The sequence below is a fragment of the Embiotoca jacksoni genome, unplaced genomic scaffold (genome assembly GCF_022577435.1).
Source record: "Embiotoca jacksoni isolate LCO1_2020_lvr unplaced genomic scaffold, fEmbJac1.0.p SCAF_59, whole genome shotgun sequence".
Taxonomy (NCBI): domain Eukaryota; kingdom Metazoa; phylum Chordata; class Actinopteri; family Embiotocidae; genus Embiotoca; species Embiotoca jacksoni.
This window is the reverse complement of record NW_027185413.1, coordinates 655,070-725,094: the sequence shown is the minus strand read 5'-3', so window position 1 is coordinate 725,094 and position 70,025 is coordinate 655,070. Positions and strand designations below refer to the sequence as shown.

Below are 70,025 nucleotides of genomic sequence, written 5' to 3'. Positions count from 1 at the left end.
TTCCAGAAGTCTTCAGAGAGACAAACCTCTGTATCTGAGTTAATCTCCTGAAGAGACACCAAACGTCTGCTCCACCTCCAGCCGCGTCTCCGCCCGGACCAGAACAGACCAGACAAGACCAGAATAGACCGGACCTCACCAGACCAGACCAGACCAGAACAGACTGGACCTCACCAGACCTCACCAGAACAGACTGGACCTCACCAGACCAGACCAGACCAAACCAGAACAGACTGGACCTCATCAGACCAGACCAGACCAGAACAGACTGGACCTCACCAGACCTCACCAGACCAGACCAAACCAGAACAGACTGGACCTCACCAGACCAGACCTCACCAGAACAGACTGGACCTCACCAGACCAAACCAGACCAGACCAGACCAAACCAGAACAGACTGGACCTCACCAGACCTCACCAGACCAGACCAGACCAAACCAGAACAGACTGGACCTCACCAGACCAGACCTCACCAGAACAGACTGGACCTCACCAGACCAAACCAGACCAGACCAGACCAAACCAGAACAGACTGGACCTCACCTGACCAAACCAGACCAGACCAGAACAGACCGGACCTCACCAGACCAAACCAGACCAGACCAGACCAGAACAGACTGGACCTCACCAGACCAGACCAGACCAAACCAGAACAGACTGGACCTCATCAGACCAGACCTCACCAGAACAGACTGGACCTCACCAGACCAAACCAGACCAGACCAGAACAGACTGGACCTCACCAGACCAAACCAGACCAGACCAGACCAAACCAGAACAGACTGGACCTCATCAGACCAGACCAGACCAAACCAGAACAGACTGGACCAAACCAGAACAGACTGGACCTCACCAGACCAAACCAGACCAGACCAGACCAAACCAGAACAGACTGGACCTCATCAGACCAGACCAGACCAGAACAGACTGGACCTCACCAGACCAAACCAGACCAGACCAGACCAAACCAGAACAGACTGGACCTCACCAGACCAGACCAGAACAGACTGGACCTCACCAGACCAGACCAGAATAGACCGGACCTCAACAGACCAGACCAGAATAGACCGGACCTCACCAGACCAGACCAGAACAGACTGGACCTCACCAGAACAGACTGGACCTCACCAGACCAGACCAGAATAGACCGGACCTCACCAGACAAGACCAGACCAGACCAGAATAGACCGGACCTCACCAGACCAGAATAGACCGGACCTCACCAGACCAGACCAGACCGGAATAGACCGGACCTCACCAGACCAAACCAGACCAGACCGGACCGGACCAGGTCAGACCCGGCTGCTCCGACCCGAAACCCAGTGTACCGACAGACCACCTCAATCTGAACCAGACCTGAGTTCGGCACTTAAATCCGAGCAGCAGTCCGGTATTCCTTTTATCTCTTGACGGTACAACAGTGTTAAGACCCGACCAGAACTTTTGTTGTGGGCTGTTTCTTTTCTACTGATCGTTTACTGCTGATTTGAAGATTTGAATTGAGAGTGTTTCCCAGCCGGTCCCGCTCACAGCTGTAAATATATATACTCCAACCTTTCTCTCATTTCCTGTCTGCTCTAAAACTTTCATATCTCCTTTCTCATTTTGTAAAGATGGTGTTTTACCGTCAGCTCCAAAAGTAAAATGTTGTAACAAAGGTTTGAGTGGTCGATTTAAAGCCAATTGATTTGTTTTCTCCCTTTGACCTCATAGTTGTTGTGTCCTCCAGCCAAAGCCAGAAGAACGCAGCACAACACGAAATGTTAATAACCAAATACCACGCGTTTTATTTTGATTCCATAAACCTTTGATTTGATGCAGAATGAAGTCTGGAGCCGTCTGCAGAGACACTGAACGTACAGCGACTCTGCAGACGGCGATAATGATGAATTCACGCTGCATCGTTGAGCTGCAGACAAACAGGACGACACCCGGAGCTGTTTGCGTCCTCTTCAACCAGGCAGGCGTCACCGTGTACCATCAAAGAAGAAACCCAGTGTATTTTAATCCTTGAAATAATGAAATGTCAAAGAATTGTTGAAACAAAAGTAAAGAAAAGTGCTCCTCCTCCTGGCATATGTCTGTTGGTGATATTGATTTGGATCCAAACTGTGTGTGAGTGTGTGAAGTGCTAATGAGAAAGCTTGATTGGGTTGCATGGTCTCCTTTGTCATCTCTACTTCTCTGTGCACAGAGGCTATTTAAGAAACTATAAGTGTTGCTGGGTTGTCTGTGTTTTAATGTTGTTTTTCTTTTAATCAAATCCAGTTTTGTTTTAGTGTTAATGATGATGATGATGATGATGAAGAGAGGCGTATCTCTCGCTCTGTATCTCTTTGTATTAATGTGTTTTTTTGGCAGATGAAAGGACTCTGGGCAACAGCAACCATGAAGATTTTCTTATTTTTAGATTCTAATAATGTGTTTGAAATAAAGTCAGCGCTGCCTTGATGTGCAGTCATCACTCAACACCAGCGTTTCATGTTGTTTATGTCTGAATGCTTCGTGACAGCTTCTTTAATGAGCTGCACATAAACACGTCCACCTTCCCCACTCCTCCGACACGCGCCACCTTTTGTCTCCACTTCACTTTTGCAAAGTCATTTCCAACTGCAAAACAAACGCCTTTGATGTGTCGGAAAATGCTGCATGTTGAACCTCCGGTGTGAAGTCGTGTTTCCTCGGCCATGTGGCCGCGCAGTGCGCCGCGCAGTGTGCAGCTACCGCTGAAGGCCCACATGGAAATGTCAGTCTCAATGTTTTCTTTTATTAATGACCAAATATCTGCAAACATAATTGCCCCGTTAGCTGCTCTGTAAGGAAGACCTGTGAAACCGCTTATTACCATCATCATTAGCATGTTAGCATGCTGACCATCCCAGAACTCAAACGCTGCCGTTAAAAGGACATTTTAAATCTTTAAATTTAAATTTGACATCTTTTTAAAATCCCCTGAAATGAACCACTGAGTGGAGCTGTAGTTTGTGCTTCATGTGTTAGCACAGCATTCACGTGGCCGAGCTACAACATGTGTTTCACCGCCCACAAGTATCTGCGGTTCCTCCATCTTCCTTCTGTACATGTAGAACAATGCAGATGGTCCATCTTCTGCAGATGGTCCATCTTCTGCAGATGGTCCATCTTCTGCAGATGGTCCATCTTCTGCACACAACACGTTTTCAGGTCCTCCAAGTTTTGAATCTTCACAACAGAAGCAGCTGTAACTGACAGCTGGATGCTCCAAAGAGATGAAAGCACTGAAAGCTGCACGCCATAATCTACTTTTATATTTCACACTGGGAGGAAAAGTGAGATGGAGAAACATTCAGACGTTCACAACTTATCAGTTCAGCTTCAGCTCCAACAAACAAAAACAAAACAAAGTAGAAGTACATTTCTTTAAAGGACGTGTGCGAACGGGTTTTCTTAAGAAGCTGTTAAAGACGACAACAGAGACGATCATGAGCACGGTGATGAACGACGTGATGTTTAAAGTGAGACTAGACACCGGCTCCGTGTGGCTCCGTGGCACCGGTGCCGCCGGTGTACACCGGTCACCGGCAGTTTTTGGCGCCATCGAACGTATCAGAGCAGGAAACCTCGACATTGATGTGAACTATATTTTTAAAAGTGGGGAACTTACAGCAGTGATGTGATGTGAATGCAGCATGAGACTCTTTCAGCTCATTGTTTTAGTTTTCCTTTTAATTCCTACTGAAAAAACCCGCCGTGAGTTTAATGCAGATTATGATGGACAATAAAGTGGAGCAGAAGGAGCTGTCTGAACGGCCTCTCGCCCAACAGATGGCCGGCCGGCTCTGCTTCTGTCCGAGGACGCTTTTTCTCCCCTCTGTTGGAGGTTTTTCTCCCTTAAAGAGGACTTTTTCTTCATAGCCTTCGTGGGAGTTGTTGAATTGTTGAGTTTCTCTGTCTGATGTTGAAAGTTCTGTTCTAAGAACTTTATTAAATGCCAAGAAATAACCTGTGTTGTGATTTGGCGCAATATAAATAAAATGTAATTGAATTTAAATGAAATGTAATGAAAAGACATGAGAGGCATTAACATTCTCTCACTAAACCACTAAACAAAGCTACAGCTCCTTCAAATTAAAAGCCCAGTAAATAACTGGCATCTCTTGTTTATTGGAGCCACAGTGAAGCTCTGATGGTGTGTTTGAGTTGAACCAACAGGAGCTCCTCTCCTCCATTAATCTTTATCATAATTATTGGTTATTGATATGACTGACGCTAGCAGGTGATTAATAATCAATTCAGCGACATCAGTGCACTAATGAAGACTAATAAGAGACTACCAGAGCAGAGGGGAAACTAGTTTTCTTCCTTCAGTGCTTCCAGTGATCAGCCCAGATTCTCTTGTCCCTGTTTGTCTTCTATGATGTTTGCAGTCTTCACTCTGCTGATAAATGTCAGGAGTACAATTTGTTTGGAAAACCTCAGCTTCCATAAACTGTAAAGATTTTCTGCTCCTCCCAGCTGTATACTTTTGACTTTTTGATATTTTGGAAGCAAATACCAAATGTCAAAAACTGCTTTGGTTCTGTTCTGTCAGCCTTTCTGGAATAAATGTGTCTTTCTTTTTGTACCATAATGACTTTCAGATTGTTCTCTCAGCCCGCTAAATTCTATCAAGCAGATTAGGTGTTTTTTCCTCGGCTGTAATTACATTTTGCCTCCAAAGTGCCATTTCAGCTCAGTGCCAGTCATAAATCAAACGTACAGTCGGGCTGATGGAGCAGGAAGCTGCTATCGACGCCAGCAGGTGCACACTGCCCCCTACTGACCACAGGAGAGAGCTGCAGCCACACTCTCCCACCTTTTACACTTTATTGTTACACTGCACCAACATCAAGCTTTGTGTTGAGTCAGATCTGCCTCATAATTCATAAATTCACACAGAAAGATTAATAAATGTATTTCTGATGCATACACAAAAAAATGTTTTATATATATGTAACTGAAATCCACAAATACATGCATTAAAAAGTATTTGTAATTTTCATAAAATTATTTGGGGGATTTTGCTACATTTATATTCAAACTGTTGAACTCTTTTTTATTTTGTGAACCTCACTGGATTTCTGTGTGGATTTTTGAGACACTTCGGACGTGTCACAAAATAAAAGCAGTTCGTAAAATGCAAGTTTGTATAAATATAACAACGTCCAAAAATGTTTTTATGAAAATTACAAATACTTTTTAATTATGTATTTCTGGATTTTAGTTACGTATGTATGAGACAAGAAATATTGGTATGTGCATCAGAAATACATTTATGAACGTTTCTGACTGCATTTATGAATTATGAGACAGATCTGACCCCATAATAATTTGTTAAAAAAAAGTGTTAAAAACCTAACTGTGAATAATTGCTCTGGATTTAAGAGCCAGGGATGTCATGTGACTCAGGAGCCGGGGTCCCGGGTCATTTTCATAGAGGGCCTTTAAAGCTGCCCATGGAAATGTGTTTCTATAAACAATGAGGGCAGAACTGACTGTAATGATAATGGTGCATCACACTTACCCGACTCTGCAGGTCCCTTTGATTCTGAAGAGTCTTTTTGCTTCTTTCAGCTCATTGTTTCTGTTCTTCATCTGTTTTAATCCTGTTCTTTCTGCTCACTGAAAACATCCGAACTACATCTGCAGCTTCAACCCTCAGAGGTGAACGCTCTCCAGGACCTCTGACGGTGAGTGGAGGAATCTGGCACCGGGTCCTGGAGCCGCCACCGAACACACTCAGCAGATCCCGGCTTTGTTTTCTTGCCAGATTTTCCCTTTCCTTCCTTCTCTTCCATCCAGCGGTCTTTTCTCTTTTCCTTTCCATCCAGCCCTCCATCGAAGGTCAGGGCTTTAAACCTGCTCATTCCTCTGCCATTCAACATGTTGACTGCGAGAACCAACCGTCCACTTACCGTCTAATATGTCTCAGATTTAGCTTCTTTGGCTTCTGTGAACTCGACTTTGCAAAAAGAAACCAGAACCAGCACCACAAACACCTCAGTGTGAAACATCTCCATGATTCTCCGTAAAGGAAACGCAACATGCCACTGATGTTCAACCAGTAAATGCTGTGTCAGCGCTGTAACAGATCTCGGTGACTCGTGGTTCTGTAGAACAGAGCGAAGACAGCGTGGGTAGTAAAGGATGGTGGGTGTAAAGGTTTGGTGAGTAAAGGTTTGGTGAGTAAAGGTTTGGTGAGTATAAAGGTTTGGTGAGTGTAAAGGTTTGGTGAGTATAAAGGTTTGGTGAGTATAAAGGTTTGGTGAGTATAAAGGTTTGGTGAGTAAAGGTTTGGTGAGTGTAAAGGTTTGGTGAGTATAAAGGTTTGGTGAGTGTAAAGGTTTGGTGAGTATAAAGGTTTGGTGAGTATAAAGGTTTGGTGAGTATAAAGGTTTGGTGAGTAAAGGTTTGGTGAGTGTAAAGGTTTGGTGAGTATAAAGGTTTGGTGAGTGTAAAGGTTTGGTGAGTATAAAGGTTTGGTGAGTGTAAAGGTTTGGTGAGTGTAAAGGTTTTGGTGAGTGTAAAGGTTTGGTGAGTATAAAGGTTTGGTGAGTGTAAAGGTTTGGTGAGTATAAAGGTTTGGTGAGTAAAGGTTTGGTGAGTGTAAAGGTTTGGTGAGTAAAGGTTTTGGTGAGTGTAAAGGTTTGGTGAGTATAAAAGTTTGGTGAGTATAAAGGTTTGGTGAGTAAAGGTTTGGTGAGTGTAAAGGTTTGGTGAGTAAAGGTTTTGGTGAGTGTAAAGGTTTGGTGAGTATAAAGGTTTGATGAGTATAAAGGTTTGGTGAGTGTAAAGGTTTGGTGAGTGTAAAGGTTTGGTGAGTATAAAGGTTTGGTGAGTATAAAGGTTTGGTGAGTGTAAAGGTTTGGTGAGTGTAAAGGTTTGGTGAGTGTAAAGGTTTGGTGAGTATAAAGGTTTGGTGAGTAAAGGTTTGGTGAGTGTAAAGGTTTGGTGAGTGTAAAGGTTTGGTGAGTATAAAGGTTTGGTGAGTGTAAAGGTTTGGTGAGTATAAAGGTTTGGTGAGTGTAAAGGTTTGGTGAGTAAAGGTTTGGTGAGTGTAAAGGTTTGGTGAGTAAAGGCTTTGGTGAGTGTAAAGGTTTGGTGAGTAAAGGTTTTGGTGAGTGTAAAGGTTTGGTGAGTAAAGGTTTGGTGAGTGTAAAGGTTTGGTGAGTAAAGGTTTTGGTGAGTGTAAAGGTTTGGTGAGTATAAAGGTTTGATGAGTATAAAGGTTTGGTGAGTGTAAAGGTTTGGTGAGTGTAAAGGTTTGGTGAGTGCAAAGGTTTGGTGAGTATAAAGGTTTGGTGAGTATAAAGGTTTGGTGAGTGCAAAGGTTTGGTGAGTGCAAAGGTTTGGTGAGTGAAAAGGTTTGGTGAGTGAAAAGGTTTGGTGAGTGTAAAGGTTTGATGAGTATAAAGGTTTGGTGAGTGTAAAGGTTTGGTGAGTGTAAAGGTTTGGTGAGTGTAAAGGTTTGGTGAGTATAAAGGTTTGGTGAGTAAAGGTTTGGTGAGTATAAAGGTTTGGTGAGTGTAAAGGTTTGGTGAGTGTAAAGGTTTGGTGAGTATAAAGGTTTGGTGAGTGTAAAGGTTTGGTGAGTATAAAGGTTTGGTGAGTGTAAAGGTTTGGTGAGTAAAGGTTTGGTGAGTGTAAAGGTTTGGTGAGTAAAGGTTTTGGTGAGTGTAAAGGTTTGGTGAGTAAAGGTTTTGGTGAGTGTAAAGGTTTGGTGAGTATAAAGGTTTGGTGAGTAAAGGTTTTGGTGAGTGTAAAGGTTTGGTGAGTATAAAGGTTTGATGAGTATAAAGGTTTGGTGAGTGTAAAGGTTTGGTGAGTGCAAAGGTTTGGTGAGTATAAAGGTTTGATGAGTATAAAGGTTTGGTGAGTAAAGGTTTGGTGAGTGTAAAGGTTTGGTGAGTAAAGGTTTTGGTGAGTGTAAAGGTTTGGTGAGTATAAAGGTTTGATGAGTATAAAGGTTTGGTGAGTGTAAAGGTTTGGTGAGTATAAAGGTTTGGTGAGTATAAAGGTTTGGTGAGTGTAAAGGTTTGGTGAGTGTAAAGGTTTGGTGAGTGTAAAGGTTTGGTGAGTGTAAAGGTTTGGTGAGTATAAAGGTTTGGTGAGTAAAGGTTTGGTGAGTGTAAAGGTTTGGTGAGTGTAAAGGTTTGGTGAGTATAAAGGTTTGGTGAGTGTAAAGGTTTGGTGAGTATAAAGGTTTGGTGAGTGTAAAGGTTTGGTGAGTAAAGGTTTTGGTGAGTGTAAAGGTTTGGTGAGTATAAAGGTTTGGTGAGTATAAAGGTTTGGTGAGTGTAAAGGTTTGGTGAGTATAAAGGTTTGGTGAGTATAAAGGTTTGGTGAGTAAAGGTTTGGTGAGTGTAAAGGTTTGGTGAGTAAAGGTTTTGGTGAGTGTAAAGGTTTGGTGAGTATAAAGGTTTGGTGAGTATAAAGGTTTGGTGAGTAAAGGTTTGGTGAGTGTAAAGGTTTGGTGAGTAAAGGTTTTGGTGAGTGTAAAGGTTTGGTGAGTATAAAGGTTTGATGAGTATAAAGGTTTGGTGAGTGTAAAGGTTTGGTGAGTGTAAAGGTTTGGTGAGTGTAAAGGTTTGGTGAGTATAAAGGTTTGGTGAGTGTAAAGGTTTGGTGAGTGTAAAGGTTTGGTGAGTGTAAAGGTTTGGTGAGTATAAAGGTTTGGTGAGTAAAGGTTTGGTGAGTGTAAAGGTTTGGTGAGTGTAAAGGTTTGGTGAGTATAAAGGTTTGGTGAGTATAAAGGTTTGGTGAGTGTAAAGGTTTGGTGAGTAAAGGTTTGGTGAGTGTAAAGGTTTGATGAGTAAAGGTTTTGGTGAGTGTAAAGGTTTGGTGAGTAAAGGTTTTGGTGAGTGTAAAGGTTTGGTGAGTATAAAGGTTTGATGAGTGTAAAGGTTTGGTGAGTAAAGGTTTGGTGAGTGTAAAGGTTTGGTGAGTAAAGGTTTTGGTGAGTGTAAAGGTTTGGTGAGTATAAAGGTTTGATGAGTATAAAGGTTTGGTGAGTGTAAAGGTTTGGTGAGTGTAAAGGTTTGGTGAGTGCAAAGGTTTGGTGAGTATAAAGGTTTGGTGAGTATAAAGGTTTGGTGAGTGCAAAGGTTTGGTGAGTGCAAAGGTTTGGTGAGTGAAAAGGTTTGGTGAGTGTAAAGGTTTGATGAGTATAAAGGTTTGGTGAGTGTAAAGGTTTGGTGAGTGTAAAGGTTTGGTGAGTGTAAAGGTTTGGTGAGTATAAAGGTTTGGTGAGTAAAGGTTTGGTGAGTATAAAGGTTTGGTGAGTGTAAAGGTTTGGTGAGTATAAAGGTTTGGTGAGTGTAAAGGTTTGGTGAGTATAAAGGTTTGGTGAGTGTAAAGGTTTGGTGAGTAAAGGTTTGGTGAGTGTAAAGGTTTGGTGAGTAAAGGTTTTGGTGAGTGTAAAGGTTTGGTGAGTAAAGGTTTTGGTGAGTGTAAAGGTTTGGTGAGTATAAAGGTTTGATGAGTGTAAAGGTTTGGTGAGTAAAGGTTTGGTGAGTGTAAAGGTTTGGTGAGTAAAGGTTTTGGTGAGTGTAAAGGTTTGGTGAGTATAAAGGTTTGATGAGTATAAAGGTTTGGTGAGTGTAAAGGTTTGGTGAGTGCAAAGGTTTGGTGAGTGCAAAGGTTTGGTGAGTGAAAAGGTTTGGTGAGTGTAAAGGTTTGATGAGTATAAAGGTTTGGTGAGTGTAAAGGTTTGGTGAGTGTAAAGGTTTGGTGAGTAAAGGTTTGGTGAGTATAAAGGTTTGGTGAGTGTAAAGGTTTGGTGAGTAAAGGTTTGGTGAGTATAAAGGTTTGGTGAGTGTAAAGGTTTGGTGAGTATAAAGGTTTGGTGAGTGTAAAGGTTTGGTGAGTAAAGGTTTGGTGAGTATAAAGGTTTGGTGAGTGTAAAGGTTTGGTGAGTAAAGGTTTGGTGAGTATAAAGGTTTGGTGAGTATAAAGGTTTGGTGAGTAAAGGTTTGGTGAGTATAAAGGTTTGGTGAGTGTAAAGGTTTGGTGAGTATAAAGGTTTGGTGAGTGTAAAGGTTTGGTGAGTAAAGGTTTGGTGAGTATAAAGGTTTGGTGAGTAAAGGTTTGGTGAGTATAAAGGTTTGGTGAGTGTAAAGGTTTGGTGAGTATAAAGGTTTGGTGAGTGTAAAGGTTTGGTGAGTAAAGGTTTGGTGAGTATAAAGGTTTGGTGAGTGTAAAGGTTTGGTGAGTGTAAAGGTTTGGTGAGTGTAAAGGTTTGGTGAGTAAAGGTTTGGTGAGTGTAAAGGTTTGGTGAGTAAAGGTTTGGTGAGTGTAAAGGTTTGGTGAGTGTAAAGGTTTGGTGAGTGTAAAGGTTTGGTGAGTGTAAAGGTTTGGTGAGTATAAAGGTTTGGTGAGTGTAAAGGTTTGGTGAGTAAAGGTTTGGTGAGTGTAAAGGTTTGGTGAGTGTAAAGGTTTGGTGAGTATAAAGGTTTGGTGAGTGTAAAGGTTTGGTGAGTATAAAGGTTTGGTGAGTGTAAAGGTTTGGTGAGTAAAGGTTTGGTGAGTGTAAAGGTTTGGTGAGTGTAAAGGTTTGGTGAGTGTAAAGGTTTGGTGAGTAAAGGTTTGGTGAGTATAAAGGTTTGGTGAGTAAAGGTTTGGTGAGTGTAAAGGTTTGGTGAGTGTAAAGGTTTGGTGAGTAAAGGTTTGGTGAGTATAAAGGTTTGGTGAGTGTAAAGGTTTGGTGAGTGTAAAGGTTTGGTGAGTAAAGGTTTGGTGAGTATAAAGGTTTGGTGAGTGTAAAGGTTTGGTGAGTGTAAAGGTTTGGTGAGTAAAGGTTTGGTGAGTATAAAGGTTTGGTGAGTTTAAAGGTTTGGTGAGTGTAAAGGTTTGGTGAGTATAAAGGTTTGGTGAGTAAAGGTTTGGTGAGTATAAAGGTTTGGTGAGTTTAAAGGTTTGGTGAGTGTAAAGCGAGCCCTGTGTGGGCAGCATTTAGAGGTCGGCACTGTGACCGGTGAAACCCAACACACTGCAAACAGCCGCCCGGGTGCCAAAACTGAAACCCAACCCAGCAGCGGCACACAGAACCCCTCAGAACCTGCTACAGTCTGCGCAGAGGTCAGAGGTCACGGCTGTTTCAGGCTGTTTCCTCTTCACATCACTGAGCAGCTCTTTTTAAAGCTGCAGTTTTTATGCTCATTTCACTGCTCGTTAATTTTGTCACTTTTCTTCATGTTACTGTCATTCAGACAGTTTCTGTATGTGTTGAACTTCAGGCTGAATTTACTGTCGTGTTCAAGAGTTATCATAAATAAAATAATAATAATAAAAAAATGTATGAACAAACTCATTTTACAAACAATCTCACATTCATTTAGCAGGAAATCTGGAGCTTTCAACCTCATCACGAGCTTCATTAGTGGATGTAGTTTACTTACTAAAGATCAGTTTGATAAGATCATCGAATTTGATTTTGATCTCTCAAAGTTTTCAAAAGCTCCAGTGAAGCTACGAAACTAAGTTCACCGAAACTGTAACTTGGACATCAACACGGACAACAAGTCCATGAGGCGATCAGAAAAAAGTGTTTCATTTAAAAGGCCACGTTTCCATGACAACTGAGCATACTCCATCTGTGGATGAAGGTCATGTGACAAAACTAAAAGCCACTGCGAAGCTACTAAATGGATCTTAAAGTGACAAATAATGTTTCCAAAGTCATGAATGAACTTAAAAATTCAAAAAAGATTAATTAATTATTTTTATTTTTTTTACTACTTTATGAAATTAAAACAGCATAAAACGTCTGTAAAACAACCTGAAATGTCAAAATGATATTTTGCAGCAGTTCATAATGTCACATTTATAATGTTACATGTATGAAGACGCAGTATTTCCTGCTTCTGATCTTAAACTCATCTACAAAATGAAAACTTGAACATGATTTTGGTTTCTATCGTATTTTCCTCTCCAGGGCAGAGGGGGGGGCGGCCGGACATCTTCTCAGGAAGCACCAACCTCAGCTTCCTCCTGGGGGAGGAGCCTCCTTCCTCTGACAGGTACTCCTGCTGCAGCAGTGCAGTGCCTGCAGACGATCCACTCTGTGCGGGTGCAGACGCGCCTGCTGCCTGCATGCTGTCTGCAGGCCCCCCCACTGGGGGTCCTTTACTTAGAGCCACGCCCCCCGCTGACGTCCCGATGACACGCCCACCGTCAGTCTGAGTGTTGTTGGACACGCTGTCCGCCGCGGTCGCTGTTTGGAGGTTTTGAGGACTCACCGGGGACACGTCGTCCTCCCCCCCGCCCCGACTGACTCTCTCTGGCTGCTTGAGGTTCAGTGGGCGGTTTAAGGAGTCCCTCCCCAGTCTGAACACCCGGTCCCTGAGCTGGATCAGGCTTCAGTCCAGCTACAAGACGAGAGGCGTCAGGAGGCAACTGGCTCTGAGGCAGGGACAGGACGGGGGCGGGGACGGGGGCGGGGTTAACCGCTGGGTGTGCTGCTAAGTTCAGTGGAAGAGGAGTTTGGATCGTACCTGGGTTGGCATGTACAGTGTTAGCAACGAGGGCGGGAACAGAAGACGCGACCCCCAGCGGAGCGCCACCCAGCGGAGCGCCACCCGGAGCCACGTTGGGCCCACTGAATGCTACAGTAGGAGGGAAGGAACCAGCTGGACCTCCGGGGAGCAGCGCGTTAGACCCTGAACTCAAAAAACGTCCTCCTTGAAGAGAGCGGCTGCTGCCAGTCAGCTGTGAGCCAGCTGAGCCAGGCAGGGAGAGGTTGGCGGCACAATTCCTGTCGGCGGCCATGACGGAGAAGGCATGCTGGGAGGGAAGCTGAGTCACTCCAGCTCCCTGGTACTGAACACTCTGCCAGCTCGCTCCCTGTCCAGTGACATAAGCGGCGGCTGATTGGTCGGCAGCTCCGGGGATGTCAGCAGGTTGTGTTTTCTCTTCCTGCTCGTCTTCTGTACTTTCTTGGTTTTTTTTCTGCTTCGAGGAGCTTTCAGTTTTCTGTCCTGCATCGTCTTCCTCCTTCTCTTCCTCAGTCGAACCTTCATTCTTGGAGGATTTCCTCATTTTCTTGCTGCTGTGCTTCATTTTCTTCGCAGACTTTCCTTTTCTTTCCATCTCCTCTCTTTCCTTTCCATCCGACGCTCTTTTCTCTTTGCTTCTCTTGGGGCTGCTCTTCCAGTGGCTTTGCTCGTTTTTCCTCTTCGGATGAACTTTGCTTCTTCGTAGCGGGTTCAGGTTCAGTTTAACCTGGAGGACCTGGCCGGACTGGACTTTGTGTCTGCTGTCTCGTCCTCTCTCCTTGTCTCTGAAGGTCGCTGCTTCCTCCGGCCTCCCGTCCTCACCTCGACGGTTTCCTCGCGCTGTGCTTCTCGGACTCTCCAGGTCAAAGGTCACGTTTCTGGTCCCTCGTCTGATGTCGGCGTGGTCATTCAGGTTCCTTCCTCTGTCGTTGAGCCTGTCTTCAGAAGGGAGGCCGTCGAACGGTGTGGAGTTCCTCGGACCAGCGTACGTCCTCCCGGGTCTCGGGTTCTGTTCTGGCGGTCCGTACGTCCTCTGGCAGCTGTCGCAGTGTAAAGTTTCGTACCCTCGACTCGTCGCTTCCACGTCCGTCCTGTGGGTGTCCGACTCTCTGCCGGTCTGATACGGCGTCAGGACCTCCGTTCTCTGAGCGAACACTTCTTTCCTCAGATGAGCAGACGAGTTCATGTTGCCGTGAGGAGGAAGCTTGTTGCTGGTTTCCGTCCTTCTCCTCCCGTCCTCCATCACCGTCCTCCCTCTCCTCCTCTCTCTGTCCTCCTCCGCCTCCGTCCTGTTGTCCCTCCTCATCGGGTTCGGCCTCGGCCCGTCGCTGCAGCAGTTGGGACACCTGAAATATCCGCCGGCGTCATCGACTCTGGACCTGAACTGAACCCCAGGTCCGTCTGTCCGGCTGTCCGACGTCGCGCCCTCCTTGTTCCGGGGCTGATGGCCGTTGGCTTGCAGGAAAAAGTCCCTCTTTCTCTCGCTAACATCTCGGCGGTTGACGTGATGGTTCGCCACGGTGCTGCTTCCTTCTTCTTCCTCTTTCAGTATTTGGCTTTCTTTCAGTTTCCTTCTTCGGGAGACTTGATGGTAGATCAGGACCACCAGCAGGGTCGCGCTCACGCCCCCTGAACCAGAGTAGGACGGGTGTTAATGGTGTTCACATCCATCTCTACAGTTACACATAAATGTACTTTAGCATTTTACATTTTAATCAGCTCAGATCAACCTGACTAATACTTTTAATACATCATACTGGAACATCTGACAACTTCCAGCACGTCACGCCGCCTTTCAGGGGAAACAAGTGATGCTCGCAGGAGACTTTAATGTAGAGTAGCAGTAAAAAAACAAACTATTACAAAGTAAGCAAGTGAAACTAGTTTATAAATGAGCCAAAGACTCTCTGTCAAGTAAATATATGTCAACTCTACCCGCCATAGAACAAGTTAGGTATATCAGAAAGTTTGATCCCTCTTCAGTCACATCCCTTCAATCTAACGACTGCCAAGCTGCTGCACAACCCCAAAGATGTCCGACCCAGATATCTATTTCTACCTTGACCGAGTCCCCCGGGGAAGCAACCAGCTTATATCCGTGTTGTGCACTTGAAATGGTTTCAGCTATTTAAGATAGAAGTGATGACTGCAACAATAATGGTGAAATTATGAGTAAAAATCTCTTAATTATGAGAAAAAGATGGTCATCAATTTTTTACAACTGGATCTACTCACAAGCAGAACTCATTTTCCAGGGTTTCAGCATGTCGGACATTTAGTGAAGAAGCTGACTGGTACTTTGATTCAATTTATGTTTAGAACAGATTCAATGACATCAATGTTTGTCGACTCATTGTTAGTAGGCTGTTATTTATAGTTTTAATTGGGGGAATTTGTAAAAATGTCCGTTTTTGCTGTAGTTTTTCAGATGTGACTGTGTCCTGGTGATGGAAACAATGAGTGTCTCTAATCAATAAAACCAAAGGTTGCTCATCGTGGTGCTTCAGTAATTCTGTTGTCACTGACTAGATTTTTTTTGTTGCTGTTGTTGCTCAGTGTTTAGGAGTTAATTCATTCGTGACACGGCGCAGCTGAACATGTTCTCTCATCGTGTTTATGTCACTCTCACCGATAAAGCAGACGACGGCCGTGATGGCCAGATCTCGAGCGTACAGTTGAGGCGTCACGCTGCCTCTCGCCTCAATCTGCAGCGTGATGTTCTGATTGGACGGGACACAGTTGGCTTCAGTCAGCTCCAACACCGTGGTAACGGCTGGGTTGTCGGCGCTCACACACACCATCCTGCGGCCGTTGTACAGGGTCTGTGAGCAGCAGGGGGGATTTCCAGTCACCAGATTAAACATGTTTCTACTGCATTATTATTACTTCATTTATTTGTATGTGGCGGTTCCTGGAACCGGTGGAGATAACTGACGGAGGAGATGCTGCAGCACCTTGTCAGGTTGCTGGATGAAGGTGGACAGGAAGGCTGCCAGCTCCAGCAGCTGGCAGGAGCAGTTCCACGAGTTCAGGTCCAAGTTGAGGTCAGTCAGCCGGCTCAGGTAGGAAAAGGCTTCAGCAGGAGCAGAACTCAGGCGGTTCCTGGAAAGATCCAGAGTCCTCAGGCTCACCAACCCTCGGAAACTAGAACCACAGGAGAGGATTGCACCGGATGTATTTTAGAGGTGCTGCTGAAAAGAAAAGAACATTTAGTAAATAAAATCAATGATTAATGACCTGTTTCTGTCCAGATGATCGATCAGGTTATCCGACAGATCCAGACTCTCCAGCTCTCGGAGGTCATTCGGAGGGAAGGACCCAGAGTCCAAACTGTTGAGCAGGTTTCCCTCCAGTTTCAGGCTCCGCAGAGCCTTCGTGCCTTGAAACCAGTCAGCCTGAATCTGCACAGAAACACAGTTAGTCAATTCTTTCCTCACTTCTTCAGTCCCACAATGCACTTTTACAGCCATGAAATACAGTTTATGATATAATATTTATGTTCTTTCACCATGCAAGAAAAGGAAAAATATGAAACTTCACAATTACAATGACTGTGTTAATAAAATCATCACTTAACTGCCGAATCTTTTAATTTAAGAAAAGACCTTCTCATAGATTTTTCCCAGCAGCTACCCACCATGCTGATGCTGTTGTGGCCCAGGGCGAGGACCTCCAGCTGGGTCAGACGGGCCAGAGCGCCGCCCTGCAGAGCCTGACCGGTCAGCAGGTTGTGGTCCAGCAGTAAGGTGCGGAGAAAAGGCAGGTTTCTAAAGGCCTCCTTACCGAGCTCCGAGATACGGTTATGACTCAGACCTGGACAACATCAGCATCAAAAGATTAAAAGTGCAATCACAGACTGTAAGATAGATACCTACACCTAGATAGCTCTGATAGATACAGATCCACGCTGGTGCTGACCTATGACTGTGATGTTTGTGAGGTCGGACAGAGACGAAGGCTGGACTGCAGAGATGGAGCCGTCTGTGAGCAGCAGAGCCTGCGTGGAGTCCGGAGCATCTGGCCACACAAACACAACAACCTGCTACCACAGCAGAACGTGAGATAGTCACGCTTCACGCTGTCCAGGCGTGAAAGTCCCACGTTCTCCTCTAGTGGACAAAAAGGAATCCTACTGCATGCTTAGAGCCATGTGACTTACAGGAAAATGGAGCTTTAAGCAAAACCGTGGTTGGGGTGAAGGAAAATAAAACCATGGTTGAGGATGGGAAACAACAAATAACTCATGAAAAACATCGCCACCTCCTGGACTCAAACCTCGACATCACACATGGCAGTCAGTGATTGATGCCACCAAGCCGCCCCTCCTGCTTCCTAAAATTGCAAAAAAAAACTGTCCTTTTGTACTTGGTTTCAATTGACTCAAAATCACGAGATTTACATCCGTGTAACTTTCACGCTTTTAAGATGTGTAGCTTTCACACCTAGACAGCCCAAAGCGTGTCTATTTCACGCTTTGCCATGATACTGGGTTGGATACAAAGAGCTGTGTCGGCACACAGGGCCACAGGGGTCACATGGTGCGTCTTTTACCTATAATGTGAGCCAGTCTTTGACAGATGACGGCGTCCTCAGAACAAACCACACAGGCAGTGGGACACGTGGGGACGGGGGACACACGCTGGACTCTGATGACTGGCAGCAGCAACATCAGCAGAATACCTGGAGGCAGTTTCACAAAACCCTCTGATTACTTTCAGCTGACTGGAAGCACGGTGCATTCATTTCAGTTTCATCTATGATGATGGAAAGCCATCGTGTTTGAAACTCACTGGTCATGTTGTGTTATTATGAAGGCGACATGGTGATGCATTTCTTCCACAGGGTGGTAACCGCGGTTAAAGCTTCATCGTCATCACCATCATCGTGTGTTCGACCTACAAAAAGACACGAGTGCATGGTTTTAAAAACACGGTAATCACATCTTTTCTCTGCAGCTTAACTCAGCTGGAAGCAGATTTCAGCCTCCATCATCCAAACAGGAACAACGAATGAATGCTGGTTGAACGATATTAGAAAACACTCATAGAGAACAAACATCCAACCATCATCATCATCATCACCAACAGCAATGGCACTTTCATTTTCTCTTTATTAACCTTCATTTTGTGACACTTGTGTGTATAAAACATAATAAATCCTGATGTAATTCTTTTCATAATAATAATTTTTGCACATTTACACAAAGAAATAGAAAAACACGAATAAAGTTGTGGATGCAGTTTTTGTCAGTTCTGCTTCAAAGCTGTGGAACAAACTACCTGTTTGATATCAGGGAAGTTGTATGGACAGAAATATGACATCATTTATATTTGAATTTGATTTGCTCAACTTGAAATTGAAATTTTAGTTTGAAACTGAATTTCAATAAACTTCAAACTGAATGTTGAATTCAGAATTTGAATTCATTTGCTTTGAAAACTCCTTTAAATGTCACTGAAAATTCAACTCTAAATTCAGTTCATGAAATTCAGATTCAGTTTGTGTCTCACACATCTGGGTCTTTGAGGAGGAGCAACCGAGAGCAGATTCATTAAAATATCCATTTCAAGTTGAGCAATTCAAATTCAAATGTTTAAAGCAATTATTCAAGTTTTGCAATTCAAATTCAAATAAAAAGAATTCAAATTCAGTTTCTGCTGACACATATTTCTGCCCATAAAGCTGCTCGGTAAACACTTTTAAAAGAAAGCTTCAAACATATCTCTTTACTTTAATCACTAGTTCTTCCTGAAGCCTGAAGCACTTCTACAATACCATAACTTTAAAATGCATGTTGCTTTATTGTATTATTCTATTCTATTTTATAAAGGTTTTGTTTTGTGTTTAATTTCATGCATTTGATCTGTTCCTATGCATTTTATTTCTTTTCTATATTTTTAGATGTTATTTTATATCTGTTTTGTGAAACACTGCATGTGTTGCTGCTTTACAAATAAAGTTTATTATTATTATCATTTACAATATGTTCCCGTTCGGTGAAACAAACAGAGTTAGTGGTGGACCATGTTGCCAATATTCATTGATGTCATTTGACCGTTTGAATTCAGCTTGTAAAAACGAAAGTGTGTCTATGGACTAAAGTTCGGGTGCCGGTCGTCATGTTTGTTCTGAGTTGCTCGGCAAACAAAAAGGGATAAATGTGTTGGAAACGCACCGCTGTGTGTGTGTGTGTGTGTGTGCGTGTGCGCGTGTGTGCGTGTGCGTGTGTCATCATTGTCCCCAGAGGATGCTGATGATGGATGACAGCCAGACACTGAGCTGGAGGCCTATCGTGTTTCTGCTGCAGCTCTTCGTCCTCTCTGAAGCTCAAACGTGAGTTACTAACGACGTCTGTAAAACAGAGCGGATCATCAGAGAGAATAACACGAGAGCAACTTCATTACCGAGGGTGATGATGCTTTTATCTTCCTCACGAACAGACAGCTCCACCGACTGATGCAGTTACTTGAAAACAACACGGAAACCTGCAGAATTAAGAGATATTTCAGAGCTATTTAAGCATCATATTGTATGAACAATGATTTCAATGTGCAGCTTTGATCCTCATTAGCGCAGCGTTTTAATGAGACATATCCAGCCTCACGTCACCGGTATGATGGATTATAAAACTATATTATAGTTCTCCTACATTAAAGAGGAGCAAGAAACCACACGAGCATCATTGTTTGTGTTCTTAGTGGTCAGACAAAAAACTTGTATCTGTGCCAGAGGAAATAAAGTCTGCTGAGTCGGAAATATCTTTTAAATCTCTTCTTAAAACAGACTTTTATCGGAGATCCTTTTTCGTTGATTTTAGTCATCAACTCTTCTTTCTTTTATATCCTGTTTTAAATTGTTTTTATGGTTGTTTTATACGATCATTGTGTTTGTTAAAGGCTTGTTAGAGTTCACTTGTTGTTTTGTTTTAATGGTTTATTTTATGTGAAGCACTTTATAACTTGAGTTTAGAAAAGTGCTATGAAAATAAAGTTTATTGTTATTATTATTATTATTATTATTATTATTTTGGAGCTGTTAGTGGTATTGTATATTTTTGTTGTATTTTTGTCTCTATTTGATTTGTGGAGTCTTTGTAGTTGTTTTAATCTTCGTGGTCCTCTCTCACATCTTCGTCTCACACGTCATCTTCATCTCTTTTGTGTTTGTTTTTTCTTCACGTATCTTTTCAGTGTTTCTTTTGAATTCCTCTCGTGCAGTTTAAGTGTCTTTGTTGTGGTTTTGAGAGCGTTTAGCATCTCGTCTGTAGTTCATCTCTTTTTAGTTGACTTGAGTCTCTGTCTTTGTACTTGTGTTGAGTCTCTTTCTAGTTGTTTTGCATCCTGTTGTCATGCTTCTCTTTGCAGGTCTATTTTAGTCTGGGTCTTTAGTATGTATTATAGTATTTTCTCCAGCTAAAAGTAAAATGTTACTGAATGCAAGTTTTATTTAAACACCTGTTTAATTTGGCTTAATTTTGTCTAGTTTACATTAGAGTCAGTTTAACCCTCAACAGGAGGTCTGCTTTATGCCCGTTAGTCACTTTCACTGAAAACAAATTTAAACAAATAATGTCAACAAAAACATTTAAGAAATTTGTGGTGGTTTGGCTCAGATGTAGGAGGGACTGATTGGGGGAGTGGTTCAGGGAAAGGTGCCTGGAGGAGGCTTAATTATCCCCAGCTGAAATCAATGACTGATTGTTCCTCTCTTCCCTTAAAAACTCAAGCAGCAGGACACCAGCTCACTCCTAGGGACACGGAAAGGCTGTACGGCAGGCTGTACGGCAGGCTGTACGGCAGGCTGTACGGCAGGCTGTACGGCAGGCTGTACGGCAGGCTGTACGGCAGGCTGTACGGCAGGCTGTACGGCAGGCGAGCACCAGAGATAAAAGTGATTGTTTGTGTGGAATAAACAAATTGGAACATCGTACTTTGGTGAAGTGTTGTGTGTTCAGCCAATAGAACCCACAGTGACGGCAAAGATGTCTGTCACAAAATTAAAAAGCATTTAAAAAATGCAGGAACGACCATCATGCGTTTACTAATCAGTATTTAATTGTGTTTTATTGGAAGCCCAAATTTGTCATTAATCATATACTAAAAGATATAATTGCAAAACATAAAAGAGAGCAACTATTTGCCGGTTGAGTCTTGGTTTCATCGTCTGCTGGGTCAGTTAATGAACTACTAATTTAAAACAACTGTATTATTGTGACTTTCACTGAAAGGTTTACAAGGTTTGTCACATGTCACATTTCTCTGTTAAGAAGGAGATTTAAGTTTCAGTTTTACGTTCGAAACTCAGTAAATCAGGTTCTCCAATTTATAGCTGAAGGTCACCAGCAAATATTGACCCATAATCCTAATTTTGACTTGATTTTAGTTCATAAACTCTTACCCTCGACTAAAATGAACATACAAGGATTAGAGCTGCAAGATGAAAATCAGATCGTCTAAAACATATTACCAAGCTCTCACCTGTTGACCTGGACCAGCAGCTCGTCCCCTGCTGATGACATCGTTCCCTCCACTCACACATCAACCCAAACGACTGACCTGCAGCTCTGTCTGCTGCTGAAGGATGAAACGCAGCTCCATCGTCCTCCGCTCGCTGCAGGGCTGCAGCACCTTCTGCGTATACGAGTGTGTCGAGCTCAGGTTACCTGGCTGTCCACGGAGCATGCTCAGTAGAGACGTCTGTCACCTGAGAGCCACAGATGTCACGTCTGACTCAGAAGTGAGTCATGTATGAGCCTCGAACTGGAATCTTTAAGTTTAATTCTCTTTTTCCTAAATGACAATACTGTCGAAAAGGACTGAAAGAATCCAAAAATATTCATCATTCATTTTAATTCACAATTTACAGCTGATACAAAATACTAAAATATTGTCCATATTCATTATATCAATCTTCTCAAGTATCTTTAAAACAAAAGACGGAGAAAAGAGGTTCTGAAAGTGAGAATAGATGCTGGCAAAATATAAAAACACATAATCTGGTGAGATATTGTGTCCACTGATGGCTTACAGCTAACAACTAATAACATATTGTCCAGCAGTCAAAATATTTTTTGTGACTCAAGGCCTTTTTCATCACACATCTCCACAACTCAAATGAGGAACTTGTGTTTGTCATACCAGTGAAACTGAAATATACGTTGGCACCTTCATAATTAAATTAGACTCAGTTTACAGTTGTAAACCATCTACAGTGTATTTTCAATGTTTAGAGCGAGAAATGAAATGAACATTTTCCATCTGGAGCCTCTATAATCGTTAATTTATCATTTGTTAAAACATTTATTTCTCAACAATTAAACATCAAAAAGGCTGAATTTCCTCATCATGTACAGTGTAAACATATTTTAGTGACTCAGTTACAAATCAAAAGTGATTTAAGCGTGTCATCATTTTTAATTTTCTCTTCAATGTAACATTAATTAATGTCTCCTCTCTGACAGCAGCCTGAACCCTCCTCAGTCACCTTTGACCTCTGATACGTGTCGTCACATGGTCAGGACGATCTTCCCAGCAGCCCCGGGACTCTCGATGATGTCATGGTGGGACTGAGCGGCCTCGTGGAGCGGATACTGAGAGCCGACGACGGGACGCAGCCAGCCAGCTTCCATCCCGGCGTAGAGCAGCGCGGCGCACTCCTTCTTCTCCTCCTGAGAGGAGAGGAGGAGGAAACAACACCGGGAAACATTTCTCAGGGTTCATCTTCATATTTATGAATCCTGGCTGCACGTCTGAAGCTGTTTGATGTCCAAAATATTCATTTATGTTCTCACTGTCAGTTCGGCAGCTTTAGGTGGTGATACTGTGTTTTGATTGGCCGGTGAAGGAAGACGAGTTTGTTAACAGCACTTATGGTCAAAACACGTTTCTGATAAAGTTTCACAATGAAAGCCTTTTTAAGAAATGAGGGTTTCTGTCCAGTAAAACACTACAGGGCTTTTAATTTGAAATCACACAGGAAGTGTTGAGTATGTAACTTTGACAGGGAAAATGTCAGCAGATCACAGCCAGGCTTCAGGTTTTAATACATCTCAAATGTAATTAGAACAAATGTGACCATCTATTCGTTTTTATTGACTCTCCTGAATGACCCGTTTCAAATCTTCAAGTGCTTAAAACATGCAAATGAAATTCAAACAGATCAACAAAACTGGACATTTTATTTCCTCAGTTGAAGGAGAAAGTGTGGGAGCGTGGTTCTGGTGCGCTCCGGCCTCACTACACTCCTGCATACATCTACAGTATGTCACATGTGTGTCATCATCCCATGTGTGTGTCGGCTGTGTGTGATGTCACTGCTTGGTACCGGTGTAGCGAGGAAAAGGGCCACTCCCATGATGCAGCTCTCTTTGGCCATGGTGTCTCTGGGGTTGATCTCTACGGGGCCTCTGGAGCCGACAACCTGAAGATGAAGGCAGAGATGAAGAGAAAAGGTGTTGGTTCCCCTACATGATGTCTGGTCCAAACATGACTGAACAACACGGTGGTTCTGTTGTTATTGGGACGTTTTAGGGACTCGACTCATCTGAGACCAGAGTCATGTGATAACAGAAACCCAATCCTCAGTATAGAGACGAGGCTGTAGTAGTATCAACCATCAACCATCAGTGACGTCATCATCCATCAGTGATGTCATCATCCATCAGTGATGTCATCAACCAGCAGTGATGTCATCATCCATCAGTGATGTCATCGTCAGTTTGTGAACATTATGAATCCTCCAGTTCAGATTCTGTCCGTCACCATCTTTGCTAGTTCGGAGCGGTTTGGAGCAGGAAGTGACCATATTTGGACGAGCTGGGGGAGGAGCCAGCGGTGGATCTGACTGGAAACCTGACGATACTACGTCCCGCCCACCGATAGCTGTAACCTGACTGCACCACAGGCCTGTCAATCAAACAGACACGCCCCCCAAAACAGGTCTTCTTGAATCTTCTTTTCTAATGAATGAGGGATTATTTTCAGATGGACCTCCAGAAAACTAATAAGAAGGAGTGACTTTAGCTAACAACACCGAGATAACTGATGGACACATTTTATTCACTTTGGATTTGATGAGAGAAGTTGAATAGGAGTCTATGGAGCCGGAGGCTTTTTGGAGCCGACCTCTAGTGGCACTCGCTGGTATTGCAGCTGAAGACACTTCTGGATCGGAACCATTTTACAGACCTGAAGCTACGAATACTTTGAAATCCAGTCCGTGAGTCGTACAGACCGACAGTCTGACGTCCTACTGACCGTCACACGTCCTCCGTAGGTCAACATCTGGAGGTCTCTACTGAGGTTGACGTTTGACAGCATCTCCACGATCACATCGACCCCTCGACCTTCTGTCGCTTCCTGGAACACACAAACACAAAAAGTGATGACCGCTGTTTGAAAGTGTTTTTTTTCCTGCTGGACGTCCTGTGTGTGTGACCACCATGATTTTGTCGGTGTATCCGTCCTCTCTGTGATTGAAGGCCCGGTGAGCTCCACTGTCGAGAACAAGCTTCATCCCCTCGGGTGTCCCGGCGGTCCCGAAGACTCTGAGGCCCAGAGCGCGGGACAGCTGGCACGCAGCCACGCCCACCTGATGGAGAGAAAAAACACCACCTATGAAATTAGAGCACAACTATGGAGGGTAACATGCTGTGAATAAAAGACCTTCAGTAGATCACAGGAGTATGAGTCATATAAATGAGAGTTATGTATCCATCTATGGTTACTACTGACTGGACATATTGATAGATTGATTGATTGATTGATTGGTTGATTGATTGATTGATTGATTGATTGATTGATTGCCAACAGCTTACTCCTCTCTATTTCTGTCTACATTAATTGACTGATAGCTAATTTGTAATATATTTGCACCTCGAAAGTAGAATATTGATTATGATGACTGCATTTAAAAAAAATTAAGTTTTAAGACCAAAAGTCATTTAATTTAGAAAACTGTAAAATTAGCAAAGCTGCTATCATACATTTTTTTTTTCATTTCTATGCAAAAATAACTTTTCAGTCTGCATCTTCTTAACCAAGGCAGTAATGAACCTGTACATAATAACTGGGGGTCAGTGGAGGCCCCCCACTCTGCTTTTTTACTTTATATTTCTTCTTTCACTGATATAGAAAACCTGAAGATCAGCCTCACCCCCCCGCTGGCTCCGTGGACGAGGACGGTCTCTCCAGCCTTGGCACGAGCTCTGCAGGGCACGACACAGCAGGTAAACAAGACCAGGTCAAAACTCGGTGGACGGCTGGACTGTGTATGAAAGACTGGAGGGCTTTTAATGTGAAACAGATACAGGAAATTGCAGCATTCAGCCAACCAACGGTGTGCGTTTAAATGACTGGACTGCAGTTATGGGTATCATCTTCTACTGTTCTTCGCCTCTCACTTGTGCACCAGAGCTCTGTAGGCGGTGAAGTACGGGATCCCGACAGAAGCTCCCTGCAGGAAGTCCAGAGCAGCCGGCAGCTTGTGGACGCAGTCTTCAGCTGCCACGGCGAACTCAGCGTAACCTCCAGACTCTGTGGCCGTGGTGAACACACGGTCCCCTGTCTGCAACACACACACACACACACACACACACACACACACACACACACACACACACACACACACACACACACACACACACAGATCAAAATGGATTTAGCAAATTCCGCACACCAGCGACTGCCCGGCTGTTCACGATATGGATGATCTAAGTTTTATTGAAACGTACTGACATTCCCACAAAGTTATTTATTTATTTATTTTTTAATTCTGACCTTTAGAGCAGTGACTCCTTCTCCCACAGCGTCCACCACTCCGGCTACGTCCGAGCCCGGCGTGTACGGCAGGGCAGGCCGGCGGGCGTACGTCCCAGACCGGATGTAGGTTTCTACAGGATTCACTCCGCAGGCGTGGACACGGATCAGCACCTACATCACCGACACGACGGATGAAAGACATTTAACACTGCACATACAGAGAAAAATAAAGCACAAGACAAAATAAAAACACTGGCCCATATTTCCACGTTAGACTTGTGTAGCACGTTTCCCAGATTTTAAACGCTACTGCTCTTTTTTTAATTTGTATATCTGCAGTGTTGCATCTTCATATTCACAACTGTGTCAGCTGTGATTGGCGCCATCGTGGAAGCTCTGCACCCACACAGAGACGTCCATCACTGACCGTATTAATGCACATTTAAATTCATACACACACAAACGTACACATGGCTGAGCTTTTCTAAATGGGCTGTAAACCAGATCCCATCAGTCCCTAAAATCTATGCAGAGAAGAAGAAACTGAGCTGTTTACTGAACCTTTTAAAGAATCAAAATTATTATTATGAAATTTTAAATTGCATATAGTTTTATCAATGTGACACATTTATTAATTTATCTATGATTAGCGACAAAGTATAAAGTTTCTTACATTTACCATATTTAGTTTTTTTTTTAATCTATTTGACATCTATTACATATTATAAACAGTTTCCTCTGTTAACAGGAGAATGAAGTCGATCTCTGAACTACTTTTGGATTAAAGATCAAAACAAGACAAAGCGGCTTTAGGCTATTTATTATGAAAATAGCATATAAATAGATTTTTAGAAATATATCTAACAGTTAGCTTTGAAATATGACACATCGTCAATATGTTGAAATATACATTTTCACAAATATTTCATTATAAAACATTCAGTGATCTTTTTCGTGTTTTCTGCCCCGTTTAGATAGTCGTGTATGAATTAAGATACATTAGATTATTATAAAGTGAAATTAAAGGTGATGCATGAACCGGACTGACACCAGATGATCTGTATGTCTGTGTTTGTACATATGAAGACATGAAGCAGCAGGTTTGTGTTTTACATTTCCCCGCTGCTGTGTGACTGCAGGCTCTCTGACCTCCACCTGTTATCCGCTCTGCAGCGGGTGTCTCACCTGTGCGTGTCCGGGCTGAGGGACCGTCACTCCGGAGGACAGTGTGAGGACAGACGCAGCTCCGAACTCACTCACTGTGATCGCTCTCATCAGCCTGCAGCCCGACATGTCTGCGCGCGCATACACACGCACACACGCACACACGCACGCACACACACACGCACACACCACAGAGAGATGAACAAACTTTGACAAACACGGACTCTTCCTCAGTCTGACACCATGAAGTGTAATGCTGCTGCTTCTTCTTCCTCTTTCAATGTTAGTCGTTCAGCATCCGGTCCTGTCTCATCGGCGCCCCCTCCTGGACGATTGTTTTATAAACGCTTAACTTGAGTATTTCTACTTTGAACAACTTATTTCACCCACTCCTCTACATCTGAGACAAATACTGCACTTTCCACTCCGTTACATTCCTCTGATTTAGTTAGAGTTACAATTCTTCATACACTTCCTGTCCAGTGAAAACAAATTTGGCGTGTTTGAATTTTTATGACCAACTAAATGAATAAATGTTCCTTTTAAGGGGTTTAATTTTTAAGCTAAATAAACTGTGTAAAAACTCCCTGTGATCACCTGGAAATGATCACAAAGCTGAAAACAAGTGGACCAGGCCCGAAACAAGAGGCTCCAAACATGGTGATTTTATAGAATATGATATGATATGATATGATATGATATGATATGATATGATATGATATGATATGATATGATATGATATATGATATGATGATATATGAATATGATCATATATTATTATCAAAATAACCAACGGATATAAAGCAGTTAAAATTATTTAGTGTATTCATATTTTACATCTACTTTACATATATTTATATTCCATATTGTGTATATATTATTTGTATATGCAGTCTATGACCTGAATACTTCTTCCATCACTGGTGATAATTTATCTTTTGGCCATGTCTGCCATTATTTCTCCCTTTCTAAATCGATCATATCGCAGATTGACTAGTTTGGGCTGCCGTCATGACGTCATATCCGTTTGCGCAGCCGCGAATCTTACGTGAACGCTTCAACATTGACGTGACAGGAGACCACACTGATCAGCTCGTCCGCGCGAGCAGAGAGCAGCGAAACCCGCCCGGCACCAGAACCGCCGACATACGGAACCGGGACCAGATGAAGCGCCTGCGGCAGGGCGGTGTTCCGGTCCGGGTCCAGGTCCGGGTCTCACAGTCAGTCCGGATGTGTTGAATAATGGTGAAACTATGTAAGAGAAGAGCTCGCGCGTGCTTTCATCCCACAGTGTGACCCGCTGGTGACTGTGACGTGACTGTGACGTGACTGTGACGTCAGCCTGCTGCTTCACTGTGTTAGGAAGACATGGCTTCTCCAAGCAGACTGGTGCTGCGGAGGCTCCTCAGTGGACTCCGAGCTCCATCAGGATGGTACCGGACCTCAACCTGGACCTCCAGACCAGGACGTCTGCTGCACAGACCTCAGATCAGACACGTGAGCTGCTGGAACACCCTGAACAAGTCTGCTGCTCCTGGCACAGGTAATATACACCTGAATCTGACCTTTAACCTTTAACCAAATCATCTGACCTTTAACCGAATCATCTAACCTTTAACCAAATCATCTGACCTTTAACCTTTAACCGAATCATCTGACCTTTAAACTTTAACCGAATCATCTGACCTTTAACCTTTAACCGAATCATCTGACCTTTAACCTTTAACCAAATCATCTCAACTTTAACTCTTCATCTCAACTTTAACTCTTAAACCTCAACTTTGACTCTTCACCTCAACTTTAAATTTCCCCTGGGGGATTAATAAAGTAACTACCTAACCTAACTTTAACTCTTCATCTGGCTGCTCTCTGACTGCAGCTGCTTGTCTGAAGGGTTTTAGTCTGTCTGCACTGACTGTAAACATACAGAAGTGTGTGGTGAGCGGTTTAAACTGCTCTACAGTATCTGTGATCCCTGATGTTCATGCTGAAGTATCACCTCTGTTTCTGTGTAAAATGGAAGTCTTTAATCAAATCAGTGTAACATCTTTTTAGATTTAGATTAGATTAGATTTAGACTTTATTAATCCCACAGTGGGGAAATTTAGTTGTCACAGCAGCATAGAAACACAAAAAGGTGCACACAGTATGAAAAATAGATGATTGCCCACTGAGAATGTGACGTGTCCTCTGATTGGTCCTCAGGTCGCAGCAGTCTGTCGTTCAGGAGTCACACCTGTGGAGAGCTCCGACTGGACCATGTGGGAGAGACGGTCGCTCTGTGTGGTTGGGTCCAGTACCTCAGGTATTCATCTCACTGCCGGTTCCTCTGTGTGGTTGGGTCCAGTACCTCAGGTATTCATCTCACTGCCGGTTCCTCTGTGTGGTTGGGTCCAGTACCTCGGGTATTCATCTCACTGCCGGTTCCTCTGTGTGGTTGGGTCCAGTACCTCGGGTATTCATCTCACTGCCGGTTCCTCTGTGTGGTTGGGTCCAGTACCTCGGGTATTCATCTCACTGCCGGTTCCTCTGTGTGGTTGGGTCCAGTACCTCGGGTATTCATCTCACTGCCGGTTCCTCTGTGTGGTTGGGTCCAGTACCTCGGGTATTCATCTCACTGCCGGTTCCTCTGTGTGGTTGGGTCCAGTACCTCGGGTATTCATCTCACTGCCGGTTCCTCTGTGTGGTTGGGTCCAGTACCTCGGGTATTCATCTCACTGCCGGTTCCTCTGTGTGGTTGGGTCCAGTACCTCGGGTATTCATCTCACTGCCGGTTCCTCTGTGTGGTTGGGTCCAGTACCTCGGGTATTCATCTCACTGCCGGTTCCTCTGTGTGGTTGGGTCCAGTACCTCGGGTATTCATCTCACTGCCGGTTCCTCTGTGTGGTTGGGTCCAGTACCTCGGGTATTCATCTCACTGCCGGTTCCTCTGTGTGGTTGGGTCCAGTACCTCGGGTATTCATCTCACTGCCGGTTCCTCTGTGTGGTTGGGTCCAGTACCTCGGGTATTCATCTCACTGCCGGTTCCTCTGTGTGGTTGGGTCCAGTACCTCGGGTATTCATCTCACTGCCGGTTCCTCTGTGTGGTTGGGTCCAGTACCTCGGGTATTCATCTCACTGCTGGTTCCTCTGTGTGGTTGGGTCCAGTACCTCGGGTATTCATCTCACTGCCGGTTCCTCTGTGTGGTTGGGTCCAGTACCTCAGGTATTCATCTCACTGCTGGTTCCTCTCTGTGATGGAACCACAGACAACAACAAATTAATCTGTAACTATTTTAATAATCAAACAGTCGTTTTAGTCATTTCTTTAAACCAAGATGGTGATTTAAGTGTCTCAGTCTTGGTGGTTCCTAGTCTTGACAGGGTTCCTACCGGGTCGAGGAACTTCTACAATATCATGCAATTAAAAGCGTTTTCCGGACATAAAAAGTCAGAGAATTGATTATTTTTCGGCCAAATTATGAATTTATTATTTGCATGTTTAACTTTACTTCCCATCTATTAAAATCTGTTTTCCATGAAGTATTTTTCTGCGATGTTGTTTAATCTCTTTCCTGAGTGGTTTTATCTTCCTGTTCATCAACCATCACTTCAGTCACTGATCACTTCTTTTTTCCTGAAGCTGCTAACAAAGGCAACAAATTTAATGAGCTTTATCTAAAAAAACTATGATGTCAAAGATAAGAGTGCATGACAACAGTTAAAAGTAAAGTTTGTAAAACTACTATTGACCTATCAGGGGAGGGAGCACTTCGCAGCCATGGCAACAGCAAGAAACATGAAGCCGACAGGAGCATCAACTTTAAACCAGGTGCAATAAAAACAACATTTTGTACTGAAATTGGCTGTAAACTAGTAAATATAGCTGCAAATTGCTGGGAATAAAAATAACGTAGCATTAAAGGACCATTCATGTTTGTACAAAATTTATTTGGCAATACTTTTAATATCTGAGGTATTTCAGTCAGGATCAGTTAACTGTTCTCATCATCTTCATGTTTAGATGTCCTTCTGCTCTCCAGACCATCTGCTCAGTTTTAAGCGTGATGAGAAGACCACATGTGTATTTACATCATATTATAAAGGATAAAACTCTTCCTCAGGCTGTTTATAGAAAGAATAATGTTTTAATAATGTGTTTCTGTCTCCAACAGACAAGACCTGTTCGTCATCCTGCGAGATTTCAGTGGCTTGATTCAAGTTCTGGTTCCACAGGACGAAGTACGGAAGAAAACAATTCAATACCACTATACAATCTATTGTTTCTATTCTAGCTAATGAAACATTATTAATAATACGACATATGTTAATAATAATAATAATGATGGAAAGCTATTGATGATAATGATATAAAACTATTTACGGCTCAGATGTTGAATATTCTGCTTTCAAATCACCATAAAATAATGTAAAAAAAATCACAGAAATGTGACACTTTTTTTTTCTGTTTTGAAGTCTGCAGGTAATTTAAAAGCGGTGATGTGTGACCTCACAGCCGAGTCTGTCGTCAAGGTTACAGGAACAGTCCGACAACGACCAGCGGGACAGGAGAACAAGGTTGGGACTTCAACTCTCCATCTGAACCCTCCTGAAAACAAACAGTTTGAGCTGCAGCCGAGTTAAGAGGATATTTGTTGAAGAGTAACTCACATACCATCGGTCTGGCTGGAAACCAGTGATCCTGACTGCTAAAGGAAATGTCAACAATAGTGTGAACAAGCCTGTCAGTCAAAGCTTTAATTACTTTCCTGTAATTTGATCAGTTTCAGGTTCCTCTCTGCAGCATGGTGATGAGGTGATTTTAGAACATCTGATCTTTATAGAAGTCATTTCTCTGTCTCCTTTATGTCGTGTTCCCATCAGGTGATGCCGACAGGAGGAATCGAAGTCCTGGCTGAGAGTGTGGAGGTCTTCAACGTGTGCAGGAAGCTGCCTTTTGAGATTAAAGACTTTGTCAAAGTGTGTGACCTCTGACCTCCATGCATGTGCACTATTTAGCGCACTTTATTTAGTAGTTGTTATTCATTAAGAGAGGTTGTGTTGTTTTTTTTGGTTTGACTGCAGAAATCGGAGTCTTTGCGGATGCAGTTTCGGTACCTGGACCTGAGGTCGTCACAGATGCAGAAGAACCTCAGGCTGAGGTCTGAGCTGGTGATGAAGATGAGAGAATTTCTCTGTAACATGCACGGTGAGGACAGAGAGCTTCTTTTTCTCTTTAGGATTTCCCCCAAACATCAAGAACCAACATGGACAAGCATCCTGTCTCTGATGCTGCCGAGTCCAGTCCTCTTCAGCTGGAACGTGTCCCGATTCTCACTTTGTGTTTTTGTCTGTAATTTTCAGGTTTTGTGGATGTGGAAACTCCAACTCTGTTCAAAAGGACACCAGGGGTAAGAAGGTCCTCGCGTCTTTTCGCGATTTTACACAGAACACATTTTGCAGCAGAAACATGCAAAGAAAAAAAAGTATCTTCAGTGTCCTCTGACATCAGTTTGAGAAAGCTCCTATAGACTGAAATGAAGTGAACATAGCCTCTGTGAAGCCCCCAACAGGTTTCCTGAAGAGCAGTTTTTAGGCTCAGTTCCAGGTGGTTCTCACCGTCTCTGTCAGGTGACTCAACCTGACTGATCCAAAAACGGGCAAAGAGGTGACGCATGGTTGAAGCCTGGTAGCTGAGACCTGTAGGCAGCTTGCTGACTGTGAAGACACCCACTTGTCACTCACAGCAACCCTTCCCATTATTATGCATAACTTAGTCCTTAGTACAGTTGGCATAAATGGGAACATTTGGTATAGAGACCAAAACTATATATTGTATTCGGCCATGTTTACAAGCCTGTATCCAAAATTGTTGGGATTTAATTGAAAATAGACCAAAGACAACATAAAATAAACAATGTTTTATTCTTGGGTCTGTGGGGATCGACTCCCTTTTGAAGTCAGCCTCCAGTGGCCATTTGAGGAACTGCTGTCTTTGGCACTTTAATATTCATTTGTCAGCCTGAGCTCCTCCAGCGGGCTCCTTCCAGGCCTTCATATGATTTCTGTAAAATGTATTTTGTTGTGTGTTTGTTTGTTTGTGTGTGTGTGTGTTTCAGGGAGCCAAAGAGTTTGTGGTTCCCTCCAGAGAGCCCGGTCTGTTTTACTCTCTGCCTCAGAGTCCTCAGCAGTTCAAACAGCTGCTGATGGTGGCCGGGGTCGACAGGTGGGTGGAGCCTGCTTTAACTGTCACTGGACACTTCATGATCTCAGACGCTGTTAGCTGCTCAACTAAGAGACAGATGTTTCTTTCAGGAGTAGAGCCCAAATACAGAGCTGAAAGACAGGGAATATTGGACCTAGAACTATTAGATGATCACGAATACAAAATTAACTGCGTGAACACGATGAGACATGATGGCTCGATGAGCAAATAAATAACTTCGAGAAAAAGTTGATTTCGTCTCACAAGGAGATGATCAGGAGTGGAAAGAGCACTGGAAATTGTGCTCCAGTAAAAGTTATGTTCCTTTTAAAGACACTATATTACAGGGCAAGTAAAATTAATTTGTATATCACATTTATGCAACAAGACAATTCAAAGTGCTTTAGATGAAATATAAAGGCATTAACAGCAAAATGTAAAAACAATAGATATAAATTAAAAAAGTAAAAAAAAACTGAAATGCAACAGTAAAAGTTTGAGCTTCACTTTTACAAACTTTTACTGTTGCATTTCTGTTTTATGTAACAGAAGTAAGAGATTCTGGGAATTTTTTTCCCAGAATCCCAAAGTACAAGGTGATCAAATCAAATCAGGAAAGAGCAGCAAACATTCATATTTAAGAAGCTGTGATATTTTTTTTTGTGTTAGTTTTGAACCATAAATCGAATGTGGAACAGAAAAGCCGAACATGAAAAGTTGAAAATGTGTTAAAAGTAAAAAAGCAAGTCAAACATGTCGCTGCATGTACGTCATTCATCAGAGAGAACAACGAACAACAGATTCAGACGCTTTTAATCAATCACAAATAATCCTACTAAATCCTTAGTCCTTGCAAAGTAGCTACAGCTGTTCAATGACAAGAGTAAACATGCAGTAAAAATACTGTATATTAGTGGAAATCATCAAGTTTAGTACAAGTAGTTCAAAGTCAAGGTACGAGTTACCTGCCTGACTCAAACCCCTAGAAGACGTCTGAACCTGCTTCTGTCTCTGGATCTGAAAACCTCCCCGTTTCAAACAGCCATCGTCCCTCCGGAGACGTTGTCACCGCTCTGCTCCACCCGTCCGGGACTAACGTCCAGCGGTGTGGGACGGGGACGTCCTGTGTGTCTCCTGCTGCAGGTACTTCCAGATCGCTCGCTGCTATAGAGACGAAGGATCCAAACCAGACAGACAGCCTGAGTTCACCCAGGTGAGAGGGAGGAGGACACACACACACACACACACACACACACCCATACACACACACACACACACACACACACACACACCCATACACACACACACACATACACACACACACACACACACACACACACACACACACACACACACACACACACACACACACACAGACAGACGCGCGCACACAGGTTTCACACACCTCCATTTATGATTTAATATCTACAATTTCTAACTCTTCTCTCTAAGAACTTGGATTAACAACGTGAAGAATCAGTGTGATTTAGAGCAGTGAGGATTCCCACCAGTTTTTAACAGTGTAATAAAGTAAGTGTGTGTTCCCAGACTGGGAGTCAGACCGCCGAGCGGTTGTTCTCCAAACCCATTAAACCGTCGGGTCCTTCAGACAACAGTTACAACAGACACATCATGTTACAGTGATGTAGAAATCAGCTGTTAATCATTTACATGTTTTAGAAATAAAGCGTACCTGTGTTTCGTCATGTGGAGTGACTCACCGACACGTCCGTCAGAGTCATGAAACTAAAGTCAGCGTCACGGTCGGATTCAGACTCAGTGTCGGTTTTTGTGAGCAGAACGAGTGAAACGGGTAAAAAAGTCCTTTCAGGGAGCTTCCTGCTGCTGAATGGGATTTTTTTTGTATTATTATTAAAAGTACTCTTAGATTTGAAAAGAGTATGTGGTTGTTATTTAGCCTTTCTGAGGCTGCTGCACAGTTAAACCAGTGAATTTTATTTTATAAAAAACCTGCTTCGGTCTGCAGGGAGAAGAGGTTCTTGGGAAATTCTGTTCAGTACACGATCTGAAAAGTTTGGTCCCGTCAGTGTTTTGCACAACTTCTACATGTTGACTCAAAGTTTCACCAACGAAAATCAACAGTTTGTAACTTTATTGTCCAGCATGATAAAATATCACACGAGTAAAGAAAGCACGGCTTTGAGTTTCTTTTCCTTTTGGTTTAGATGCCGAATTAGTTTTTGGTCCCGGTCCATCTGGACCTGGTCTCCATGAATATGTGATGTGAAAGGTTGGACTGACTGTCTCTCCCAGGTGGACATAGAGATGTCCTTCGTGGACCAAGCAGGCGTCATGTCCCTGGTGGAGGGTCTGCTGCAGCACTCCTGGCCTGCAGAGAAAGGTCCGGTGGAGGTTCCTTTCCAGACGGTGACGTATGAAGAGGCCATGAGGGACTACGGTGTGGACAAACCTGACACCAGGTTCAGCATGAAGGTGGGACGGCTATCAGAGCTCAGGTCAACTGGACGGCTTTACTTACTGTTACTGTGTTGTTGGAAAGAAAACTCATCTCCTGTTCTGTGTCTCTGTCCAGCTGATGGACCTCAGTGAGGTCTTCTTATCCACGGAGATTGAATTCCTGAGATCAGCTCTCAGCCAATCAGGAGGCTCCGTTCAGGCCATCTGTGTCCCCGGTGGAGCAGTAAGAGCACACACACACACACACACACACACACACACACACACACACTCACACACACACTCATTGACTGACTGACTGACTGACTGAGTTTATTGAGTGCCCATCAGCTTATTCTTGTGTCTCACTGATGTCTGCCGTCTCTGTTCTCCGTTTCATGACAGAAACTTTTCTCTGGGAAAGATTTGGAGGAACTGAAACAAACGGCAAAGACTCAGTTTGGACAGGTAGATCCGTCTCAGCTCCTTCTCTCCTCTTTTACTCATCTGACAAAAAAAATGGAGGGCAATCAAACTATGAAACAAAACAAGCAAACAATATATAAATTGAATTAATGCAATCCAGTGCTGCGGCAGCCCTGCAACAGATAATGTATATTAATAATAGATCATAATAATAGATAATAATGTGAAGCTTGTAAAGTTACTCCTTTAAAAACCTCAAGTCAGATTTAAGGTTTTCTCAATAACATTTAATATTAATAACAAAATATCAGCAGTCAGGGTTAAATCTTGATTAATTAAAAGTTTATCACCCAACAACTCGACCTTCATCAGGAATGTGTGGTTTGTGACTCCGTAAGATTTGATTGGCAGATACCAAACAATCAAAATAACAAACAAACAAATGTTGACGTTTATCAGCCAGAAAGGTTGAATTCATTCAGATTATTGATTAAAAAAAAACACAGCACACTATATATCACAGTTCAGTGTGTCGTATGTTAACACTGGACTGATTTAATTCATTCAAGTATTGAACAATATAAAAACATCTGGGATGTGAGAATTCTGAAAAATAACATCTGAACAGATGTGACAGTCTTCTGATTTGTCAAAGTAGAAGTTGTATTTTACAATTCATTCAATGTTCACTTTATTTGCGTGGTTTAGAGGGACAGGTTGCTCAGCTAATTTATTTACAGCTGCAAACTGATAAGATGCAGATTTACATGAGAATTCATGTAAACTGGAGGTTGAACCATAAACAGAGATCAGCTGTTTTCATATTTGAATAAGCTCCTCTGTCATAATTAAAACAACTGGAGAACGAACACAAACTGATGTTTGAGTCTGAGAACATTTTATTTGATCGGGATCAGCTCCAACAGGATGAGTGTTTGTCGGACCTCCTGTTCATAGACTGGTGCAATTCATCTCAAACGGGCCTGCTTACCTTTTCCATCTAAGCCCCGCCCACTTTAGAGGAGTGAAAACAGCACAGAGAAAAAAGAAACAAGAAATAATGCACATCATAACGCAGTTATGATTCACGTGTCCACAAAATGACAGCAATCCAATAAGATCACCGCAAACTAGCCTGTCAAAAACAAGCAGCTCCTCTCCGATCCATCCTGAACACAATCAGAAGGTCAGAGCGTTTTTCTAACGGTGAGTTCTGTCTGAAGGAGCTGAGCCCGGTGCCGGTCCGAGCCGACGGGACGGTGAAATCTCCCCTGAAGAAGCTGCTGTCCGTCTCCGTCACAGAAGATCTGCTGAGGAGGACTGGAGCCGGACCAGGAGACCTGCTGCTGATGGCTGCTGGCTCCGCCCACTCTGTGGTGAGACACTTCATGTTGTTGGACAACACAGGAAGGAAAGTCAGCAGTGAATCTATGAGCTTCATCTGTCTCTCTGCTGCGTGCTCAGCGCCCCCTGCTGGGCCATCTGCGCCTGCAGTGTGCACAGCTCCTGGAGTCTCGTGGCGTGTCGGTCCGCGACCCCTCCGCCTTCCACTTCCTGTGGGTCGTGGACTTCCCGCTCTTCTTACCCAGAGACGACGACCCGGAGCAGCTGGAGTCGGCCCATCATCCCTTCACCGCCCCGCTGCCGGAGGACTCGCAGCTCCTCTACACAGATCCACACCAGGTGACGTCCTGTCTTTACGTTTGTTTTCATGTGTACAAATAAAAGCGTGACTGTGGGTGTGACGCGTGGCGTCCTCCACAGGTTCGGGGGCAGCACTACGACCTGGTGTTGAACGGCTGTGAGGTCGGAGGAGGATCCATCCGCATCCACCGGGCCGCCGAGCAGCTGCACGTCCTGAAGAAGATCCTGAAGGTCGGTGACGTGTCCGTAAAGATGCCGGCTCTTCTCCCTCTGCCCGTCAGCGTTAGATACGTTCCTCTCGGCTGAGAAAGAGTTCTGGATTTGTTAGTTATGATATATTGTACTCGCGGTCAGCCTGACTTTAGAGGATAAATTCCAGCTTGTTAAAGGTTTGAAGGTGTTTTTCCTGCAGGAGGATGCCGGTCTGCTCTCCCACCTGCTGGAGGCTCTGGACTCCGGAGCTCCACCTCATGGAGGCATCGCTCTGGGTACGTTCAGTTAGTTACTTTAAAAAACATCACGTATGCTTTTACACAGTAAAAAGTGTCTCAGTGTAACAACGCAGAGGGCAGCGTTGTAATATTCCGTTGGACCTCATGATGGCAGTGTTGTTCGACTGTTAGTTACCTAAACCGACAGCTTCCCTGTGTTCTGGATCACGTACTGTTTCTTTTTACTTTCAGTAGTACTGCAGCTTCCATTAACAAGTATGTACTGTTGCATGTAAAAAAACTACTCCATCATAAAAATGTGTCTTGACCTTTGACCCTCTTGGTTCACTGTCATACTAAATAGTATGTTAGTTTGGACACTGGACTGCAGGGCTTGTTCGTATTTGGTTTTGTGTTACATACAATGTTGGTGCAGCACCTGAATCACAGTGATCAGTGTGGATCACATTTAGGTCCAGTCGGCATCGCTCAGCAGGATGAGACGGGAGGAACAGGAAATAAAATCAACTTTCAATAAACACGTTTTTTTTTTAAATGACTGTAATAATCTCATAAATGAAATAACATGTGTGGAGTTCACAAGCTATTTCATGTCCCTGCTGCTTTTTGCCGCACCACACAAGGAAGGCTGATTTTGGTCTGACTGCAGCTTTAGGGGGCGGAGTCTAAAACAGTGTCAGATCTGCTGAGTGTGGGGATACTGGGGACAGAGATGTGGGGCCAAGGGCCGGCGCTGATGGCGCTCTGAGGGCCCGACACACTGGAGAAGAGGAGGAACCGAGAGGATGCGGAGGGATCGGTGAACCAACTCTGATGGGACAAGTTATGGGACACTCAAGTTGTCCGAAGGGTTAAAGTGCTGCATGGAGCTCTGTCATGTGTTATTACCACTAGACATCCAGAGTTATTAAGGTAAAAGGGTGAAAATGGTTGTATATTTATCAAGTTGAGTAATTGCTCCTCCCTGCTGCTCCAGGTTTGGATCGGCTGGTCTCCATCATGGTCGGGGCTCCCAGCATCCGTGATGTCATCGCCTTCCCCAAGTCGTTCCGCGGCCACGACCTCATGAGCCACGCACCCGACTTCATATCGGAGGAGGAACTGAAGTCTTACCACATCTCTGTCCAATGGCCAGCAGAGCGAGGAGGAGGAGGAGGGGGAGGAGGAGGAGATTAAAGAGACATCGGGAGAAAGAGGCCGTACTGTCTCGGATCACTGTAACCGTGACAACAGAGGAGAACAGCGTGAGGACGATGAGGCTGAGACGTGCAGACAGCCGGCTGGCAGCAAAGACACTGAAGACTAAAATATCTCTGCCAGCTGGCCAGCAGAGACGAGGAGGAGGAGGAGGAGGAGGAGGAGGATTCCTGATGTTCCTCCCAGACAAACACCTCATAACATCATTCTTTAGTAAAATAAAGTCCCGTTTGAAGGAGGTGCGACTCGTCTGACTCTGAACAGCTGCTGATCTCATGTTTAGTTTGAATGTGAACCAACTTTAAACACACTGGGAGCTTTATTCTACTGCAGGTTGAAGGTGTTCACGAACACCACTTTTAAACAGCTGTAGTTTGTATTTAAAGGAGTGTTTCACCCACATAAACAGGGACAAATATTTTGATGCCATGCAGACACAACGGTGAAGAGAAATCGACAGCGACTTCACAAACGGCTGCTTCACTCTGAGACTGAAGATCAGCTGCATCCTTAAAGTCCTGAATGGATTCATCAGCACTCATTCACTCAGCTGTTTCACTTCTATTCTCTTTCTTTAGTTAATGAGGTCGTTAAACGTCAGAAACTTATTCCTCATTGTAATCGCATCATAATTTTGTTATATTTCAAGCAAAAATGCCAAAACATTTAATATGGTTCCAGTTTGTCCAATGATAGGATTTGCTGCCTTTTTTATTCAGTCTAATTTAAATATATTTGGTTCACAATCACATAAAATGAAGGAAACCTACTATTTACAGTGATAAGATGAGTAAACAAGATAATAAATGACATGGTTTCAGACTCAGATGGGCTGTTCTCACTGTTTTCTGTCATTTTCTAAGATAAATATGATTATTTTGGAGAGTTTTTACACAATGTTTTTACACAATGTTTTAGAAAGTGAGTTCTGAAGAGTAATATATTGTAAGTTCATATACAATGTCGAACGGGGAGAAGATAAATTAAAATAACCTCATATGAACACCTGCAAATGACAGATAATCGTCATATTAAAATATGACTGCATTTAAAACATGGTTTCAGTTTTATTAACTTACAAAGAAATGACCAAAAACTATACATTCAAAAGTATTTTTATCTGATTTTAAGTCGGAGACAAATAACGCGTAAAGCAACGCATCGGTGGAGGAGAGAAAAAAAAAGGAGCACGACAGAAACAATTAAACATAAATTAATATCGAAGCATTTCCAAACAGCTGTTGAATTCCTGTCCAGTGTTGTTGTATCAGGTGTGAGCAGTGATGTTCACCAACCGCTGATGTCACGGGACATTAAACAAGGCGTATTGTTGCTGCTGCACACTGACTCTCAGTCGTCAGGTCTTCACTGTCCAGCAGGAGGAAATAGTTTCCACAGCGAGGCAGCTTAAAAAAAATTAAAAAAGCCAAATATCAAGTGAGTAAACTTTACAATCTAAACAGAATACAAGAAAGAAAGTTGATAAAAAGCAGAAACAATAAGGATAAGATAAAGTACGGAGTGTTTCTGAAGTTATGGACCGTATAGGACACTCTTCGTACTGCATGAAACTGTCTCCTGGTTCTGTGACCAGCGTGGAGGAGGTGGTACTGCAGTGATCTCCAAACTATGAAGAGCCATTACTACCAGTAAAAATAATTATGAACTAAAAAGTTATTAATGGTAAATCAAAATTATGCATTCAAATCTGAATTATTTGCTAAAATGTTAAAATTATGATGATAAAAAGTCCAAAATATGTTTGACTTGTTTTATGACTAAAATCTTTGTTTTTCTTTTACTGGAGGAAATGTGCTTCCATATCAAACCCAAAAGTTTACCAATATTTTAACACGACTTAACAATAACATGTTATTGTTATTTGTAAAATATTATGATCATTCTTGTAAACATTTCGTCAAATTAAATCTTGTCTAAACGCCTTTAAAAAGAGGCAAAATCATCTAATGATGCACAAAAAAAAATCTTCAGTTGACCTTTTTATGATGTCACCTCTGAATAAATAGGTGAAAACATGTATTTTATTAGTAGTAAATGTACGATTACACGAAGAGAAAACATTTTCAATATATACATACACATTTTCCTCAGTGAAAGTATTTCTTTTGGGTTTTCTTTTTTCTTATTTTTTCTTTTAATATCTAGAAACTTATACAGTCTATGCTGAATTTTTTTTAATTTTTTTATTAACTTAATTAAACGAGATACAAAAGTACCAACAATGCAGACAGAAATGTGGAATAAAATAAGCAAGAAAATGAAGTAAAACAGAAGTAAAAAATAAAGATAAAAGGATTTGGATAAATTAATGTAAAATTATAATAAGAAAAAAGAGACACAAAGAAAAATATCATATTATTCCTCTTCTAGAAGTCCAACATACAGTTGGGCAGTCTTATGACTATTAATAAGTTTAAGAGTTGTAACATAATCTTTAAATTCGCCCAAAAATCCAGTGAAGTTGGAGATTGACATTTTACATTTATGGGGGAAAGTTTTTCCACAGAGGATCAGAAAGTTTAAATATGTGATGACATTTGGACACCACTGGATTTTATTTTAAACAGTAGTGTAGCTATATAATCCTCTATTGGAAACCAAAAAGTTATTGTATGTATATAATGGTACAATACATGTATTAATACATGTATTTAATATTATTATTATTTAATACATGTCTTAATTAATTATTAATTATTATTATTATTTAATACATGTATTAAAGTAGCTGGTTAGGGAGAGATTTTGTATTTCACAACAGCACGAGCCGTGACGTCAGCAGCGGTAACCCGGAAGAGAAGTGCGCAGCCGCGACCTCTGCGCTGTGGACGTCGAGAGGAAGAATGTCCGAACAGAGACGCGATTGTTCCGCGCTGCCGTCGACACCAGCGAACAGTCGGCTCGTCTCACCGAGGTAACAGCGAGGGGACAAGAGGTCGAGCTGTCCGAGCAGCGGAATGTCGTTACGGACGGACGTCGGAAGATGCTAAAGGGCTAGCCGTTGAACATCAGCCCGGCTGAGGGGTTTATTGACGCTCCGTGTCGCTCCGTGTCGCTCCGTGTCGCTTCGTGTCGCTCCGTGCTCTGTGACAGCCGCATCGATCCGTGGACGACACGTCAGGTGTGAAGCAGCCACGTCAGCCGGTCTGTGTCTCCGCCCCGTGTCTCCATGTCTCCGCCCCTTGTCTCCCGTGTCTCCCGTGTCTCCGCCCCGTGTCCCCGTGTCTCCCGTGTCTCCGCCCCGTGTCTCCCGTGTCTCCGTGTCTCTGCCCCGTGTCCCCGTGTCTCCCGTGTCTCCGCCCCGTGTCTCCCGTGTCTCCGTGTCTCCGTGTCTCTGCCCCGTGTCCCCGTGTCTCCCGTGTCTCCGCCCCGTGTCTCCCGTGTCTCCGTGTCTCCCGTGTCTCCGCCCCGTGTCTCCCGTGTCTTCACCCCGTGTCTCCCGTGTCTCCGCCCCGTGTCTCCGTGTGTCCCGTGTCTCCGTGTCTCCGCCCCGTGTCTCCCGTGTCTTCACCCCGTGTCTCCGCCCAGTGTCTCCCGTGTCTCCGTGTCTCCGCCCCGTGTCTCCGCCCCGTGTCTCCCGTGTCTCCACCCCGTGTCTCCCGTGTCTCCGTGTCTCCGCCCCGTGTCTCCCGTGTCTTCACCCCGTGTCTCCGCCCCGTGTCTCCTGTGTCTCCGTGTCTCCGCCCCGTGTCTCCGCCCCGTGTCTCCCGTGTCTCCACCCCGTGTCTCCCGTGTCTCCGTGTCTCCGCCCCGTGTCTCCGCCCCGTGTCTCCCGTGTCTCCGCCCCGTGTCTCCCGTGTCTCCGTGTCTCTGCCCCGTGTCCCCGTGTCTCCGCCCCGTGTCTCCCGTGTCTCCGTGTCTCCCGTGTCTCCGCCCCGTGTCTCCCGTGTCTTCACCCCGTGTCTCCCGTGTCTCCGTCCCGTGTCTCCGCCCCGTGTCTCTCGTGTCTCCCGTGTCTCCGCCCCGTGTCTCCGTGTGTCCCGTGTCTCCGCCCCGTGTCTCCCGTGTCTTCACCCCGTGTCTCCGTGTCTCCGCCCCGTGTCTCCCGTGTCTCCGTGTCTCCGCCCCGTGTCTCCGCCCCGTGTCTCCCGTGTCTCCGCCCCGTGTCTCCCGTGTCTCCGTGTCTCCGCCCCGTGTCTCCGCCCCGTGTCTCCCGTGTCTCCGCCCCGTGTCTCCCGTGTCTCCGTGTCTCCGCCCCGTGTCTCCGTCCCGTGTCTCCCGTGTCTCCGCCCCGTGTCTCCCGTGTCTCCCGTGTCTCCGTGTCTCCGCCCCGTGTCTCCCGTGTCTCCGCCCCAGGTTGCTGTGAGCAGCGGTAATGTTTGGCTTGTTGTTTTCCAGCTGAATTTACCAACAGCGTCCCGTGCTCCGTCCCGTGCTCCGTCCCGTGCTCCGTCCCGTGCTCCGTCCCGTGCTCCGTCCATGGCTCCGATGGGGATCCGGCTGTCACCGCTCGGCCTGGCGGTCTTCTGCCTCCTTGGAGTCGGTGTGATCTACCACCTGTACGCCGGGGTCATCTCCAGCCGCCTGGCTGCCTTCAGGTCAGACGTGAACCTCGGCCGTCCTCTCCGTCTGTACGGTAAACTGTGACGCCCTGAAACCGAGCGAGGTGTCCTCCGGTCTCTTGAACGAGTAAAGTATGTAGATGTCCTGTTAAAGCTCTGCTGTCTGTCCAGCTGAGGATGGATGCAGGTGGTGGTGGAGGGCGGATCATTTACAGTGGGGCAAAAAAGTATTTAGTCAGCCACCAATTGTGCAAGTTCTCCCACTTAAAAAGATGAGAGACGCCTGTAATTTTCATCATAGGTATGAAACATAAACTATGAGACAAAATGAGAAAAAAAATTCCTGAAAATCACATTGTCTGATTTTTAAAGAATATATTTGCAAATTATGGTGGACAATAAGTATTTGGTCAATAACAAAAGTTCATCTCAATACTTTGTTACATACCCTTTGTTGGCAATGACAGAGGTCAAATGTTTTCTGTAAGTCTTCACAAGCTTTTCACACCTTGTTGGTGGTATTTTGGCCCATTCCTCCATGCAGATCTCCTCTAGAGCAGTGATGTTTTGGGGCTGTCGCTGGGCAACACGGACTTTCAACTCCCTCCACAGATTTTCTATGGGGTTGAGATCTGGAGACTGGCTAGGCCACTCCAGGACCTTGAAATGCTTCTTACGAAGCCACTCCTTCGTTGCCCGGGCGGTGTGTTTGGGATCATTGTCATGCTGAAAGACCCAGCCACGTTTCATCTTCAATGCCCTTGCTGATGGAAGGAGGTTTTCACTCAAAATCTCACGATACATGGCCCCATTCATTCTTTCCTTTACACGGATCAGTCGTCCTGGTCCCCTTGCAGAAAAACAGCCCCAAAGCATGATGTTTCCACCCCCATGCTTCACAGTAGGTACGGTGTTCTTTGGATGCAACTCGGCATTCTTTCTCCTCCAAACACGACGAGTTGAGTTTTTACCAAAAAGTTCTATTTTGGTTTCATCTGACCATATGACATTCTCCCAATCCTCTTCTGGATCATCCAAATGCTCTCTAGCAAACTTCAGACGGGCCTGGACATGTACTAGCTGAAGCAGGGGGACACGTCTGGCACTGCAGGATTTGAGTCCCTGGCGGCGTAGTGTGTTACTGATGGTAGCCTTTGTTACTTTGGTCCCAGCTCTCTGCAGGTCATTCACCAGATCCCCCCGTGTGGTTCTGGGATTTTTGTTCACCGTTCTTGTGATCATTTTGGCCCCACGGGGTGAGATCTTGCGTGGAGCCCCAGATCGAGGGAGATTATCAGTGGTCTTGTACGTCTTCCATTTTCTAATAATTGCTCCCACAGTTGATTTCTTCACACCAAGCTGCTTACCTATTGCAGATTCAGTCTTCCCAGCCTGGTGCAGGTCTACAATTTTGTTTCTGGTGTCCTTTGACAGCTCTTTGGTCTTAGCCATAGTGGAGTTTGGAGTGTGACTGTTTGAGGTTGTGGACAGGTGTCTTTTATACTGGTAACAAGTTCAAACAGGTGCCATTAATACAGGTAACGAGTGGAGGACAGAGGAGCCTCTTAAAGAAGAAGTTACAGGTCTGTGAGAGCCAGAAATCTTGCTTGTCTGTAGGTGACCAAATACTTATTTTACCGAGGAATTTACCAATTAATTCATTAAAAATCCTACAATGTGATTTCCTGGATTCTTTCCCCCCATTCTGTCTCTCATAGTTGAAGTGTACCTATGATGAAAATTACAGGCGTCTCATCTTTTTAAGTGGGAGAACTTGCACAATTGGTGGCTGACTAAATACTTTTTTGCCCCACTGTATATGTGCAGCACTCTGCAATAGTTTCAGGCAGCACAATTAAGAGTTCTGATGCTTTTTTAACTAATGGTAAAAAATAGTTTGAGTTTATCGACCACATTGAAGAGAAAACCTCTAAACCAGGTGAGTGTCTGGTGGGACGACCCTTCATGCTCAACATCCCGGAGATGTTGGGTTTGTCTCTCCGTCTCCTCCTGGACCGACTCCGTGCTGTCCAGATCAGGTCCATCTGTTTCCTCGGACTTCCTGTGGTAGAAAGTCTTTAGGACTCTGGATCGTCGCCCCGCTGCAGAATCGGTTGAGACGATGGGACGTCTCCCTGACGACGACGTGTTATGGATGAGAATCTAAAACTTAAACTGCTCTGTTGTTTCTGGCCACTTCCACGAGGGAATAGTCACAACGTCAGAGACAAATCGAAGAAATACAGACGGTCCATTTGTGGTCCAGATGGTTTGGAGATTGGTCCTCTGAATACTGTCAGAGCAGCGATGAGTTGCTGAGGTGACGGTGGCTCCTGCTCACACACCAAACATGTGCTGCCTTTGTTAAACACTTTTGAGAAATTAGTTCCCTTGAGACCTTAATATGCCGACGTTCACGTACTGTTGACTGTTAGTTCGTCAGCCAGGACAGGAGCTGCATACCAAACCTCATAGTTTAGGTGCAGACTGAAACTTTTCTGCTTCATCAAGTATTAAAGAAGGTCAGGTTTACATTTATAATCCCTGTTACTTATTATTCATTTGATAAATCCTTATTTAGCTAAAGAAAAAAGATTAATCTTGGAGTGCTTGTGCAGCTGCAGTTGAAAAGTTTGGCCTTTTTTTGTGTTGAATAAAAAGAAAAACGGATATCCATCTCCACTGCTGGCCTCAAAGTGTTCCTGTTATTTGGGTTTTGGTGGTCTGTGAGGAAACACTGAATCTGATGCTGATGTAGTTTCACCAGGTCTGCTTCCTTTTTAAATCCGTCTTCTGTCCCTCGGTCTGTGCAGACAGAGGAGGAAGGTGGACCTGAGGGAGCTGCTGGCCGTCTCCGTGGAGGCTGCAGTGCTCGGTGGCAAAGAGGTAAAACAGCCTGTTATTTAAAACGACACCACAAACAGTCTTCTGACACAACCGTTATCAAGGGACTCAATACAAGGAGACGGGAACAGCTGGAAGACTCTGGTTTTACGTTTGTTTCTGCGTTGATGATGTTATTGACACTAAAAAAGGTTTTATTATTCATTTATACAACATACAATTACAAGAATATCAGTGTTATAGTTGTATATGTCAGAATAAACATTTGACTGTGATCGTGTCGTTTTGGATCGAGCTCCTTCCTTTCAGACTTGCTTTGTGTTGCTGTGCATCAGTTACGCACATCATGTATGTCACATCCTTACTCTGTGAATGACCAACTTCTCTGAGTACACTAACAAGTAGAGCTCTTACATATTAGTACTCTGACTTGTGTCATACTTGAATATTGTGTATTGTTGTCTCAAAACGCACACTGATGTTCTGCACACATGAAATGACCTGCTTCGCTTTCTCAAAGTGTGTCAGTGACCGGCTGGCTCTTCGCTGGTCTTGGTAGTGAGCTTGTCAGTACACACACACACACACACACACACACACACACACACACACACAGTGTGTGTGGTGTTCTGCTGCAGCTTCCTCAGAGTTACAGTTTGGTCCTTCGGTGCTTCGTCTCTTTCTGCTACGCAGCCAAGATGGCCACCGTTTGTTGTGGACCGTTTCGAGTGTACCACCTGGGCGTTTGTAGGCCACTTTTCATCCTTTCCATAATCTCAAACACTCTAAACTGTGAGTGTTAGTATGTAAGTACGTCATTTGGACGCAGTGATCTCCACTCGGCTCACAGCCGTGCAGCCGGTTTGGTTCATTGGACGATCTGCTGACTTCTTGTGAAAATGTTTTGAGACCAGTTTCTGTTTTCAAAATTAATTATATCATGGATTTAAATAAAAGTTGTAGTTACTGGATAAACTGTGTGTACATGACTATAGTGTCGTTGGCATTTCCTTCCACCAACTTCATTGAATGTGTCTGAACCAGCTGTTACAGAGTGGAGGGGAAACATTTATTATTATGTTAATCACAGTCTCTAAAGAATCCACAGATTCATCACTTTGTGAGTTGTGTGTTTTGTTTTAATCCTCTGTAGGTGAAGAAGGTGCGTGATGAAAATAACCTGAAGGAGAAGTCGAAGGGGAAGACGAGAGAGGGAGCCAGTGAGCTGCTGACCACCGGTGACCTGCAGTCTCACATCAAGATGTTCAACCTGCTCAGGAACACCTTCCCCGATGTCACGGTGAGACCGGCAGCTTACTTCTGTCGGCTGCCTGCGGCACGCAGCCGTCATCTCTTGTGGAAACTCCCGTAGTGAAAACTAAGTGTGTTTGATAGATGACAGATGTCAACCATCACCAGTTCCACTCATCTCAGAGAGTTCAGTAACTAACTAGAAAAGATCACGAAGACGACTTTGATTCTTGCATCAAAGTCGTCTAGTTTCTTCATTTAGATTTGAGTCGGACTGGAAACACTTTTTGTGACTTCACGCGCTGCTTAAAGTGATAAAAACATACCTGAGGAACAGGACATTTAATTGTGTCTCCGTGTGTTTGTTTCCAGGTGAACAGCGAGGAACACGACGACACGGTGGACAAGACGATCACCTGGAGCCGAGACATCCCAGCGGACATCCTGGACAAGATCGAGGGGGGCAGGGAAGTTTCTGCCGAGACCCTCACGGTGTGGATCGACCCGCTGGACGCCACGCAGGAATACACAGGTGAGCTTCTGGTGGTCAATAATACAACCAGCTGTCTCACCTTTTATGCTGCTTCGCTTAAATGAGGAAAGAGTTGGATTTGTCTTCACACCAGAGGCTCATGGGAGGTTTGTCTTACATGTGTGTCAGTGTGACTGAAAAACGTTGGTTGTTTTAAAAGCGTGCCCTCTTAATATTCATGCAGTTAATCTTATTTAAAGATGAGAGCTACTGTTCACTCTGTCAACCACTCAGCTGTCTGACAAGACGCGTAGCATTCAGTTTTTGGCACATCTTCGACACGGGTGAAAGGTTCTGATGTATTAATGTACACAACCAACCGCTGCTGGATTCACTGGGAAACCCAAAGCTTGATTATTCAGTCATGTTATCCAGCATTCAGACTAAGCGGCAACCATCAGTAGTCGTTATGAATCCTCCAGTTCAGATTCTGTCCGTCACCATCTTGCTAGTTCGGAGCACCACAGGCCTGTCAATCAAACAGACACGCCCCCAAAAACAGGTCTTCTTGAATCTTCTTTTCTAATGAATGAGGGATTATTTTCAGATGGACCTCCAGAAAACTAAGAAGAAGGAGTGACTTTAGCTAACAACACCGAGATAACTGATGGACACATTTTATTCACTTTGGATTTGATGAGAGAAGTTGAATGGGAGTCTATGGAGCCGGAGGCTTTTTGGAGCCGACCTCTAGTGGCACTCGCTGGTATTGCAGCTGAAGACACTTCTGGATCGGAACCATTTTACAGACCTGAAGCTACGAACTCTTTTATATCCAGTCTGTAGTTCAGACTAAAGCCAGCTGTGTTAAAACAGTGTGTTGCTGCAGGTGGTTGAAACATGAAATACAACAAAATCTGAATCAGGAATAAAAACAGATTAATACTTTCAAAGGTTTAAAACCCCAAATAATACAGAACGATCTGTTGTACTCACAGTTAGGAAGATTATCACAGCAGCAACTATTTTATCTTTTGTGAATGGACTGCACGATATTATCGCCTTTTTACTTTAATGGTTTACAAAGTGTTTTACAAATTTCGTCTCCCATTCACACACTAAAGCCTGCAGAGCTGCCATGTCGGGCCGCTGTGGTCAGATGGTAAGGCCGGGTTGCTTACTAATCACAAGGTGTGTGGTTCAATCCAAGGTTCCCAGAATTGTTACATAATCACCATATTGAAATTATTTGAGCCGGCTGCAGTCATTTTGCATAATTGTTAAAATAGTTTCCATGTGTTTATGAATGTGAGGCCTGCGTCTTTAATGTCAGTCTGAATGTGATCTGATGTAGCTGGTTGCAGCAGTATGAAGATCCTGCACACAGTGAGAGGCTGTGGGTGATGACAGACTGTTTAAATGACCTACTTTAGTTTAAAATTAGGATCCTGGTTGTTGTGAGCTCAGCCAGGGGGTGAAGAAGGAGGATAAACCACACATAGACTCTGACTAGTTTGAGCTACATGATTTGTTTATTACTTAATTAGTTAATTGACATAAATTAATAAGGATTATTTGTTTGTTTGTTTGCTTTTCTGCTCTTCCCGTGTGTTTTATATTACTGTGATTTGAGTATCTTTGGTCAGACAAGAAAAACAACCTGAAGATGTCTTCGAAGGCTCTGAGAAATTCTGATGGACATTTTTGGATTTACTTTGGTTTCTCTGCGTCTCCTTCACAATAAGAGCAGCCGTCTCTCCTGATGTTCATCTGATTAATAACTTCAGTCGTACTAAAATACACACCAATCATTACAGCTGATGAATTTATCTATTTACATTTCCCCTCCCAGTATTTTTCATTTACAATATTACATACGTATTGAGGCAAAATGGATGCCGTGTGTTAAATTGAACACTTGAAAGACGCAGTTCTCTCTGCACGTCGTTAGCAGATCGTTGGACATTTTTTATGGCTGTTGTGAAGTTCACACACAAAGACATTTTAGTAAATCAGGTCCTAAATGTACTGATTGCAAAACATTGTCATCGTCTGTGTCCGGTTCCTCCAGGATGATAAAAGATCTGAAGCCTTTTCGTTTTTCATTTGGAGTCATCAGTGTTTTATTTCACACGGTAGAAGCATTTTCTTGATATGATTGGTCTGAAATTTACTTCATTAACTTTCAAAATCTTTGATGTGTTTCAAGCAGAATTTAGGATTTTAGATACTGAACTGGATAGTTATACTAAAAAGTTTTCAGTTGCAGACAAATGTTCAACTGAGGGTTTTCAGGTTTGACTCATGTCTGTCTCCTGTTGTGTCCCTGATGTCCTTCTTCCCACCCGTATCCTGTATCCTCTTTCTTTCTTGTGTCTCCTATCTGGTTCCATCTGTCCTCCCCACCCTGCCGGCTGGCTCGTCTCTCCCTCCTCAGAGAACCTGGTGAAGTACGTGACCACCATGGTGTGTGTGGCTCTAGAAGGTAAACCGGTCATCGGGGTCATCCACCAGCCGTTCACCGGCTTCACCGGTGAGTTTATGTTCCTCCACAACTTCCCTACCAAACATGTCCTTTGGAATAAAAATCGGACATCTTTAAAATTGAAATATCATTTTTGTCTCTGCAAACCTCAACATTTCCATTTAGTGATAAGAAACTGTAAAACTGAACAAAATAACAAATATGAAACTTCCCTCTGTGTCTCCCTCAGCCTGGGCGTTCGTAGGTCAGGGGTCAAACATGCGTCCCCGCTCCTCCTACAGCATCAGCCCTGCAAAAGTGATCGTGTCACGTTCCCACTCCGGACAAGTTAAACATTTTATCCGTGAAGCTTTTGGAAACAGCACAACAATCGTAGAAGCAGGAGGAGCAGGTGAGCAGAGAACCATCTGAGTAGGCGTCAGCCTTTCATGCTGTTCATTACTAAAACACAGCAGCTATATTAACTGTGTCTGTCGGCTGCAGCACAAAGTAGGAAATAACAACTGTAAACACAAAAGAAGCTGTTTAACATGTTCACCTGATAGAAGCACAGAAACCATGGAAACATGACCAAATGAGGAGGGAAGATGAAACGCGCCGACAGAACGCTTCTGACTCGCTGCCGTCGGAGATGAAGAGGACAGAACCAAAAAAACAAAAAACCTTGTAGCCGTCAAAACATTAACAACAAATGTCGCCATCTAATTGTAACATTATGAATAAGATGGTGATGCACCAAAGATTTAGTTGTTAAACTGAGATGTAAATGTGTTTATGTCAGAAAGAATGAACGCTGCTCAAGTCTTCTGCCTCGCAACCTTTTAGAGATTTGAAGGAAGAGCAGCTGCAACAACTTCTTTGTAGCAGTAAAGTTTTTCATCTCAACCACTGTGTGTGTGTGTGTGTGTGTGTGTGTGTGTGTGTGTGTGTGTGTGTGTGTGTGTGTGTGTGTGTATCTCTCTCTGTCTCTCAGGATACAAGGTGCTGTCTCTGTTGGAGATGCCTTCGGGTGAAACGGGCTCCGTAGACCCGGCAGACGTTTACGTCCACATCACCTTCATTAAGAAATGGGACATCTGCGCTGGTGCTGCAGTGGTCAATGCAATGGGTAATATAACAAGTATTAATCTTCATTGTTTCAAATTCTATTCTCATCTTCCTCCTTGTTTAACTTTTTAACAAAAAACCCTTTTGGCACCAACACTCTGCTCACTGGGCTGCACTTTAAAGCCCCTGAAACCTTTTGTTTCGAATCCTTAATTACATTTCTGAAACATTAAATATCCAAAAAACATGGCTCTAAAATAATATTTCAATCTATCTGGATGAACGATATTCTTGAAAAGAATTGATTATTAATTTTAATTACATACAATTTCAACAAAAGTGTTATAGACTTAATGTCAGCGTAAACGTAACATTATGCCTTCAAATATTCATTAAAAACTAACATTGATCTCTCGGTTCTTTAGTTAGTGAACAACAGTATCTAAAGAGAGATTGAGATGCTGTGAACAGCTGTGAGGAGGATGTGGAGGAGCAGCGCTGCAGAGAGCTGCTGCTCCGTCAGGACCACCAACATGATCAGCTGCAGAGCTTCAACTACCTCCTCACCTGTCGGCACATTCAGCCACGTTCAGGACTGATTTCATGGTCGACGTTCGTCCATTAATAACAGAGTTTGAGTCGAGTCGTTCACTTGAGCGTCTGCTGCTCCGTGTGTGAAGCCGACATACGTCATACGGTAACAGTATGATGTCATAACGTCAACTGCTCAGAAAATGACCTTTAACACCATATAAATGTTTTATATCGTCTGAAAAATGATACGGTTATTATCATGTAGGATATGATAGGGAACACCTCGACATGTGAGATCCAACTCTTAAATAACCAAACAGTTTAGTCAGAAAGCCACAAATCATCCACACATAAACGGATTCCTTTTCTTTTACATTTACAATGTTTACATTTTTAACGTGTGTCTGCAATGACGTTATGATCCCCGTTGGTTGTAGGAGGCCACCTGACCACCCTGAAGGGGGAAAACATCGACTACAGTGGAACTCCGTTGAACAAAGGAGGACTGGTGGCCAGTGTGGGAGTGGATCACAAGGCCTTACTGGAGAAGCTGCCAAACTGGGACCCTGAGAAGCACTGAGACACCGACACAGAGCCACGGGGAGTCGGGTCGGCCGGCGCTGAGGGCGGCTCGTGGCGGCACTTCTTTCTCTCACTGAGAGCAGGCTGTGATCAGGCCCGCATGACTTCATCATCGTGGGACACCAAACATCCACCAATCAGATGGACTGGAGTGGAGACACTGAGCGGGACGGCTGCCGCTGCAGACGGCACACAACGGCTCTGAACACACATTTACAGCCTGAAGGAAAAGGACATCGAGGCCGCTCCCGTCTCCTTCAGAGGACTCGTGGGAAGTACAGAACTGAGAAGCACAACGCTCAACATTAGTGACATCACTCACCATCTGCAGCTCTCATCTTCATCACCTGATAAAAACGCAGGAGGAAGGAACAGCATGTGTCGCAGAGATGGCAGAAGTGACCACAAGTCGTCAGGACCTAAAGAACCTGTGATGTCGTCGTTCTTCTGACCCGCAGGGACAATGCTACAGGGACAGGGACACTGTTCACTACACCGTCTTCACCCTTTCAACCTCCACCTGGTCGTGAATACGAGCACTGAGTGGTGTAGGTTTCTATTCTTGGAGAACATGTTGTTGAGATGCAGCTCCGTCAGGAACTAAAGAGCCTCCGTTTTTACGTTTTGCTTCAAAAAAATCCTTTTCAGAGATTTTCCACCAAAAATGTCATTTCAGTAAACTGTGGAGATAGTTTTTATTTATCCAAAAGCAACCATTTATTAATAGATCATGTTATTTCCAGTCCCAGTAAAGACCAGACAGGATCAGTTTACTAAGTAAATAACTGTTAAAGTCTCCTGCAGATTAAAAAAAACATTGTTTTGTCATTTTGAATACAAATTATTCAAAAACAATTATCTTCTATCTGAGGCACATTTTTGACTAATTAAATCGTATTTAATTTTTTAGTGAGGACATGTCATGACTAGCTAATATAAATCACACAAATAGCACAACATAACTACAATGTGCCTGCGAGGCAGCCGAGAGGAAGAGATGCTGCAGGTCAATGACCCACGATAACTCTGAATCCTGTAAATACATCAGTCAGACTGAACAGAAGTCACTCAGCAGCTCCTCTCCTGTACGAACTTGTTGGTCAGACTTCCTGGTGGAAGACGAGTGGAGGGTCATCGTGAGGACGACAACAATGCACAATGAACTGGAGGGCTGCAGCCAATCAGGATGGGTTTTTAACTGGAGGGCTGCAGCCAATCAGGATGGGTTTTCTGCAGGTGACTCTGATTCCTGTTCAGTTTGTCTCAGCATCGTCGGTGCTGTTAACTTTAAGATAAAAAATGGTGTCGAGGTTAAATGTTCAGCCACAGGATGAAAATACTAAAAAGATCTTAAAGGCTTAAAGAAGCGATCGGGTAATAATCTTGAGGGTGGTGGTGACGTTTCATGTCATACGTTTCAGTTTTATGATTTTGAATGCCTTTGATCTGCACAGAATACCATGTATTTTCAACGGATGTTGCTGCCAGGGATAATTCTGTAATAATGTTGTAAATGGTATTACAGTTATATTAAAATGCCATAGGTACTGTTTTGTTTGGGGTGGAGGTGAACACTGAGGACTCCACTGGCCGTGTCCTGTATGAAAACACTGCTGAGGGAGTTTAGAGTAAGAAACAATAATTCATGCGTAGATGTGAATCTGTGGGTTACAGATGGGATGCAGAACCACATGTTGTCAGAGGGACACCATGTGATCAACACACCTGTGAACAGACTGTGACTGTGAATCTGACCAAATCTAATTATAGCAGCAGCTTCAGTTATTGGAAATCATGTTGACCCGACTCCTCATGTTCAGATGTGACTCGGTCCTGTGAAGTGTTGCAGACGACGTCCTTCAACCAGTACAAACAGGACTCCTGCTGTGTAGACGGTCCTGTTGTTTCAGATCACTGCTGCTCTGCACTGACAGGAAATGACCTCATCATGTGACCACATCAGCCTCCTAAATATCTGCAGCTTTAATTATTTTACCCAGAATCCAACGTGTTTTTGTGTCCTCTGTTTAACTCAATAAACACACTGATTCTTCTGTCCAGCAGCAGCAGTGGAAAAGAAACACGTTGTGTTCAGGAAGCTGCAACTTCCTCATACGCTTTAATTTGAAAATCTGTCAGTGGCCCCACCCCCTTCCTCTACAGAGCCAAGATGGCGACCGTTTAGGGTGGAAAGTGTCCAGAGTTTCACACTTCTTGTTCTGGAGCGTTCTGAGTGATTCATCCTGGAACTGGTAGTGTTCTGATGGTTCTGTACTGACAGAACACACTGATGGACTCAGAGTAGAGAGTTAGTACACAAGTACAACATCTGGAATACAAGAACAACATCTGGAACACAAGAACAACATCTGGAACACAAGTACAACATCTGGAACACTAGTACAACATCTGGAACACAAGAACAACATCTGGAACACAAGAACAACATCTGGAACACAAGTACAACATCTGGAACACAAGAACAACATCTGGAACACAAGAACAACATCTGGAACACAAGTACAACATCTGGAACACAAGAACAACATCTGGAACACAAGTACAACATCTGGAACACTAGTACAACATCTGGAACACAAGTACAACATCTGGAACACAAGTACAACATCTGGGACACAAGTACAACATCTGGAACACAAGTACAACATCTGGGACACAAGTACAACATCTGGAACACATGTACAACATCTGGAACACAAGTACAACATCTGGAACACTAGCACAACGTCTGGAACACAAGTACAACATGTGGAACACTAGTACAACATCTGGGACACTAGTACAACATCTGGAACACGAGCACAACATCTGCAACATGAGTACAACATCTGGAACACAAGTACAACATCTGGAACACGAGCACAACATCTGCAACATGAGTACAACATCTGGAACACTAGTACAACATCTGGAACACAAGTACAACATCTGGAACACAAGAACAACATCTGGAACACATGTACAACATCTGGAACACAAGCACAACATCCGGAACACCAGTACAACATCCGGGACACAAGTACAACATCTGGGACACAAGTACAACATCTGGAACACAAGCACAACATCTGGAACACATGTACAACATCTGGAACACAAGCACAACATCCGGAACACCAGTACAACATCCGGGACACTAGTACAACATCTGGGACACTAGTACAACATCTGGAACACAAGCACAACATCTGGAACACATGTACAACATCTGCAACACTAGTACAACATCTGGAACACAACTACAACATCTGGAACACTAGTACAACGTCTGAAACACTAGTACAACATCTGGGACACAAGTACAACATCTGGAACACAAGTACAACATCTGGGACACAAGTACAACATCTGGAACACTAGTACAACATCTGGAACACGAGCACAACATCTGCAACATGAGTACAACATCTGGAACACAAGTACAACATCTGGAACACAAGTACAACATCTGGAACACAAGAACAACATCTGGAACACATGTACAACATCTGGAACACATGTACAACATCTGGAACACAAGCACAACATCCGGAACACCAGTACAACATCCGGGACACAAGTACTACATCTGGGACACTAGTACAACATCTGGAACACAAGCACAACATCTGGAACACATGTACAACATCTGCAACACTAGTACAACATCTGGAACACAAGTACAACATCTGGAACACTAGTACAACGTCTGAAACACTAGTACAACATCTGGGACACAAGTACAACATCTGGGACACAAGTACAACATCTGGAACACTAGTACAACATCTGGAACACGAGCACAACATCTGCAACATGAGTACAACATCTGGAACACAAGTACAACATCTGGAACACGAGCACAACATCTGCAACATGAGTACAACATCTGGAACACTAGTACAACATCTGGAACACAAGTACAACATCTGGAACACAAGAACAACATCTGGAACACATGTACAACATCTGGAACACATGTACAACATCTGGAACACAAGCACAACATCCGGAACACCAGTACAACATCCGGGACACAAGCACAACATCTGGGACACAAGTACAACATCTGGAACACAAGTACAACATCTGGAACACAAGAACAACATCTGGAACACAAGTACAGCATCTGGAACACGAGCACAACATCTGCAACATGAGTACAACATCTGGAACACCCTAGTACAACATCTGGAACACAAGTACAACATCTGGAACACGAGCACAACATCTGCAACATGAGTACAACATCTGGAACACTAGAACAACATCTGGAACACAAGCACAACATCTGCAACATGAGTACAACATCTGGAACACTAGAACAACATCTGGAACACATCACAGGGTTCCACTGCAGACTTCAGGTGAGACCGTGTTGACCCGTTTTCTCTCCACTGAATGATATTTTCTTCTGATGGCTGAACCTGTTTCCTGTTCAGTCTGGTTTCTCTTTCTTCAGATAAAACAAAACTAATAAAACATAAATAGTATTTAGAATCGACTGAAGTGGGAACAGTGGTTTTAATACTTCTCTGGTTGTTTCTTCGGTTACTGTCGACAGTTGTTGAACTGTAACGGCTGAAAGGAGTCCAGTGGTCAAACTGACCTCTGTTATCTTCTCAGCAGCATTTAAAGGGCAACAAGGACAAACAAATGGAACTGGATAGAAAACATCAAATCTGCACACGAGGCCCTTTGAGAGGTTAAATGAAAGATGGTGGATGAAGAAGTGAGAAACAGGAAGTGAACATTACCAGGTGATGTAGCATTCTCCTGATAGGCTGCCGGTTACCGTGGGAGTTGGTTGTTATACTGCTGCTCCAAGTCATTCATCCTGCTTCTGCTGTGAGTTTCCAATAAAACATCAGTGTGCATGATGGTCTGTGATGTGTCCACTGTGGTCTCCTTCACCGGTTCCTCTCTGCATTAACATGAACATCCTGCTGAGATCAGCACAGATGGAAACGCACCAGATCCGATCTGCTCCGGCTGCTTTAGGAGGTGGTCCGGGACACAGGAGTCCTCAATCTGTCCTGGTACCACAAAAAGGAGTAAAAGTACATGTAGCTCATGTTTGTTTTCCGACATGTTACAGAAGTAGTTTCTCTTCCTCCATTCAAACATTCACATGAAGATTTCTGTCTTTTCCTCTTTTATTTGATTAGATTTTTCTGAGCAGAATAAACTCTCCTGTGGTTGAGCTGAGGTGAGTTGAAGTGTTCAGACAGCAGCACAGTTTTACTGCAAACTCGCACTGTAAAGCAGTTTTTTAGTGGTTTAAAAGAAACTGCTACATGAGGCTTGTTTCACTGAAGCCTCCTCTGGGTTTATCTTTTTTCCTTTTAGTTTATTTTCTGTAAACTAAATTGGATTCATTGGGTTCTCACATTCAGCTTCCTGTTCTTCTGCTTATTTACTTGCACATTTTTGTGAGGCAGTCTACGTGTTTATTTGCATACTGAGCGGGGAAGTGAGATCCGATCACGTTGATGAGGAGGAAACCGCCTCCTTGTAGCCGGCAGATGAGACGTCACACGATACCATAGCAACAGGACCGTAAAAACAGACCCTCTGTAAAGTTGTAGTGAGACATGTAGGTAGACAAATATCTCAGACTGAAGAACATGTTTTACGACAAGTTTACAACAGTCAGACATTTAATAAACCACTGTCATTGTACAGATGTTCATCTTGAACCACTGTCATTGTACAGATGTTCATCTTGAACCACTGTCATTGTACAGATGTTCATCTTGAACCACTGTCATTGTACAGATGTTTATTTTGAACCACTGTCATTGTACAGATGTTCATCTTGAACCACTGTCATCGTACAGATGTTCATCTTGAACCACTGTCATTGTACAGATGTTTATTTTGAACCACTGTCATCGTACAGATGTTCATCTTGAACCACTGTCATTGTACAGATGTTCATCTTGAACCACTGTCATTGTACAGATGCTTATTTTGAACCACTGTCATTGAACAGATGTTCATCTTGAACCACTGTCATCGTACAGATGTTCATCTTGAACCACTGTCATTGTACAGATGTTTATTTTGAACCACTGTCATTGTACAGATGTTCATCTTGAACCACTGTCATTGTACAGATGCTTATTTTGAACCACTGTCATTGAACAGATGTTCATCTTGAACCACTGTCATTGTACAGATGTTCATCTTGAACCACTGTCATTGTACAGATGTTCATCTTGAACCACTGTCATTGTACAGATGTTTATTTTGAACCACTGTCATTGTACAGATGTTCATCTTGAACCACTGTCATTGTACAGATGTTCATCTTGAACCACTGTCATTGTACAGATGTTTATTTTGAACCACTGTCATTGTACAGATGTTTATTTTGAACCACTGTCATTGAACAGATGTTCATCTTGAACCACTGTCATTGTACAGATGTTCATCTTGAACCACTGTCATTGAACAGATGTTCATCTTGAACCACTGTCATTGTACAGATGTTCATCTTGAACCACTGTCATTGTACAGATGTTCATCTTGAACCACTGTCATTGTACAGATGTTTATTTTGAACCACTGTCATTGTACAGATGTTCATCTTGAACCACTGTCATTGTACAGATGTTCATCTTGAACCACTGTCATTGTACAGATGTTTATTTTGAACCACTGTCATTGTACAGATGTTTATTTTGAACCACTGTCATTGAACAGATGTTCATCTTGAACCACTGTCATTGTACAGATGTTCATCTTGAACCACTGTCATTGTACAGATGTTCATCTTGAACCACTGTCATTGTACAGATGTTCATCTTGAACCACTGTCATTGTACAGATGTTTATTTTGAACCACTGTCATTGAACAGATGTTCATCTTGAACCACTGTCATTGTACAGATGTTCATCTTGAACCACTGTCATTGTACAGATGTTCATCTTGAACCACTGTCATTGTACAGATGTTCATCTTGAACCACTGTCATTGTACAGATGTTTATTTTGAACCACTGTCATTGAACAGATGTTCATCTTGAACCACTGTCATTGTACAGATGTTCATCTTGAACCACTGTCATTGTACAGATGTTCATCTTGAACCACTGTCATTGTACAGATGTTTATTTTGAACCACTGTCATTGAACAGATGTTCATCTTGAACCACTGTCATTGTACAGATGTTCATCTTGAACCACTGTCATTGTACAGATGTTCATCTTGAACCACTGTCATTGTACAGATGTTCATCTTGAACCACTGTCATTGTACAGATGTTTATTTTGAACCACTGTCATTGAACAGATGTTCATCTTGAACCACTGTCATTGTACAGATGTTCATCTTGAACCACTGTCATTGTACAGATGTTCATCTTGAACCACTGTCATTGTACAGATGTTCATCTTGAACCACTGTCATTGTACAGATGTTCATCTTGAACCACTGTCATTGTACAGATGTTCATCTTGAACCACTGTCATTGTACAGATGTTTATTTTGAACCACTGTCATTGAACAGATGTTCATCTTGAACCACTGTCATTGTACAGATGTTCATCTTGAACCACTGTCATTGAACAGATGTTCATCTTGAACCACTGTCATTGTACAGATGTTCATCTTGAACCACTGTCATTGTACAGATGTTCATCTTGAACCACTGTCATTGTACAGATGTTTATTTTGAACCACTGTCATTGTACAGATGTTCATCTTGAACCACTGTCATTGTACAGATGTTCATCTTGAACCACTGTCATTGTACAGATGTTTATTTTGAACCACTGTCATTGTACAGATGTTTATTTTGAACCACTGTCATTGAACAGATGTTCATCTTGAACCACTGTCATTGTACAGATGTTCATCTTGAACCACTGTCATTGTACAGATGTTCATCTTGAACCACTGTCATTGTACAGATGTTCATCTTGAACCACTGTCATTGTACAGATGTTTATTTTGAACCACTGTCATTGAACAGATGTTCATCTTGAACCACTGTCATTGTACAGATGTTCATCTTGAACCACTGTCATTGTACAGATGTTCATCTTGAACCACTGTCATTGTACAGATGTTCATCTTGAACCACTGTCATTGTACAGATGTTTATTTTGAACCACTGTCATTGAACAGATGTTCATCTTGAACCACTGTCATTGTACAGATGTTCATCTTGAACCACTGTCATTGTACAGATGTTCATCTTGAACCACTGTCATTGTACAGATGTTTATTTTGAACCACTGTCATTGAACAGATGTTCATCTTGAACCACTGTCATTGTACAGATGTTCATCTTGAACCACTGTCATTGTACAGATGTTCATCTTGAACCACTGTCATTGTACAGATGTTCATCTTGAACCACTGTCATTGTACAGATGTTTATTTTGAACCACTGTCATTGAACAGATGTTCATCTTGAACCACTGTCATTGTACAGATGTTCATCTTGAACCACTGTCATTGTACAGATGTTCCTCTCCTTCAGACCTTTCCTCCTGGCTTGATGGACATCTCAGCTGTTAAACAGAAAGAAGAGGATCTCTTAAAAACCAAAATATGACCCGACCAAACGAGAACAAACTAACAGCCATTCAGACCTGGTGAAAGAAATGAATCAAACATTTGCAGCTACTTATTTTGACTGTAAAACAGCTTCTGTGTCAGGATTTATGAACAAAATAGATTTAATTTTTGTAATAACATACTGATTGAGTACTGAGAGATACTCACACTGAGCCGAGTGCATGCTGAGAACAGGCTGAAGAGTGTCCTCCATGTCCTCCCTGTGAGCTGTGATGTCTGAAACTGTGGTGTTTCCAACATTCTGCATCCAGACTAACGTCTCAGAGCACACGCGTGTGCAAATGTTCTGCACAGAAATAATTTAGAGAGGACATGAGGAACACAAGGTGAGAAAAAATACTGATCAGTACAATAATTAAATAACAGCAATGTTAGTATTGTTGATATTCTTCTTTTTATTTCTTTTACCTGTTTTATTTGCACCTCCTCATTAAATTAGACCTATATTTGTGCTTTTATTGGCATGTATTTATATTTGAGTGTTCAGTGCACAACAGCATATCTACATTAAGAGATGACATTTAAATTCTTCTGGCAGAGGCAACCAAGACTATTCATCATATTTGGAAATCATTATTTTAAAATAGCTATATTCATTTGTAATATTGAACTTAAGTGTCAGTATTTATGAAGAAATGTGTCACCTTTTCCTCCTTTGTAAGGTTCTTCTCTGAGTCAGCGATAAAGTCTTTAACAAAGTTTACATATGACATCAAGTCCTGTTTGGCTTCTGTACAGAGATAAACACATATTAAACATGTTTAATCCATGTTGTTGGGATGATAGCATGACATCATCTTCACACACCGGCCAGGAGGAGGAGGTCAGCGCAGGCTGTGTGGGAGTATCTCCTGGCGAGGTCCACGGGCCGCTGCCCTCTGAAGGTCCTGGTCTGGGTGTCGGCTCCCAGTTCAAGCAGCGTCCTCACGGTCTCCACGTGGCCCCAACAGGCAGCGAGGTGCAGCGAGGAGTAACCTAGGAAACAAGGTGTGTCAAACCGGGGCGGAGCCTCGATAACTCAGGTGGACAAATTCAACTGGGAGCGCAGCGGCTGAGAAAACAGCAAAATATACATCTGACTTTGAGAGTGTCAATTTGTCTTCAGTAATTGTGAAATCTGTATTTGTCCAGTACACACATATACTTTACATATACAGCAGATCTATGTATGTGTGTGTATATATATATATATATGTATATATACATAGAATACACATGTAAACACCCTTTACATCCACCTGTTAGCAGAGAAGATCTGTTCAGTCACCACGATGTTGAGGTGGACACCCAAGATACAGTTCATCATTGAGTCTTTGAACCAACAGTGAAATACGGTCACAATGTCCCCGTCGTACAGGAAGAGGAAGAGGAAGAGGAAGAGGAAGAGGAAGAGGAAGGATTCTAGCCTTCAGACGTCTACATCTGATCCGTTCATTCTTGAGTCCAATTGAGCCAAATCTGAAGAGATTCCCTCATCGTGTTCCTGAGATATTAGTTTCAGGAGAAAGGGACAGATATAAGGTGACGGTGACCTTTGACCTTTGACCAACAAAACCTAATCAGTTGGAAATTATAATTTGTGCAAAAACGTTTGGGCTGAAAAAGGAAATTAAGCCAACATGTCTTTATTTCACTGAATTTCGTCAACCTGTCATGTACGTTTATGTGGTGGTTTTAAAATGTGTGTATTTCAACACATTTACAAACTAAACACTTCGTGTTTCTCTGAAATTTTACAACATTTTAACCTGAGATCATTATTTTTAATCGATATTTTGCTTTTTCCTCAGCAGAAAAGAAACTCTGGCAAAACAAATGTGGTGAGGATGGTTCCGTTAAATGAAGGGAACATGAAAGTGACGCCAGAGACGTCAGCCCCGGCTGCCGTCCTCTCACCCCGGGCCGTCCGGTGGTCCACCTGAGCTCCGCGCCTCACCAGCTCCGGGACGATGGCGCTCCGTCCCAGCAGGCCGGCGGCCACCAGGACGGTTCTGCCCACCTCGTCCTCCTGTCCTGTTGTATTGTACCCGTCCTGCTCCGTCGACTCCTCTGTGACCCCCTCAGCTTCCAGAAGATGCTGGATAGTTTCCAAGTCCCCGGACAGCATGCATTTGAAGATTTCTTCCGGTATCGACGGCATTTTGCGAGCACTTTACTCGCGTTAGACTGGAAATGACGGTTTCCATGGTTACAGCGTCCCCTGCACACGTCACTAAACTTTATAAACTGTTACGGCCTATATTTGTTTAGCGCTCCTATTATTTACAATATATTTATTTGTGTTAGAAATTATTGTCGTAAAATACAAATGATCAAATCAAGGAAATAGAAAATTATTTTTCTGTGCGTTAAAATATGCTTTCAAAAATATAAGGACTGTGATTTTATAGGTAGTAAAATGGAGTTTATATTTTTTTTGCCACTCGTTTAGCTTTTGTTGTTGTTGTTGTTGTTGTTGTTTGTTGTTGTTTCTGTCATCAGTGTCAAATTCTTCATCACACATGCACCCTGTGATCTCGTTGGGAGAAATGTAGGAGTATGATCTTGTCTGTTTTTATTTCTGGAATCAAACAGACATGCACTCATAGGTCTAAATGTATGAAGACAAGTCTCTTTTAAAACAACGTTTTGTTTACAACATACAGTTCGTGTCACTTAATAAAAAGTTTCCAAAACATCTTTTACATACTGGCAGTTTTTTCATTTCCGATTGTAAATGTTTGTACGTGAACGCACCGTGTCCGGTTCTCCGGTTCTCCGGTGTCACGGTCTGGACTCTGAATCCAGCGGTCCGGGTCAGATCCCGGTGGGACAGCAGCTCACCACCGGGACAGGGACGTTTCTGAGGACACAGCTGGTGTGTCTGGTTTCTTATTCTTTCTTCATGTTGCACTTTTGTTGTGTGGAAACAGACAGTTATAAAATCTATGAAGTTACGTATCAAATACATGATCTCCCAACACAATGCTGTCTTTATTGTTCTCCTCACCCACTTTGGTGTCTGTGAATGCTGCAGGAAAATAACTAAAGGAGCAATCTGTAGGATTTATCAAGGTGAACTATTCTGACCCTCTCTCAAAATAGATATGTCAAGATATTAAATATGAAAGTACTTCAGTGTAACAGGTGTGAGTCCTCTGGGTGGTTGTGATTAAATCTCTCCGTCCTGCTTTAACAGGATTTACGAACAGATGCTGACTATTCTTCTATAGTGAAGGGACCCTCGGAATGTCTGAGCCGAAATTAAATGATTAAACTGATTATTTTAATAAATGTGATCTGTAATTTGCAACTTCAGCGTGGACTTTTAATTTGAAAACTAAAACTGAAACCACGCCCACCGACCGGAAGTGGTCGCTGAGACGGAAGAGGACCAGCGAGTCGACGTGAGGAGCGTGAACGTGCTTCCAACTTCAATATTACGACACTTCGTACCATTTGTTTGAGCACAAAACACCAACAAGCGCCTCTGCAGTCTAACCGGGAACCGGAACCGACGATGTTCAACCGCCAGACGAGCCTGTGGATGGGTGACGTACGTCCGGCGGGTCGTGGTGTCTGTGGGGACCTTAGCTTAGCTTAGCTGCGCGTGCTGGTTGCTCCGTTAAGTTGGGCTAACTCCGTGACCTCTCGGAGAAGGTGAAACGAGACTCTGCTCCGGGGCTCAGAGGGACCTCTGGACCTCTGGACCTCTGGACCTCGGGGACGTTTCACCAACACCAAATATTAAAACTATCATCAAACGCGCCTCACGTGCACGTTGTTGTTTATTTGTGTTGCAGTGTATTAAGTGTTAGCTAACCAAGAGTGGACTGAGTGTCTCCTCTCAGGGTGGACTCATCAGGTCTGAGTGTCTCCTCTCAGAGTGGACTGAGTGTCTCCTCTCAGGGTGGACTCATCAGGTCTGAGTGTCTCCTCTCAGAGTGGACTGAGTGTCTCCTCTCAGGGTGGACTACGTGTCTCCTCTCAGGGTGGACTCATCAGGCCTGAGTGTCTCCTCTCAGGGTGGACTGAGTGTCTCATCTCAGAGTGGACTGAGTGTCTCCTCTCAGACTGGACTGAGTGTCTCCTCTCAGGGTGGACTGAGTGTCTCCTCTCACAGTGGACTCATCAGGCCTGAGTGTCTCCTCTCAGGGTGGACTGAGTGTCTCCTCTCACAGTGGACTCATCAGGCCTGAGTGTCTCCTCTCAGGGTGGACTGAGTGTCTCATCTCAGGGTGGACTGAGTGTCTCATCTCAGGGTGGACTGAGTGTCTCCTCTCACAGTGGACTCATCAGGCCTGAGTGTCTCCTCTCAGGGTGGACTGAGTGTCTCATCTCAGGGTGGACTGAGTGTCTCCTCTCAGAGTGGACTAAGTGTCTCCTCTCAGGGTGGACTGAGTGTCTCATCTCAGGGTGGACTGAGTGTCTCATCTCAGGGTGGACTGAGTGTCTCCTCTCAGGGTGGACTGAGTGTCTCCTCTCAGGGTGGACTGAGTGTCTCATCTCAGGGTGGACTGAGTGTCTCCTCTCAGAGTGGACTAAGTGTCTCCTCTCAGGGTGGACTGAGTGTCTCATCTCAGAGTGGACTGAGTGTCTCCTCTCAGGGTGGACTAAGTGTCTCATCTCAGAGTGGACTGAGTGTCTCCTCTCAGAGTGGACTCATCAGGCCTGAGTGTCTCCTCTCAGGGTGGACTGAGTGTCTCATCTCAGAGTGGTCTGAGTGTCTCCTCTCAGGGTGGACTGAGTGTCTCATCTCAGAGTGGTCTGAGTGTCTCCTCTCAGGGTAGACTGAGTGTCTCCTCTCAGGGTAGACTGAGTGTCTCCTCTCAGGGTGGACTGAGTGTCTCCTCTCAGAATGGACTGAGTGTCTCCTCTCAGGGTGGACTGAGTGTCTCCTCTCAGGGTGGACTGAGTGTCTCCTCTCAGGGTGGACTGAGTGTCTCCTCTCAGGGTGGACTGAGTGTCTCATCTCAGAGTGGTCTGAGTGTCTCCTCTCAGAGTGGACTGAGTGTCTCCTCTCAGAGTGGACTGAGTGTCTCCTCTCAGGGTAGACTGAGTGTCTCCTCTCAGAGTGGACTAAGTGTCTCCTCTCAGGGTGGACTGAGTGTCTCCTCTCAGGGTGGACTGAGTGTCTCCTCTCAGGGTGGACTGAGTGTCTCCTCTCAGGGTGGACTGAGTGTCTCATCTCAGAGTGGTCTGAGTGTCTCCTCTCAGAGTGGACTGAGTGTCTCCTCTCAGAGTGGACTGAGTGTCTCCTCTCAGGGTAGACTGAGTGTCTCCTCTCAGGGTAGACTGAGTGTCTCCTCTCAGGGTGGACTGAGTGTCTCCTCTCAGAGTGGACTGAGTGTCTCCTCTCAGGGTGGACTGAGTGTCTCCTCTCAGGGTGGACTGAGTGTCTCCTCTCAGGGTGGACTGAGTGTCTCCTCTCAGAGTGGACTGAGTGTCTCCTCTCAGGGTAGACTGAGTGTCTCCTCTCAGGGTGGACTGAGTGTCTTCTCTCAGAGTGGACTACATGTCTCCTCTCAGAGTGGACTACATGTCTCCTCTCAGAGTGGACTACATGTCTCCTCTCAGAGTGGACTGAGTGTCTCCTCTCAGAGTGGACTGAGTGTCTCCTCTCAGGGTAGACTGAGTGTCTCCTCTCAGGGTAGACTGAGTGTCTCCTCTCAGGGTGGACTGAGTGTCTCCTCTCAGAGTGGACTGAGTGTCTCCTCTCAGGGTGGACTGAGTGTCTCCTCTCAGGGTGGACTGGGTGTCTCCTCTCAGGGTGGACTCATCAGGCCTGAGGACAACTTCTCCTCTCGTCTAAAACATCATATTTCTGGAGGCGTTGGTGATGAAATAAAACAGTTGATCAGTTTATTCTGGTTTGTAGTGGTGGAGAGTAATCGAGTACATTTACTCCAGTATTGTACTGAGGAACAATTTTCAGGTACTTCAATTTTATTTAGTTTAATTTCTATAGCGCCAAATCACAACACAGATTATTTCATGACACGTAACACATTAAAGTCTTTACAGCAGAACTTTACAACATTATACAGAGAAACCAACAATTCAACAATTCCCACATAATCTAGGAGGGAAAAACTCCTCTTTAAGGGAGAAAAACCTCCAACAGAGGGAAGAAAAACATCCTTTAACAGGAAGAAACCTCCAACAGAACCAGGATCAGAGGTGGGCGGAGCATCTGTTAACAGAACCGGGCTCAGAGGTGGGAGGAGCATCTGTTAACAGAACCAGGATCAGAGGTGGGAGGAGCATCTGTTAACAGAACCAGGATCAGAGGTGGGCGGAGCATCTGTTAACAGAACCAGGATCAGAGGTGGGAGGAGCATCTGTTAACAGAACCAGGATCAGAGGTGGGCGGAGCATCTGTTAACAGAACCAGGATCAGAGGTGGGAGGAGCATCTGTTAACAGAACCAGGATCAGAGGTGGGCGGAGCATCTGTTAACAGAACCAGGATCAGAGGTGGGCGGAGCATCTGTTAACAGAACCAGGATCAGAGGTGGGAGGAGCATCTGTTAACAGAACCAGGATCAGAGGTGGGCGGAGCATCTGTTAACAGAACCAGGATCAGAGGTGGGAGGAGCATCTGTTAACAGAACCAGGATCAGAGGTGGGCGGAGCATCTGTTAACAGAACCAGGATCAGAGGTGGGAGGAGCATCTGTTAACAGAACCAGGATCAGAGGTGGGAGGAGCATCTGTTAACAGAACCAGGATCAGAGGTGGGCGGAGCATCTGTTAACAGAACCAGGATCAGAGGTGGGCGGAGCATCTGTTAACAGAACCAGGATCAGAGGTGGGAGGAGCATCTGTTAACAGAACCAGGATCAGAGGTGGGCGGAGCATCTGTTAACAGAACCAGGATCAGAGGTGGGCGGAGCATCTGTTAACAGAACCAGGATCAGAGGTGGGCGGAGCATCTGTTAACAGAACCAGGCTCAGAGGTGGGAGGAGCATCTGTTAACAGAACCAGGATCAGAGGTGGGCGGAGCATCTGTTAACAGAACCAGGATCAGAGGTGGGAGGAGCATCTGTTAACAGAACCAGGATCAGAGGTGGGCGGAGCATCTGCCTCGACCGGTTGGGGTGAGAGGAGAGCAGAGAGAGAAAAGGACAGTATGGAGATAGAAGAGAAGAACTGTTGGTGGAGATGACAATCACAGAGCAGAGACATGCAGCTCCATGACGGGACATCTGGAAAAGAAAGAACAGAACCTAGGCGAGCGAAGGAACTGAATGGAGACAACAGATAATAAGAAGAAACTATGAGAGAGAAAAAGCATGAAGTAAATGAGATGTGAGAGTATAGAGTGAAAGAAGCCCAGTGCATCATGGGAGGTCCCCCAGCAGCCTCAGTCTATAACAGCATCACTGCAGGATGGTTCAGGTCCACCTGAGCAGCTCCAACTATAAACTTTATTAAAAAGGAAAGTTGTACTTGAGTATTTCTATTCGATGGTACTTTATACTTTTCACTTCTGTACATTTCAGAGGGAAACATTGTGTTCTGTTCACTACGTTTGTTTGACAGCTTTAGTCACTTTGCAGATGAGGATTTGACTCGGTGGATAATATAATAATGTTTCAAAAGAAAAAAAGCACAATTATAAATGCAGCCAGTGTCTTTTCCACCGGTTTGTCTTTTGACGTTGTCACATTTCAGATGTCTGAGAGTTGTTAGCAGCTTCGTCAGAGTGATTCTCACGCTAATAAACCATCACAGGTTCATTTCATTAAATGTTTCAGGGATCTAAAATCTCACCAAGACTCCTGAGATCTGATTTGTGTGTCAGAACTTATTTTTGTTCTGATGATCTCTGAGATTGATCTGCTGTCCCTGGATATCACACTTATGAAGTAGCTCAAACCAACAGTAACATGCTGCTGACACACTGATACTTCACTGTTATTAATCTAATGATATTATATGTGATATTATATATTGTTAATTTGTACATTGCTGAATCGGTTCTTTGATTTAAATACATGATCAGAATGTGTCTCAGTACTGCTGGTTTGTTGCTGTGGAAACGTCCCGTTCAGATCAAGTTAACGCGTGGTCAGAGTAAACTAATGCTAACTACCTGGTAGTAACAGGTGTAAGCTGTGGACCGACCTGCCGGTTGTGCCGCTCATGAGCACGATGAGTGTGTGAGGAGCTCCAACTAAAATCAAAAAACTGTTTACAGACTGAACCTGAGTCCGAGCCGGCCATCGGGTCTCAGGAGGTACTGAAGTGCCGACTGCTCATCAGTCTTTGTTATTTAAAAAGTATTTTGTGAGGAGTATTATATTTACACACTAAACTTAATGAGCTATAATTTGTATTTGTACTGAAACTTTAAAGCTGCACGTGCAGAAACGTGAGATTTGACAGTCTACATTGTTCATACCTATTATACTATTATTAACGTTTTTCCTTGGTTAAAATGAGATGTGTTGCATCGTATAATGTGTCTTTGTCTTTGTGTGTAGTTGGACCCGTACATGGACGAGAACTTCATCAAGCAGGCGTTCAGCGCCATGGGAGAATCACCGTTCGGAGTCAAGATCATCACTCACAGGATAACAGGGTAAGAAACACACATCACCCTCGACACTCCTGGCGTGTTCGGCTGAGTAATATGTGCCGGGCTGGTGCAGCTCCACGGCTGACTCAAATGTCAGAGCAGGATTTATGGGATTGTTTCCTGGAGCGATTATTTGTGAACACAATTTTTAAGCAAGTACGTCACTGTGTATCTTCAGATTGTTTCACTCTTCCGTCACGTTCAAAGGCTCGATGAAACGTGGTGTTTTTCACACATGTTAAAAAAGCCACCGCACGGCTCCAACTGGATTCCTTCTTCATGCTCGGGATACACAGAGAAAACCTTCCTGGTACCTGTGGAGATGTTGATTGACAGTTCACCATTAGATTCAGTGAGATGTGACGTTTTCACTGTTTAACTA

General features: G+C 43.8%; 6 protein-coding genes across 7 annotated transcripts in view; 4 read left to right on the top strand and 2 right to left on the bottom strand.

Annotated features, from left to right (window-relative positions):
• The window catches only part of tox (thymocyte selection-associated high mobility group box), a 54,791-nt gene extending 52,321 nt beyond the window's left edge, over positions 1-2,470 (top strand). Inside the window, 1 exon segment of the mRNA XM_069173271.1 lies at positions 7-2,470. Within this exon segment, the coding sequence (XP_069029372.1) occupies positions 7-43 (37 nt within the window). The 3' untranslated portion in view covers positions 44-2,470.
• Positions 2,471-21,342: 18,872 nt separating this feature from the next.
• cryz (crystallin, zeta (quinone reductase)) lies at positions 21,343-26,721 on the bottom strand. The gene is made up of 8 exons (XM_069173288.1): positions 26,454-26,721; positions 25,287-25,439; positions 24,911-25,074; positions 24,664-24,715; positions 23,950-24,099; positions 23,766-23,867; positions 22,834-22,929; positions 21,343-22,177 (listed from the first exon to the last, which is right to left on the bottom strand). The coding sequence occupies exons 1-8, from the start codon at positions 26,559-26,561 to the stop codon at positions 22,016-22,018; spliced, it is 987 nt and encodes a 328-aa protein (XP_069029389.1). The 5' UTR covers positions 26,562-26,721; the 3' UTR covers positions 21,343-22,015.
• A 753-nt stretch (positions 26,722-27,474) lies between these two features.
• On the top strand, positions 27,475-38,991 carry dars2 (aspartyl-tRNA synthetase 2, mitochondrial). Its single transcript, XM_069173273.1, has 17 exons — positions 27,475-27,975; positions 28,638-28,737; positions 30,587-30,653; positions 30,888-30,989; positions 31,296-31,391; positions 31,497-31,620; positions 31,776-31,822; positions 32,531-32,637; positions 33,760-33,829; positions 34,891-35,070; positions 35,171-35,278; positions 35,440-35,502; positions 36,684-36,836; positions 36,925-37,143; positions 37,225-37,335; positions 37,517-37,592; positions 38,533-38,991. Exons 1-17 carry the CDS (start codon positions 27,801-27,803, stop codon positions 38,730-38,732), a joined length of 1,998 nt encoding a protein of 665 aa, XP_069029374.1. The 5' UTR covers positions 27,475-27,800; the 3' UTR covers positions 38,733-38,991.
• A 2,578-nt stretch (positions 38,992-41,569) lies between these two features.
• bpnt2 (3'(2'), 5'-bisphosphate nucleotidase 2) lies at positions 41,570-54,038 on the top strand. The gene is made up of 9 exons (XM_069173241.1): positions 41,570-41,895; positions 43,113-43,312; positions 46,090-46,162; positions 47,274-47,420; positions 47,744-47,903; positions 50,281-50,376; positions 50,558-50,719; positions 51,302-51,436; positions 52,347-54,038. The coding sequence occupies exons 2-9, from the start codon at positions 43,194-43,196 to the stop codon at positions 52,487-52,489; spliced, it is 1,035 nt and encodes a 344-aa protein (XP_069029342.1). The 5' UTR covers positions 41,570-41,895; positions 43,113-43,193; the 3' UTR covers positions 52,490-54,038.
• Positions 54,039-60,325: 6,287 nt separating this feature from the next.
• Positions 60,326-63,236, bottom strand: ankrd45 (ankyrin repeat domain 45). The gene is made up of 5 exons (XM_069173281.1): positions 62,978-63,236; positions 61,889-62,056; positions 61,726-61,811; positions 61,229-61,367; positions 60,326-61,014 (listed from the first exon to the last, which is right to left on the bottom strand). Exons 1-5 carry the CDS (start codon positions 63,219-63,221, stop codon positions 60,980-60,982), a joined length of 672 nt encoding a protein of 223 aa, XP_069029382.1. The 5' UTR covers positions 63,222-63,236; the 3' UTR covers positions 60,326-60,979.
• A 1,204-nt stretch (positions 63,237-64,440) lies between these two features.
• The window catches only part of trnau1apb (tRNA selenocysteine 1 associated protein 1b), a 12,706-nt gene continuing 7,121 nt past the window's right edge, over positions 64,441-70,025 (top strand). For both annotated transcript variants that reach the window (XM_069173260.1, XM_069173259.1), the window contains exons 1-2: positions 64,441-64,616; positions 69,549-69,646. In XM_069173260.1, coding sequence (XP_069029361.1) covers positions 64,581-64,616; positions 69,549-69,646 — 134 coding nt within the window. In that variant the 5' untranslated portion in view covers positions 64,441-64,580. The remainder of the gene's footprint in view (positions 64,617-69,548; positions 69,647-70,025) is intronic.

Bases quoted from the DNA above. Each gene is read 5' to 3' on its own strand.
- cryz (XM_069173288.1), bottom strand. From the start codon at position 26,561: ATGTCGGGCTGCAGGCTGATGAGAGCGATCACAGTGAGTGAGTTCGGA. The intron at 25,075-25,286 runs GTCAGAATTAAA...TGTGTGTTGCAG, and splicing joins AAGGAGTCACTGCTCTAAAG to ACAGGGGACCGTGTGTTCAC. The intron at 22,178-22,833 runs GTACCAAGCAGT...CTCTCCTCTCAG, and splicing joins CCCTTTTCCTCGCTACACCG to GAGGAGAAGAAGGAGTGCGC.
- dars2 (XM_069173273.1), top strand. From the start codon at position 27,801: ATGGCTTCTCCAAGCAGACTGGTGCTGCGGAGGCTCCTCAGTGGACTC. The intron at 37,144-37,224 runs GTGACGTCCTGT...CGTCCTCCACAG, and splicing joins TCTACACAGATCCACACCAG to GTTCGGGGGCAGCACTACGA. The intron at 37,336-37,516 runs GTCGGTGACGTG...TTTTTCCTGCAG, and splicing joins TCCTGAAGAAGATCCTGAAG to GAGGATGCCGGTCTGCTCTC.
- bpnt2 (XM_069173241.1), top strand. From the start codon at position 43,194: ATGGCTCCGATGGGGATCCGGCTGTCACCGCTCGGCCTGGCGGTCTTC. The intron at 46,163-47,273 runs GTAAAACAGCCT...AATCCTCTGTAG, and splicing joins CAGTGCTCGGTGGCAAAGAG to GTGAAGAAGGTGCGTGATGA. The intron at 51,437-52,346 runs GTAATATAACAA...CGTTGGTTGTAG, and splicing joins TGCAGTGGTCAATGCAATGG to GAGGCCACCTGACCACCCTG.
- ankrd45 (XM_069173281.1), bottom strand. From the start codon at position 63,221: ATGCCGTCGATACCGGAAGAAATCTTCAAATGCATGCTGTCCGGGGAC. The intron at 62,057-62,977 runs GTGAGAGGACGG...CTTGTTTCCTAG, and splicing joins GGACCACCGGACGGCCCGGG to GTTACTCCTCGCTGCACCTC. The intron at 61,368-61,725 runs GTGACACATTTC...ATTTCTGTGCAG, and splicing joins ACCTTACAAAGGAGGAAAAG to AACATTTGCACACGCGTGTG.